This window comes from Vulpes vulpes, chromosome 16 (assembly GCF_048418805.1).
Source record: "Vulpes vulpes isolate BD-2025 chromosome 16, VulVul3, whole genome shotgun sequence".
Taxonomy (NCBI): Eukaryota; Metazoa; Chordata; class Mammalia; order Carnivora; family Canidae; genus Vulpes; species Vulpes vulpes.
Window position 1 is genome coordinate 50,346,726 of NC_132795.1, and position 60,948 is coordinate 50,407,673.

General features: G+C 57.0%; 1 long non-coding RNA gene across 1 annotated transcript; it reads left to right on the top strand.

Annotated features, from left to right (window-relative positions):
* The first annotated feature begins 50,032 nt into the window (after positions 1-50,032).
* Positions 50,033-60,141, top strand: LOC112935873 (uncharacterized). The gene is made up of 3 exons (XR_003238233.2): positions 50,033-50,248; positions 57,291-57,411; positions 58,806-60,141. It is a non-coding gene; the product is annotated as an uncharacterized lncRNA (long non-coding RNA).
* The last annotated feature ends 807 nt before the right edge of the window (positions 60,142-60,948 follow it).

Here is a 60,948-nt window from a genome sequence, read left to right on the forward strand (position 1 = left end):
GGATAATCTTGCCCACTCTGCCTGCCCTGCGGGCTTGGGGTGAGGATAAGCAGCTCACCTGCTGGTTGAGCAGAGAACCCGCCTGAGCTCCCAGGAGTTCCCTCGTTGCAGTAGGCGAAGGGTGAGGCCAGTAGGGCCTCTGGCGGGACTTTGCTCAGAGCAGCAACAAACCCAGAACCGTCTGAATCCACACTGCAGCTATGAAGTTAAAGGCCTAGAGCCGGGACACCAGCCTGGGTTAACCAGTTGGGTCCCATCTAATGCTGTAAACCCTTCAAAATGGAGCCTGGCCCCGCTGTGGTCAGAGGAAGATGGAGGAAGGGGCCACAAGCCAAGGAATGCAGGAGCCTCCAGAAGGCAGCGGCCCTGCCAACACCTGGACTTTCGCCCATGAGTCATTTCAGACTTCCAGCCTCCACCGCTGCACACTAATGGACTTGCACTAGTTTGAGCCACTACATCAGTGAACTTTCTTACGGCAGAAATAGGAAACCAATATGCCACCTCCCCTCGTCCCCCACGTGTCCAGATGCCTCTGAAGGAGCCTGTCTACTTATCCACTCCTTACACGTTGCTCATCTGCGGTGGGCAGTGCTGGGCTGGGTTCATAGACCTTGTCCCCGCCCTCAGGGGACTTTGGTCAAGTGACCAGATGTCCTGCAGGGCCCTGATGTGCTAAGGGGGCTATAACCTCCACCTCCTGGCTGTGCTCTTCCTCCCCATCCCCATCCTCCTCCCCCTCTACTCCCTCCTCCTCCTGCTTCTCCACACCACCATTTATTGAGCGTTGCCCAAGAGCGGGCACCATGCTAAGCACAATCCTATTCCCTTCCCAGCCTGATAGGCTTAGTGACTGAAGCAGCCTGGACTTTGAAATCCTGCCACAGTTTGGCAGGATAAGGGGCCATCTTCTGCTTCGTTGTCAGCAATGTGTCCTTCTCACAACAGAAGTCCTCGGGCCGGTGCCTCTGCTCCCTGGGCCCGGGGTCCTCATCTGTAAAGGAGGCTGATGACAGCCCCTCCTGGGGTGGCCGTGAATGCGATCAGTTGGCGCTTCGTGGTGCAGGAGGGTGCTCAGTACCGCCCAGACAAGTCGGCCACAGGAGGACTGGGGTTTCTCTAAAAAGAACAACTAAGATGCCAGTCAGGGAAGTCCTCTCAGTACTGCCACTGCCAGGGGGCTGGCGGCTCAGGCCCTGGCCAACCTGAAAATTGCAGAGACACCCCAAGGGGCTTCTGGGGCCTGAGAGCCTTCACTCCCCTAGGAAATGTGCAGAAATGTTCACACAGGCCTTCCCCAAAGTGCCATTTATAACAGAAAGAACTGGGACTAGCCCATGTCCGATAACGAGGGTTGTTAAAAAAATAAAAATAAAAACCGTATCCAATAGAATATTAGCCATTACAAATCAACTGACAGTATCTTCTGACTTAGGAAAGAGTTGTGATAAAATATTTGGCGAAACAAACAGAAGATAAAACGATACATATTATATAACGAGAGGCTAAGATGCTGATGTTGTTTCAACTCACAGCAGTTTTGAAGGTGGGCAAAGCCCTCCGGCCAGCTATTTCTGAGCGCGGTTTCACAGGTGATTGGAAATATTTTTCTTCTTTTTGTGAGGATTCGAAATGTTCTAAAATTAGTGTGTGACATCAGTGATGGAAAAGAGAATCGATGCAGGAGAGGAGTCACGCTCCTTCAAGGGAGCTGCCTGTGGGTCTTCTCGGGCCTCGGCACGTGGTGTGAGCACGTGCCAGGAGCACGGCCAGCTTTGTGGGCTTGTGATCTATCGGCCCCAGGGGGGCCTACACTCAGGAAGGGCGCACCCTCAGTTTGAGGCTCTGTTGTCGCCATTCTGACATTCTGGACCATTTCGAATAAGGGCCCCACGTTGTAATTTTGCACTGCACTCTGCAAATTACACAGCCAGCCCTGGCAAAGGAACCCGAGGCCTCCAGATGCCTCAACTTTGCTCTCCAGTTTCCTGAGTGCAGCGGCCAGCCTTTTGTACTATGTTTGTTTAACATCCCACTCAGTGACTCCTTCTTCTTCTCCTTGCCACACAGGCTCTTGGCAAGTGTGAAAAACACGCATGCACTCCTTGCAGTGCTTCTTCTGGGGACTGCAATTAGCACCTCACCAATTTTTGAGGACCATCTTACCAGGTGTGTGTTTCCCCGGGTAAAACCAGGTGCCTCAGACCCAGAGCCACTGCTGTAGGCCTGCCCTCCATCCGGTCCTAACAGTAAAGGTGCCGGGATATCGACAAAGCTTCTGCAGAAACACCACCCAGACAGGTAGTGAGCTGTTCAACTCTGGAGGCATTCAACCAAGACTGCATGGCTGCCAGCAGGAGCACTATGCAGAAAATACCTTCTCTGGATGGGGAGTTAGCCCAGAGGACCTCACGCCAGTGTTGTAATTGCACAGGGCATCCAGCAGCTTCTCAAGTTATGACCTGTGTCAGACCCACCCTGGATCCTCAGTGAATCAGCACAGGGCTGTAGGCACGGCGGGGGTGGGGGGGGTGGGGGGGTGGGGGGAGGCTCAGTGATGCTTTCTTTTAGGTTAAGGAAAGAAACAAAGAGAGTGGGGAGAGGCAAGCAATTGGGAGCTGCCGGGAAGTGGAGGGAGAGCTCCCTGAGTGGCCGAGGAAGCAGGGGGTTTGTGAGGAGGCCACTAGCATGGTCTACCTGGACTACAGTCAGATACAGCGCGGGGGTGGGGGGTTACTGAGCCCCTACTGTGTGCTAGGGCCAGGCGAGGTGCACACAAGGATCCCCATCCTCCCCACAAGTCCGCCCAGTCAGAACTTGGACTGAGCCCCATTTCATAAGCGAGGAAGTTGAGGATAGGGGAGACAAGGCCAGTCCCCCAGGGCCTCCACACAGCATGAGGCAGTGCTGGGGGTCAGGCGCAGGCCTGGCTCTCTGCAGCCCACCCTTCTGTGCAGCACCAGACTCAGGTTTGCGTACCTGGTGGTGGCTCTATGCCCTGGGACAGAAAGAAAGTTCGAGTTCAGATTCCCTCTCTGCATCCTGTCTCAGCTTCACTGTCAGGGCTCTGTGGGCACAACCTCACAGGGCAGGGAGGTTCCTTGGAGGATTTGGGGGTGGGGCAGTTCCGTTACCAGATTTAAAGGAGGATTTTAACTCAAATCAGCTCAATTAGGGATGCCTGGGTGGCTCAGAGGTTAAGTGCCTGTCTTTGGCTCAGGTGTGATCCTGGAGTCCTGGGATCAAGTCCCATGTCAGGCTCCCTGCACGGAGCCTGCTTTCTCTCTGCCTGTGTCTCTGCCTCTCTCTCTCTCTCTCTCTGTGTCTCTCATGGATAAATAAATAAAATCTTTTAAAAAACCCAGTTCAATTAAGCAGATCTGGTCTGGAAAAGGCAAGCCAGCTCCAGTAGCCCGGAGATGCCTCTGAGATGTGGGGTAAATGGGGTGCAAGTTGCCTCTCCTCGTCTCTGATGTCCAGATCTATGGGGCTTCCTCATCAGAGATGGGGCTGGGGTTGGGGTTACTGGGAATACTGCCTCCTTTTAACACTAACCAGCTCGTGTGTACAAGGGGTTGCAAAGTGGGGGTTTACAGGCTGGGTTCAACCCAGGATATGCAATATTTTCAAATTTTGGACATTCCATGAGCAAATATGGATTTCCTTCTCCTAAAGAGTCTGAAGCTCTGGAACCATAGGCCTTTACCTTCTTGGCAGCAACCAGCAGGCCGGTGGTTCCTGTTCCATTAGTCCCTGAAAAATCTCCACCATGCCCCACCTGGCCTGCCTGAACCCTGCAGGCTGCCCACTCTACTCCTGCATGAGTGCCCTACCCGCGGCTCCTGCAGCCTCTCACTGAGGACTTTGTGGTCTGGGAGCCCTGGGAATGGAGGTGTGGTCAGCGATAGTCTCTAAGATGTTGGGGACCTGGCCACTGCCTAGAACGAGGCCACCCAGGCAGTCCCTGCTATGGCTGGGGGTGGGGGGCATTCAGTCAAACTCCAGGCCCAGACCCAGGGCAGGAGTCTAAAATTTTCGAAGCTCTGTCACCACCCTGGTGGGGTCCCTTCCCTACCCCATAGGTGTCTCTCAGGGATCAGGACACTCACAGGTCCGTCTCAGGCAAAAGGACAAACGTGTGGAAGGACGGGCTGGAGGGGCTGCTGGATCTGGGCTTGTGGGCAAAGGCAAGGGGTTGGAGGAGACACCAGTGTCCCACTCCTTCTCCCCAGGGACAACGTCCCACAGGGCCTTGACACCCTCTCTTCCACAGGCCTGACCACAGCTGCCAAGCTGTGTGCCCAGGATGGGCCGCGGGGGCTTGGCGCCTCAGCTTCCCTGGCCCTGCTGCCCCAGGCGGAGCAGAGAGGCAGGTTGTGTCTGGGGCTCCTCCCAGGAGGGCCCCGGAGGATGGGCGCAGGGCAGCTGCCCAGGCAAGCGGGGTGGCTCAGGAGCCCGAGGTCGCAGCCCTGATGGGGCATCTGTGCAGGAGCTGCCCCCCGCCCCCCGCTGTCGGGGCTCCCTCTCTCCGCAGGCCCCGCTCTGAGTGCGGAGGCCCTGGGCAGGCCCCCCCTGAGAGAGTGGACACCTGAGAGGTGGAGGGGCACCCCCCTTCTTCCCTCAGCCAAAGGGGCAGCGTGCAAGGAAGCAGAGGAGAGGAGGAAGCCAGAGCGCTCCCGTCTCCTTTAAGAGCCCGGATGCCGCCGCCCAGCCCAGCCGCCCGGAGGGAACATGCCGGGAAGGATTCCCTTCCCTTCCCAACTTCCCAGGCTTTGTTCGGAGCAGGCCGGGAGGGCACCCCGGTGGGCGACGCGCTCCCGCGGCCGCGGCGCCCCCTCCCGGCGGAGCCCCGCCCCCCACCCGGGCCCGGACCCGGCCGCTGCGCAGTCGGCGGCGCGCAGGGCGGGGGCGAGGCCGGGGAGCGCGCTTACCGGGTCACCGCGGTCAAGTTCACGTCCGGCCCCTGGACTGTCCGAGGCCCCGCGCGGCCCGGCGGGTCGAGGCCGCGACAGGCGGCGACGCGGGTCCCCGCCGCGCCCGGGGCCTCGGGGCGCCGCCGTCACCCCGGCCTGGCGACCCCAACTTTCCGCCGGTGGCGGAGCTGGAAGTTTCCGGGCTTCGCGGGCGCTGGGCTCGGTTTCAGCAGCGACGTCTGAGCTTGGCAACAAAGAGGGAAGGCAGGCCCCGGAGAGGGGAGGAAAGAAAGCACGACGGTGCCGAGGGGGCTGGCTACTTAGAGATCCCGGCCACTTGAATTTGCGCCCAGGAGCTGTTTGAGGTTGTTTTTTTTTTCCTTGGGGGGTAAACAACCTCCCCACTCTGGAGGGGGCTCCTTGCCCTTGCTCTGGTCCCGTTGCCCAGGCACCCTGCTCTGGCACCTACAACCCACTCCAAAGTGTCCTGGGCAAATCTGGGGGTCGGCGGGGAGAGCGGGCACCTGGCGAGGCAGGCCCAGTATGCTTCCTGTAACAGAAGAGCCCTGAGACCAAGTCCCCAGGGCAGCAGCAGCCCCCCAGACTCAGTCTTGTCCCCTCAGCAAAGGGGGTGGGTCAGCCCCTGCAGGAAACCCCCATGTGTCCCTGTCCTGAGAACCGAGGGACAGCTGGGCCCCGTGGCATCGGGGAGAGGACCTGGGAGAGGCCTTTCTGCTCCCAGCCAGCACCCAGCAGCTAACACAGGACCCCGTTCCTGCCTTGCAGGCAGATGTTTCGTGTGCAAGGCCCAGACCTGACCTGGAAGTTCTACCTGCCTTTTCGAGGAGCATCTGACTGGCTGCCTCTACCTTCTGCCCTCCTGCTCTGTGTGGCTCAGAACTATCCCAGGGCCGAGTCCTGCAGACATATCTGGGCTGGGTGAGGCAGCTGAGTGGCCCCAGGCCTGGAACCTGCACACTGGTCAGGCCCACTCCCTCCAGGGCCCCGTGAGCACTGGAACAGGAGCTGCTGGGGCACAGAGCACCCAGCTGCCAATCAGCATTGGGATGCCCCTGCCCTGCCTGCCCTGTTTACCTGTTTGTCCATCCTTCCTTGCAAGGCCTGTTTATGGAGAAAATATTCTGTCCCAGGCCTGCTACTCCAAAGTGCCAGGAATTGCTGGGAGAAGTGGGGTGGATGGTTTGTTTGTTAAAGAAAAATGAGCAAAGGGGGCTGTAGTGAGGAGGGTGGGGGGAGGAATATGTTGTCTGTTGTCCTGCGAAGGTGAGAGGTGCCCACAGCGCTGGAGCCTCTCTGTGAAGCGGGTATCTTCCCTTCCAATGGCTTCTCCAACATGAGCCTGTCTGCAGTTGGTCCTGCATTTCCTCACACTGTTTGTGGAAGGGGCTGCAGCCCCCAGGACCCCCCAGTGCTGCTGTCCATCCACCCGGAAACTGCCAGAACTTGACATGGGGCCGGGGACACAGGGGCGGTGGAAGTGCATACATTGTGCTTAGGGTTGGCTGGAGTGGCATGTGGAGCTGGTCTTCAGAGCTGCAGCCCCCCCTCAACTTGCACACATGGGCTGCCAGTTTCTCCCCGGAGCCACAGGCCTCCCCTGGGGGGAAGAATCCACCTGCCAAGGAAGCCTAAGATCCTTTCCCAAAGCAGGTGCAATGCAGTTTCTTCGCCGGAGTAAGTGTGAGCGTTGGCTTTTCCCCATTTTTCTCTGAGACCTAGGCTGGCCAGCCACACCCACTCCAGCAAAGCCATGGGAGTGCCACCAAAGCTCGGTGGCAGGGTGTGACATTTCACAGGAACATGCCGTAGGTGTCCTTCGCTTTACATGAAAGCTCCTGGTGAAGGGGCCAGGCCCTTTCCCTGGGGAGCAGGGAAGGAAGCCTGCCTGCTCTCTCCCCTGGCATCTTCCCTGGTGACTCCACTCCTTGCTTTGTATTTCCACGGTTAGAAATATCTATCAAGCACTGCACATCTTCCTGAAGCTCGGAGCCATTTGTTTTCTGGTGCTCACTTTGTCCTCAAAGCAACTGTCACCCTAACTCCATTGAAACCTGTCCGGACCTTACAGGGCAGGCTTCATGGGCCTGTGGCCGGGGCAGCTGCTCTACGCCCAGATGCTCCCTGGTCCCCATCGTAAAATTCAGAATCCTTTTTGAACAAAGGGGCCCCATGGGTCCTGGATCCTTAGTTTGGCTGCTGGTTGACAGTGTCACAAAGTAAACAAAACACATACCAAAACAAAAACAACTATGACTTTTATGTTTCTTTTACTTAATTCTGCTTATAGAAATAATTCCTGATTCTATGTAAACAAGATAAGAACATTCTCACCAAAGATCATTGTGTTTAGGAAAAATGTTCACCTTGAAGAGGCAGGAAGCTATGAGAAAGAGAAGAGTTCTGAGAATCAGAATCATGCTGGTTCAGTCCCCAGCTCAGCCACAGGGGCCTCTAGAACAGGGCCTCGGTTCCCTGGGCTGGGGCGGGGGGGCACAGCTCCCACCTGCGGCAGTTCTGAGGATCCAGGATGATGGGAGAAGTTAGCAGAAGATCTGGCACATAGAAGGTACTCAGTCAAAAGTACCCTTGATCGTCATGGTTCTCATTTGATGTGAAGGCTCAGGTACAGTCTGACAGCTTTTAATGTAAGTATCTACTTTTTAAAAAAAATTTTTTTATTCTTTTTAAAGATCTTATTTATTTATTCATGAGAGACACAGAGAGAGAGAGAGATGCAGAGACACAGATAGAGGGAGAAGCAGGCTCCATGCAGGGAGCTTGATGTGGAACTCAATCCCAGATCTCCAGAATCACGCCCTGGGCCAAAGGTGGTGCTAAACCACTGAGCCACCCAGGCTGTCCTCTATCTACTTTTATTTTTATTTATTTATTTATTTATTTATTTTATCTACTTTTAATATAATTTTATTTCTTCTCATTAAAAAGCAATACAACAGTAGGGGTGCCTGGCTGGCTGAGTTGATGGAGCTTGTGACTCTGGATCTCCAGGTTGTGAGTCTGAGCCCCATGTTGGGTGTAGAGATTACCTAAACAAAATAAAATCTTAAAAAAAAAAATACAGCGGTTATAGAAAGTTTAAAGAACATAAAGGGGGATGCCTGGGTGGCTCAGTGGTTGAGCATCTGCCTTTGGCTCAGGTCGTGATCCCGGGGTGCTGGGATCGAGTCCCATATTGGGCTCCCCTCAGGGAGCCTGCTTCTCCCTCTGCCTGTGTCTGTGTGTCTCATGAATAAATAAATAAAATCTTAAAAAATAAAAATAAGGGCAGCCCCGGTGGCTCAGCAGTTTAGCGCCATCTTCAGCCTGGGGTGTGATCCCGGAGGCCCGGGATCGAGTCCCAAGTCAGGCTCCCTGCATGGAGCCTGCTTCTCCCTCTGCCTCTCTCTCTCTCTCATTCTCTCTCTTTTTCTCTCTGTCTGCCATGAATAAATAAATGAAATCTTTAAAAAAATAAAAAATAAATTAAAAATAAAAATAGAACATACAGGGAAGGAAGGAAGGAAAGGGAAAAAATTTCCCTCCTGGTCCCTTTACTCTGGCCTTTGGCCATTCACCGTATATTTTATTTCTTTACACTTCTATCAATAGACATACAAATACATTTGTAAACCTTTTATTTCTTTTACCTCATCAACTGATTTTTAAATGGGAACCCAGGGGAGGCCCCTGGGGAGAATCGAGGCAGACCTGAGGCCTCACGGGCTCTGAACAGAGTCTAAGTGGCAGCTTCACACGCAGGTACAAGCCAGGTCTCCACTGCCTCCCGTTCCTAAGGACCATCAACTGTGACATTTACAGTCGTGAAAGTGCTGAGTGATAAAAATGCTACATCACAAAGTGTCCTGAACCTGCTGTTGCCTCCTCATCTTTCCCATTTGTGACTTGGTTAAAAAAAAAAAATTTTTTTTAACAGTTTCAGGCTCTTATTTTTAATTTCCACAGTCTGTTATAGAATCTGCTCACTGGGGAAGGGAAATGAAACCGAATCGATCAGGCCTCCTCCTCGGAACCTTTGTGAGGCCAGCTGGCTGGAGGGAGGGGGCCTGAGGTTGGTGGGGGGGGGGGTGAGGCTAGGGTCCCTGGGGGGGCTAGTGGTGACGCTGGGGTCCCCACAGCTCCACGTGTAGGCAGAGCCCAGTTTGCAGAAAAGCTCACGTTTCAGGGCTGAGCCCAGCTGACAGGTCCCCTGAATGTGCCGAAAATTATAAATTGCACAGGAACCCAGAGCAGACAACGGGCACAGGAGAAGCACAGCCCCGACCCCCAAACCCACGCTGCATTAATGAGCTATTTGGGGCCTAGAATCTCCTGGGAAATGAAGCTTGAATCCAGTGAAAATTCAGACCTGGGGTTAATTCTGGGCTCCACCAGCCACCTGCTGGGTGACCTACAGTAGGCAATCTCTCCTCCTCTTGGATTCCCCAAATTTGGAGAGAGTGGTGGTGGTAAACAATAGCCCTAACCTCCTGGGGGTGGGTGGGTGGGCAAGAGACGCACCCACCAGTCCCTGAAGCTTTTTTTTTTTTTTTTAAGATTTTATTTATTCATGAGAGACAGAGAGAGAGAGCGAGAGAGAGAGAGAGGCAGAGACACAGGCAGAGGGAGAAGCAGGCTCCCCATGGGGAGCCCGATTCAGGACTTGATCCCAGTTCCCCGGGATCAGGCCCTGAGCCGAAGGCAGATGCTCAACTGCTGAGGTACCCAGGTGCCCCAGTCCCTGCAGCTCTCACCAAGAGGACTCCCTCCAGCCAGGAAAGTGGCCTGGGAGTCAGGCTCAGGAGGCAAAGACACTGGCCTGCTATAGGAGAAAAGGAAAAGAGGTTTGTTCTTATCTGTTTACGTAAGGGAAAAGGTTTGTTACAGAAAATTTGGAAATACAGAAAAGCACAAGACAGAAGACAGAAATTACCCGTGAGATAATTACTAGGCACATTTCATTGAAAGTCCTTCTGGTATGGACTCCAAGCCAGCTACATATATGTGTTGATATATGTGTGTGTGTGCATGATTATACTATAGGTCATTTCAGAAATCCTTTTATTTAATATGTTGTAAGCACTTCATGTCATTAAATATCAATCTCTCTAGGATTTGGAAAATACCAATAATTTTAAAATTAAATTGAATTAAAATTTATTGAAGTGCAATTTCCATTCGGTGAGATCTCTTTCACTTTTGCCATTGGAAGAGCTTTTTTTTTTTTTTTTAAGATTTTATTTATTTATTCATGAGAGACAGAGAGAGAGAGAGAGAGAGAGAGAGAGAGAGAGGCAGAGACACAGGCAGAGGGAGAAGCAAGAACCCTGCAGGAGCCTGATGCAAGACTCGATCCTGGACCCTGGCATCACACTCTGAGTAGAAGGCAGATGCTCAACTGCTAAGCCACCCAGGTGTCCCTGTTGGATGAGCTTTGACAAATGTCTACCTCCATGTCACCAGCATCACAAAAGAGAAAACACTATCACCCTAAAGTGTCCCAATGTGCCTCCCAAGCCCCAGGCCACCACTGATCTGATTCATTTTACCTTCATTGTATCTGATATAAAGGGGATCACAGAGTAAGAGCTCTTTAAAAATATTTTTTATTTATTTATTTTATATTTTGGGGTGCAGGGCAGAGGGAGAGGGAAAGATTCCCAAGCAGGCTCCACATCCTGGGAGGGGTTCTTTCCGGGACTTGATCTCACAACCCTGAGACCGTGACCTGAGCCAAAATCAAGAGTCAGACACTCGGCCAACTGAGCTGCATCCATGTTTTCCCCCACTTGCTTCTCGTCTTAAGGATGGGCATCATGATCCCTATTGTTCAGATGCGACAGCTGAGGGTTACAAAGATGAAGTGACCGGCCAGAGGCTGCACGGCTGGTAAGGGACAGAAGTGGGAGGGAACCCCAGCCTCTGAGTCCTGATGCTTCCCTTCGCCTATATCAGAAACATTTGAAATTTTCCCACAAAGATTTCCATGAAAATCGGACTGTGGGCTGAGAGATGAAAGGCAGCCTCGTGTTAATTAGTCTGGCTTTGATTTGGCTCATGCACTGAGCTTGGGTGTGTGTGACTATCTCTATGTTTTCTCACACGCACACACGCTCATTGGCAGTCTACACCCACCAGTGTCAGTGGTGGGCCGGTCCACATGATCCAATCCAGATTCCCCTTCCAAACTGCCTTCAGATCCCGGAGCCACGGGGGCTCCTGACTTTATAGTCAAGGCACATTCTGGCCCCAAACAGGGAGTCCTGGCTTGGCTTCCATGCATCCACTCAGCAGACTTGGCCCAAAGGACGTCTGGTTATTTCCCCAAATCAAATCTCCCCTTGAGGACAAAGATCAGGCTGCTGGGCGGATTCAAAGCAATGATCCATTCTGAACGGCTGCTTCCAAAGGGATGGCACAGCCAGTCTGGAGGTGGCTGAGCCCTGGCGCTCAGCCAGTGCCCAGCAGAGGACAAGGGAAATGGAAGTGCTCCTAGGAGCACAGGCACCCAAGATATTTGTGGAGGGCTCTGGGGCTGCTCTGGGGGCATGGAAACAGCCCAGCATTGAAACCGATAACGAAGTTTGATTCTGTTCACTTATTAATTGGCTCCTATGTGTCTGATGGGGCCATGCTCATTACCTTATTTAATCCTCAACAACCAAATATTGTCATCCCCATTTTACAGATGTGAAACTAAGGCTCAGAGAGGTTAAGAAACTTGCCCCAGGTCACGCAGCAGCAGGCACTCCGCCTCAACATGCCTACTCTCTGCAGGCGTGAGGGCCTGGCCTCTCTTTGAAGTTAAGGGAGGTCTGTGCCCCTGTGTGTGTGGCTAGCAGGCGGGCCCCAAGGCTAGCTCAGGGGAACACAGAGGATTCTCCAGGGCTTTAAAGAGCACGAGTGGTCCTGACTCTCCTTGTTCCTCCCTAAATCCTGTTCAGGTCCCTGAGGGACTTCCTTCCTGGGACCACACCCCAGGCCCAACGGCTGGGTGGACCCCTAACACCCTGTTCTTGTCCCTCTGTAAGAATGTGGGTGTTGTTCCCGGAGTTAGAGCAAAGAGTCGCCCTCCTCTCAGCCCTGGGTCTGAGGCCTCCTGGCTCCTGACACCAGGAGGCCCAAGGAGGCTTTTGTCCATGGGAGAAGAGATCAGGAAAGGAAGGGCCCATTCCCTCAGAAAACATGTGTTTTCTGTTTACAGAGGGGCTTGTCCAGTTCCCATGCTTTGTTCTTTAATATGGAGCCAAAAAAAAAAAAAAAAAAAAAGAAAAGAAAAAAAATCCGATGTGCAGCTTCCTTTCAGAGGTACATGTAGAGGCTGGAAAATCTGGATTGTTACAGGCACGCTGCCCTGGGCCTGAGCTGGGCTGCGCCAGGGCCTGGCGGCCCGTGTGCTGCCAACGAGCAGCCTCACCTTCCCTTACCCACCTGGAAAGCCACGTGGAGGCCACAATGGCCCCTGAGCGTCCTAGGAGAGCAGAGGGTGGAGAGGAGAGGCAGGCAGCCTCGAAGGAACCGGGGTTTGGGTTTCTTCAACACCGTGTTTGTGGCTGTATCCCCGGGAGCTCTCAACTCAGGCTTCCCAGCCTTGTGCCACCTCGCGCCCAGCACCCGGAATCCCCTACTTCCCCACGCCCTCTCTGGACAAAGAATCTCTTTTCCCATCGCCAGAGCAAAAGGACTCCCTGGAGCAGGTGGGTGCTGGCCTGGCACATCTCCAGGCTTCCGGGAAGAGCTCAGGGGTGCTGGGCGCCTGCAGGGCGGGGAGGGGGGCACCCCGCCGGGGATGAGAGGCAGCGGTGAGCTAAGGGAGGTAACCGAGGGAGGAAGCCGCTCTCCCGGGAGCCGGGTTTGCAGTGTCAGAGCCCGAGATACAGAACCGGAGATGCGGGGCCAGAGGCGGGCTGTGGGTAAGCCCTGTGCCCTGGGTCGCCCCCCGCCTCCGTGAGAGCGGGGCTGCTCTCCCTGCCCTCCCGGCGCTTGGAGGAGTCACGAGGTGCCACGAAGGCCTCTGCGCCCCGCTTCCCCGGCGGCCGCTCGGGGGCTGTGCTGGGCGGTGGAACTTGGAAGCGGTGCCGCAGCCCCAGCATCCCCTCCCGCGCGGCCCTGCAGAGTCAGGCTCCGGGCTCGGGGCCGCTGCGCCCGCCCGCCCGCCGCCCCTGCGCGCCCCTGCGCGCCCCGCCTGCGCGCCGCGCGTCCCCGAGGCCCCGCCCCCGCCTTGATCGCCCGCCCCCCCCCCCCCCCCCCCCCCGGGCCGGACCGCGCGGCCTCCGCAGCCCGAGCACCTGGGCGGGCGGCCGGGCGGGGCGGGCACTGCGAGCGCTGCAGGAAGTGCGCGCGGGCCCTCCCCGGGGAGCCGCGCCCTTCCGCGGCGGGGCCCGCGCGGCCTCGGCCCTCCCGCCCGGCCTTGGCCTTGGCCTTGGCCGCCGCCCGCCCTTCCGTCCCGCTCCGGAAGCCGGCCCCGCGCGACGGGCGGCGCGGACGCAGCGCGGCGGCGAGGGGGCGGGGCCTGCGCGCGGCCGGCTCCGGAAGCCCGGGAGGAGGCGCGGCCCGCAAAGGCGCGAAGGCGGCGGCGCGGCCGAGGGGGCGGGGCCGGGGCGGGGCCTCGGCGAGCCTGGGGGCGGGGCCTCCGCGCGGGCCTCTCCGACCGCCCAGCCTGCGGGCCGTGAGGACGTAGCGGCGCAGCCCGGGGGGCGGGGTTGGGGCGGAGTCTCACGCGACCGGGGGCGGGGCCTGGCGGGGGCGGGGCCTGGCGGGGCCCGGGCCGCGGGGGTGGATTGGGTTTCCGCGTCCCGCCCTTCCCGCCCTTCCCGCCCTTCCCGCTCTTCCCGCTCTTCCCGCTCTTCCCGCCACCCTCCTGCAGCCTGGCCCGGCCTCCGCGGCCAAGCCAGAGATGTTTCAGCTAAATTTCTCGTCTGATTCTGATTTTCATCAACTTTAGGCTTACATTTTTTTTTTTAAGTTTTACAATGTTCTTTTTCCCTCCTCCCTAATCGGATAACGAAACGACTCAACAGTACAAAATTTGGAAAATCCAGGAGAGCCCAAATAAAAAACGAGAAAGCTTTCAGAGTCTCACAGCCCAAAAGCTGTGACCGAGAGCTCCTCTTTTTTTTTTTTTTTGATTAATAGATTTTTTTCCATAATCGGGAGAGCACTGTACATACACTTATGGATGCCTTAGTAATAACTATTTTTCTTCTGACTGTAAAAGCCATGCGTGTGTATTGCAGAAAATTTGGAAAATTGAAAAGATACAAAGAAGGAAATAAAGATGACCTGATGATCCGCCACACAAGGTTACCAGTGCTAACATTTTGGCATTTGTCCTTCCTGTTTTTGCAGAATTACACCTGTGTTTGAAAAGCATAATTGGGACTGTAGGGTGAACTTTGTTTTGCAACTTTCTCCTTTCATGCACAGCGGTATTGTAAATGTCCTCACATCCCTGTGCACATCTATGATGTTGGTAATCACACAGCCCTATGTTGGGAGCTCCTTATTTGACTTGACCCACATGTTATGATCAGACACCATTGTTCCCACCTCTGTCTGGCATCCTCCTCTTAGGATGAACTACCTGGTAGCTAAATCTCTGTGCAAAGATCAGGAAAAGTCCTCTTGCAAATCCTTAGATGCCCAATCAAAGCTTATAATCACGAATCTTTCTTGTATACCTCTTTTTCTCTTTACATGTTTTTCATAATTAAGTAGTAAATGAATGACCCAAGGATAATCTCTCATATCCAAGATGCATAAGAAAACCGCAGCTCAACAGCAACAAACCCAATTAAGAAGTGGGGAAAGGATTTGAATGGACTTTGCTGCAGAGATGATATTCAAATGACTGATAAACACATGAAAAGATGCTCAGCATCGCTAATCATGGGGGAAATGCAAAGCAAAATCACAATGAAATGCCACTTCACACTTACTAAGGTGGCTATTATTGAAAAACAAAACCAAAAACAAAACCCAGAAAATAACAAGCATTGGTGAGGATGTGAAGAAATTGCAGCCCTCACGCGTTCTAGTAGGAATGTAGCCCAGTTGTGGTGGAGAACAACATATTGGTTTCTTGAAACATTAAACACAGAGTTACAGGATCCAGCAATTCCACTCCTAGGTATACACCCAAAAGAGCAGCCCGGGTGGCTCAGCGGTTTAGCGCCGCCTTCAGTCCAGGGCGTGATCCTGGAGACCCGGGATAGGGTCCCGCGTTGGGCTCCCTGCATGGAGCCTGCTTCTTCCTCTGCCTGTGTCTCTGCCTCTCTCTCTCTGTGTTTCTCATGAATAAATAAATAAAATATTAAAAAATAAAATAAATACAGTGGAAGGTTACTCAGTCCGACACCTGCTACAGCATGGATAAACCTTAAAAGCATATGTGCCCCATGAAATAAGCCAGGCAGAAAAGGACAAATATTGTATGATTCCACTTATGTGAGCTACCTAGAGTAGTCGAATTCATAGAGACAGAAGAACAGTGGTTATGAAGGTCTGGGGGGCAGAGGGAAGGATGAGGAGTTACCATGTCATAGATACAGAGTTTCAGTTTGGGAGGATGGAAAGCTCTGGAATGGTTGGTGGTGATGGTCAAACAACAATTGTGAGCATGCTTAATGCGAATGTACCTTAATACCACGGAATGGAGAGTGGTAAATTTTATGTGGTGTACATCTTACCACAAAAGATATTTTGGGAGGTGGAGGGAAGGCAGGGGAGGAATCTCTCCTGGATTCTGGTTCCAAGGATGCCTGGGTAGGACAAGGCCTACCCCCATGTGGCCAGCTCCTTATGGATGACACTGCCAGGTGGTCGGGGACAGCCCTTCAGGGGAAACGGGGCGGGGGCAAGCCAGGCCTTACACCTACAGCATTTTCCATGATAATTTCCAAGCTGGAAGATAGAAACTTGCTTTGGGGAAGCAGTGAGTCACCATGGATCTTTATCTGAATTTGGCCTTTTCTTTCTGGGCCATTGAATGCACACACACACCTGCACGCGCACACACACACACGCACATTTTTGTCTTGATTGTAAATCAAGTGAATAATACATATTCGCTGTTGACAATTTTGCAAACACAGAAAAGCACCCATGAGAAAATAATAAATACATGGAATCCCAACTCAGAGAAGCCTCAATTGACTTTTGAGTGTCTGTTGACCTAGCTTTCTTCTCTATTCATAATATGTACCTGAAATCACTGTCATCGTATTTCATGTTTTATAATCTGCACTTTGGTACACAATGAACAATTCACCTTGTCTTTACGGGTATTCCTATATCCCACATTTTAGAGATATTCTGTTTGCAGAATAATCTATCGTTTGGACGTCCCATATATAACGTCTGTAGCTAATTTTCCATTGTTAGCCGCTGAGATGATTTATAAATGTGCTGTGATGAACATCCTCCTTGCACATCTCCAGAAATCCCCTTTAGGGGCCACTAGTTGCGTAACTTCACAGAGGATTTGCCTTTTTTTTTTTTTTTTTTTAAGTAGGCCCCACGTCCAGCATGCAGCTCAATGCAGGGCTTGAACTCACGACCCCACCCCACCCCCCAGATCAAGACCTGAACTGAGATCAAGAGTCAGATGTTTAACCAACTGAGCCACGCTGGCGCCCACAAGGATTTGCTTTTTAAAAGCTCTTGCATACATTACCAACTGGCTTCCAGGAAGGGTGAATAGATTGTTCCAGCACCAGCATAGGAGTATGTGTGGGTGGCGTTTCTGCCTAGAGATGTCTGAGTTCTACCCAGCAGGAGACCCATCAGAGGAACACCACTGTCCCAGGATGGGTCCACCCTGGACCCCTGTCTTTTCACTTTTGCAGAACAATTCCAAGGACAAGTGGGCAAGGAGGCTCTGGACTCTGAGCTCTGGTGGGGCCACAGCCCTGGCCTCATGGTACCTGACTGGCAAAGGTTTGACTCTCACTTGGCCCCAGATGCCACTTTTCACTGTCTGCTGGCACTGCTGGGACTGGCTGGCCCTTTTCCCAGGTGCGGGGTGTGGCAGGCCCTCTGGCTTTCCACCAGCCCCACCTGGCTCTTCACTGTGGCCTGTTGGATGACATCCACCATTGTAGGGCCAACAGTCATGGACACCTCTTAGCTGTGAAGCAGGACTCCTGGATCAAGTGGTCACCACCAGCCACACCCCACAGCCTCCCCTGCCACAGCACAGGATGTCCTGTGTGACCCTCCAGGGGCCACTGCTCTTAGGCCAATCACTCAGGGGCTTAGCCCAATACCTGAGGCTGGTGTGAGGCACACTTGTCCACATCTGTCCATACTCGTTATGAACAAGGCCACCAGGGACACCAGAGATACGGAGCCCTGGCCATTCTTCCTCCGAGGCCCCTGTCCTCTGCTCAGGGCCACAAGCTCCTCTCCTCTGGACAGTCTCCTCCTCAACTCCTCTGGTGTGGCTGCCAGAGTAGTTCCCCAAGCCCCCAGCTCCCCTTCTTAAACCTTCTTAAACCCCTGCCGTGCTCCATCGGGGTGTGTGTGTGTGTGTGTGTGTGTGTGTGTGTGTCCCTGCTTCTCTCTCCAGCCTCACCTCTGTCCTTTCCCCACCGTGCCACCCCCCTTCTCCTGCCACAGAGAGCTGCCTGCCTGTTCATAGTTGCTTTCCTGGCTTGTCCCCTTACTCCTACTATGAATAACAATAGCAGTTGATGTTATTGAGCGTGTACCTTGTGCAAGGCTCAGCTCAGCTGCCTCTTCCTCCAGGAAGCTCTTTGGGATGCATCCCTTGCCTATGATAAGCTGCTCCTGAGGTAACAAGCTCCACACCCTTGCCCCGGAGCCCAGCCCAGGGCCTGTTGCCAATGTGAAGCCCAGGATGGCACAGCTAGTAAAAGCAAGCCGGGAGCACTGATACTCGGGGCAGCGCTGGTTGGAAAGGAATTCAGACCATCGCGTCTCAAACACGCGATCATCTGGAAACAGAAAAGCTTGAAATTTGTTCCTGACAAAGAAGAATTCAAAGGCAAAGGGAAGCTGAAAAAGAGGCTCACCATGTCATGTGAAGGGGCAACTGTCTTTCTACACTAATCTTGCTGTGTGGCCACAGGCAAGAGCTGTCCGTGGCTGGGCACCCCATCTCATCAATACGCCGCTGCCCTCGGTGGTCACCTGGGGCCTCCCAGCTCTGAGGCTGGGCTCAGAACTCCGATGTTAATTAGCAGTGATGCCCACCTTCCAATTAGTAAAATGTCCACAGCACAGTCTGCCCTTGGAAGGGAGGATGAGTCTCCTTCTAGAACATTCTGCAAGGTTCAGGGCAGGCTCTTCTCCTGTCTCCTCTCCCAGTCAAGTGGTTGGAGCCTGCGGGTGTGCGGGGGCGGAGGGGAAGTTCGAATGTCCACTTGCACACTTGATGCTCATGTTTGCACATTCCTTATTTTGCACCACGGGGGCAGACAGGGGTGTCTGTGCTTTGTCCCCTCTCCTCTGTCCTCATGAAGACTCCTCCATCATAGTGGTCTGAGGACCTGTGTCACAGCTGCAGGCTGCCTCCATGGCCCTTCTGCGTGGTTTGGAGGTCATCACAGTGACTGGCTGCTCTGGGCTGGCCTCTGAGAGCTGCCAGGTTAGAAGGTCCCAGGGCAGTCAGGGCACCCGTCAGGGGACCCCCCTGGTCCAGCAAGGGTAGGAAAGCGGTGGTCCAGAGAGGAAGGGATGCTACGAGGATGATCCCACTGTGAGGGCCTGGCCGTGAGCACGTTTGTAACTGCCAGCGTGAAATGACAATGTGCGGATGATGTGGTAAGTTAAATACCATGTGCGCTCCACAGGAGGAAATGGCCTTTCTCTTGAGGTTGTGTTCCTACTTTTTCTTGGTTTAAAAATAACCTTCAAAAAAGGAATTTATAATTAATTATTTTTGTAAGGCTCTCAACGCAGAAAAATAGAAAGTTGGCCATCTTTGGGAGGCCTCCAATATCTCCTTTGAAACTTGACCAGTCTGTGAATTCTCCAGTCTTTCTGAGAACCCCTTTCTGCATGTTCCCTGCTGAGGCCACCAGGTCGCTACTCCACGCTTCCAACCTGCAGTGGCTCCCTAGTACCTTCAGGTTTAGAGCCACATTTCTTAGCATGACATGGAAAGTCTAGGCAGGTGGGAGGAGGGACAAGGGGAAGAAGAAAGGATTAAGGGCATCTCTCGGAGAAGGTGGCATCTGAACGAAACCATACGGGGTTGTGCTAGATGGCAAGGGGTGGACGGAGAAGGGAGAGGCAGGGAGAGGTGGCAGGCTGGAGACAGTGTTCCCCGCAGGGGAGCATCATGATGTGCTGGGATGGATGAGAAACGCCTAGTAGTGCTATCAGCTGAGCGGAGACAGGGTCACAGACACCTTGGAAATGGAAGCCAGGAAGACAGACAGAAGGCCAGGGTGTGTAACATCAGGATCCTAAGTAAAAAGCAGTGAGGAAGATATAATTGTGCCCATTTCACAGATAAGTCTTGGTGGGAAGGAGGGACCCACTGGGGCAGAGTGAGTGAGTGCTGGGGAAGAGATTTGAATCTGGTCTCTCTGACTCCAGCGGCTGGACTCTCTGCCACCTGAGGGTCTGCATGGTGTTGGGAGTCCCCTACCCGGTGCCCTATGCCACCGATGTGCCCAGTCCCTCCTTCCTGGGCCTGGGATGGCTGGGGTGGACTGGCAATGAAGCCCACCTTAGCCCTGGTGGCAGCTGGAAACCCTGTGGAAATTTACCACCAGCCCCCCAACCCTGCATGGTGCCCCCCACACCGCCACCTTCAGGCCTCCTCTGCTGCATGGTGGGATCTCTGGCTTCATACAGGTGCCATGAACACAGAGGCCGAAGGAAGTGGAGGGTCCTTGGGAGCCTCAGGCTCTAGACCTCCTGACAGGTCCCCCAGTGGGACAGCATGTGCCAGAGCGCAGCCTTCTGCAGAGGGACAGCATCTGGGCCTCCCCGAAGGGTCAGAGGTTGGGGACCCTCCTGGGGAACAGTAGAACCCAGAGGCCCAAGACAGGCCTGCTTCTTCCTCCCAAGAGAGGCTGCCTGCCTCTTTCCAAGCCCTGGAAACACCAAGTGCCTTTGCCTGACCCCATCTGTCCCTGTACAGCGTAACCCACGTTGGCTGGCGTTTGTTCATCACTTTGCACAGTCCACACATTCGTCCTGGGTGCCACTGGGCCATGGGGCCGGAGCAGCTCCTGCCTACAAGAAGCCCTCAATTGACTGAAGGACAATTAACTGGGGTGCAAGCAGGGCATTGGTGGGGAGGGCCCCCGATGCTGCTATGACGGAGATGCTCAGGACTGTGGCTCCCACACAGCCACACTGGGAGGCTCAGTCCTCAAGACATCTACAGGGACAGCAACTGCAGAGTTGGGGAAGGGTGAATGTCCCCAGGCCGCCAGGCTGGAGGGCTGCAGGGGTGGCGGTGGGAGGGCTTGCAGATACAGCGTGGTTCCAGATGGGCCTCCGCATCAGCAGCCTACCCCTCTGCTCTGGGCAAACCAAGGCCCGGAGTCCCGTCACAGCAGGGACAGCGTCCCGGGCCCGGGCTCCCTGGCCGACCGCTGCCCCCGGGGGCCCCGCCTGTCTCACGGGGGCAGGGGGACCCCGGCAGCGGGGGAGGCCGGCTCCTGGCAGCAAGGGTGGAGGGCACCTGGCGCGGTGCGGGGGATGGGAGCGGGACCCCGGCAGGGGCCTTGGGGACCCCCTGGCAGCAGGGGAGGCCGGGGCCTCCCAGCCGGGACCGCGGGGGGCTCGGCCGGCCGCCCGCCCAGACGCGCTGCCAGGCTGATTAGCATGGGCGAGGGGCGCTGGCGCGGGGGCGCCGCCGGCCGAGCTGGCACGTCCGTCGCGGGCCCAGCTGGCCCGGCCGAGACACAAAGCGCCTCAGACGGCGGCGGCGCTCGGCCATTCACGCGCAGGGCGGCCGGGCGCGGGCGGCGAGGAATTCCCGCCGCCGCGGCGAAGAATAGCGCCTGGGCCGGGCGGGGCTCGGCCGCCCCGCGCTCCTGACCTTGAACCTTTGTGACTGGAGCGCATGCAAATCGCGGCGGGGCCGCGCCAAGCCCCGAGGGCGCTGCGCCGCCCGGGGTGTCCGGGCGAACAATGCGCCACTGTCCCCGCGGCGCGGCGGGCTGGGAACGGCGGGCGCGCACCCGGCGGCGCGGCGCGGAATGCCAATGCGGGCTCGCGGGGCGGGCCCACGGGCCGGGGCGGGGCGACCCTCGGGGTGCGGGGCGACCCTCGGGGTGCGGGCGACCCTCGGGGTGCGGGGCGGCCCTGGGGCGGGGGTGCGCCCCCGCGCGCCCCGCTGTCCGCCCCGCGCCGCGCCGCGCGCCCAGGCCTCTGCGGCTGCGTCCCAGCGCTTAGGCTCCTTTGGGTGACTGTCCGCTCCCTCCCTCCTGCCCTCCCTCGCTCTCTTTTATTCGCTTTTTTTTTTTTAGATTTATTTATTTATTTAATTTAATTTATTTATGAGAGAGAGAGAGAGAGAGAGGCAGAGACACAGGAGGAGGGAGAAGCAGGCTCCATGCCGGGACCCCGACGTGGGACTCGATTCTGGGACTCCAGGATCGCACCCTGGGCCAAAGGCAGGCCCTAAACCGATGTGCCACCCAGGGATCCCCTCTTTTATTCGTTTTATTTATAAAAAAACCCTCTAAGTGAACAGTACCAGAATAAATGTTGTCCTAATCACCGCCCACCAGCCCAGAGAGGACTGTGCTCCCCTGGGGCGGGCTCCCCTCAGGTCTCCTCCCCATGGGGGGTGAGCTCCTGCAGTCCAGCACCCTGCCATGGTCCCTGGACAGCGTCTCCACTTGCCATTCACGCTTCTCACCAATGGCCCTTCTAAAGATTGCATGGAATTTCCTTGGCTGGGTGGCAGTCCCCGTTGCCCTGGTGTCCCTATCTCAGAGACGCGGCTGGTCAGCAGTCACACCAGTCCCATCAGTAGCTGTACAAAGAGGAAACATTGGGAGGGTCATCTCCAGGAGTTGCTAAATGGATCCCAGAAGGGTTGTGCCCAGACGGGCAGCAATGTGGGCACTAGGGCCTCTGTGTCACCGGCCTGGGTCTTGTCTTCATCCTGTGACTGAGGGGGCAGGAAGCAATCCTTCAGAAGGCACATATGCCATCCAGGGTTTTTACCCTACACTGGTTTTTATGTGCATGCACACAACTGGGCAATTCTAGCACTTTCTATGAACTTGTACATGGCCCCAAACCAGAATCCGATGTCCCAGACCTGAAAATGGAGGGTAACTGCCCACTTGTCCTCCTGGGACTCAGTGTGCTCATCTGATCAGGGGTTTGCCGCCTGAGCCCATCTTACAGAGACAGTGGGTATGAGGGTCAGTCCCCTAGGTCCGGGAGGCTGCCCAGGAGGGAGGGAAGCCCCTGGGTGTGCATGCACATGGGCAGAAGGCACACTCAAGTCCATTCCTACAGTGATGCTGGGGAGCTGGCTTCTGCCACAGGAGCAGGAGGTTCAGAGGAGGTGCCTGGGCAAGACACTCCCTCTCTGGACCTCAGTCTCCCTGAGTTAAATGAGAGGCTTGTAGATAGAACCTCTCAGAATTCCTTCAGCTTTCTGAGATGCACAGGTGGGCCTTGGATGACACAGGTTTGAACTGCATGGGTCCACTTATATGTGGATTTTTTTTTTTCTGATAAATCTAGTACAGGACTGAGTGAATTTTCTCTTCCTTTTTCTCTTCTTTTAAAAATATTTTATTTATTTATTCATGACAGATACAGAGAGAGAGGCAGAGACACAGGCAGAGGGATAAGTAGGCTCCATGCAGGGAGCCCGACGTGGGACTCGATTCTGGGTCTCCAGAATCACGCCCTGGGCTGAAGGTGGCATTAAACCACTGAGCCACCCGGGCTGCCCCAGAGCCAGGAGTCCTGAACACCCCGGCATTACTGGTTTCCAGCCGCCAACTCACTCCCTGAGGCTTCCTTTGGGTTGGATGCTGGAGCAGACTCCAAGGGTGGGAGACTCGCTCCTCGTCCTTGGGGAGCTCAGGGCCTGGCTGGAGTCAGGAGGGGTGGGGAGGGGTGGGTGAGGAGGCAGATGCTGAATGTGGTGAGGGACAAGGCATGGTGAGTGGTGGGCATGGTGCAGGGGGAGAACAGAGGAGGGAGGGGGTCCCAGAACTTTCTCTGGAGGCAGCTCTCTGGGCTGAGTCTTTTTTTTTTTTTTTTTTTTTTTATGATAGTCACACACACACACAGAGAGAGAGAGAGAGAGAGAGAGAGAGGCAGAGACACAGGCAGAGGGAGAAGCAGGCTCCATGCACTGGGAGCCCGACGTGAGATTCGATCCCAGGTCTCCAGGATCGCGCCCTGGGCCAAAGGCAGGCGCTAAACCGCTGCGCCACCCAGGGATCCCTATGGGCTGAGTCTTAAGGAGGGTGAGTAGCCTCTTGTCAGAGACGAGGGGAGCGTGGAGAGGACCTCAGGAGGAGGAGAAATTGTGGACACAGGTTGTTCCTAGAACATAGGGGGCATCCTGACATAGGGAGCACTCCTGTCACAGGAAGCCCTCCAGGTAGAGGGAGCACCCCTAATGCGGAATATTCCTGACAGAGGGAGCACCCCAGGCAGAGGGAGCACCCCTGACACAAGGAGCCCTCCTGACATAGAGAGCATTCCTATCACAGGGAGCCCTCCAGGCAGAGGGAGTATTCTGAAAGGGGGACACGGAGAAAGCACTGTAAGGAAATCCTTCTGCAGGCAAGGCTTTGTACTTTGTATCTACACACTGTGCCCCACGGGTGCCAGCAGCACGAGAAATACCAACATTAAAAGAAAATTCGGGAGGGAGCCGGCCTGGCTAGCAGAAATGCCAGGGGAGGAAAATGAGGTGAGGGAGGGGTGCCGTGAGCACAGAACTGCCAAGCTCCTGGGGGTTTGGAGGTGGGGGGCACTCTTGCCCTCAGAGCAAAAGCACAATCGGGGCCTCCAGAGCAGCCCGGGTGCCCTTCAGGAGCAGCTCCGTGTGCAGGGGTGGCAGTCAGATCTGGCCCTGAAAGTGGGCACCAGGTCCTTGCCTCTTGCTCCTGACAGGGGCAGCAGGTGTCACAGGGCAGTGCTAGATGCCAGGGTGGCCGCTGTCAGCAAGGGGAGTCAGGGAGGGCTTCCTGGAGGAAGTGATGGCCAAGGGGTCATTTGATTCTGGCAGGACGTGCAAGGGCTGCAACGTAGGAGCCCCCCGGGGCAGGCACCCCCTCCGGGTCCTCGGTTGCTAAAGAGCTGGCAGTGTCAGTGACAAAGCTGAGACCTCTGGAGAGTAGCGGCAGAGGGGGACCTGGCCGTGAATTCCCGGTCCTTCGTGCTCCTAACCGAACAAGATGATTTCTGAGGCAAAATCCGTAAGTCATGGTTGACTGATCTTCGCTCCCAAAAGACACATTTTGGAAACAAACAAAACCCACAAAGGCTGAGAGCCCCAGATGTCCGCTGGCTGCTGTCCTTGAAAGCCCTTGGCCCCACCGCCACCTGGGCGTCCCGGAGTCAGAACCGGATGGGGCCCTGGGCGTCCGAGCCCCTGGAGGCCAGCCAACCGAAGGGGAGACTGAGGCCCTGGGGGCTCTTGTCTGAAACCACGGGCAGGCCAGGGAGAGAACCAGGTCTCCCGCCTTCGAGATCTTTCCACTACTTCACCGGATTCCTCGGAAATTAGCAATGGAAAAGCGATCCCACTCTGGGGGAAGAGGCGAGTCATATTTTCCGTCCTGGCTCCTTGCGAGCACCTGGGACGCCGTGGGTCCCCCACAGATCCTGCGCAGAGGAGCTGGGTTATGTCACGGGAGCGGGGGCAGTTAATGAGGACGTTTTGGCGGCACTGGCATCACGGGTGGGGCTCCCGGGTGAAATTCGCCGCCGGGGCCCCAGCGGGCACCCGACGACCTCATCTGTTGGTGGCCGCCACCCTGTGGTGGGCCCCGGGCGGTGGGGCTCCAGTGGGGGGCGGCTGGCTGGGCTGGCTGGGGCCGGCTGGGGGGGTGGTGACGTCTCCCAGCGCCTGCTACTCTTGTCCCCAGGGGCAGGGTGGGGGGACTGAGGCCTGGAAGCCAGGGCTGGAGTCCTCATCCCTGAGCTCAGCGAGTGGCTGGCACGTAGTAAGTGCTCAGTAAGCACCAGCATCTGCTCCTTACTGATCCTGGGCTCTCCCCTTCTCTCTGAGGCCCACGGTGGCATCGTGGACACTCATCCATTTTGTCCTTTCTTCCCCATTTCCCTGGGGCACAGGCCCACATCCCCAACTGCTCCATGTGGGAACGAGCTGGGACCTAGCCAAAAGGGGCCTGAGTGTCCAGGACCCATGCGCGGGCTCTAAGCCACGCTGGCTGGGCATCCTGGGCTGCCCACCCCACTGAGCAAGGGGGTTCATGCCCAAGGGGACAAAAGACTCAGACACTGGAGCTGAGTGGCATGAGGGCTACAAGGGACATGGTAGAGGAAGGCTTTGGTCCGTATTCAATGGCCGTGAAGTCACCTTCTGTCCCAACTAAGCCACATCCCTCCCTCCCTCCCTTCTGTCCAGCGCTTGCTCTCTCTCTCTCTCTCTCTCTCTCTCTCTCTCAATTCTATCAGTATCTGCTTCTGTCGGTTGCTGGAAACCGAGAGTAAAACCAAAGACATACTGACTCGGTTGTTCTCACACTAATAATCTAGCACATGGGTGCAGGTGTTGAGCAAATAATGCAGAGCAACGCTGTCCACTAGAACTCTCTGGGATGGTCAAAGTGTCCAAATCTGAACTGCCCAAGACAATAGCCACTAGCCTCATGTGACTATTGAGCACTTGAACCATGGCTAGTACTACTAAGGAGCTGAATTTTTTTTTTTTTTTTTAGATTTTATTTATTCATTCATGAGACACAGAGAGAGAGGCAGAGACACAAGCAGAGGGAGGAGCAGGCTCCACGCAGGGAGCCTGATGGGGGACTCGATCCGGGACCCCGGGATCACATCCTGGGCTGAAGGCAGATGCTCAACCACTGAGCCACCCGGGCTTCCAGAGGAGCTGAATTTTCAATTCTATTCCGTTGTAATCAACTCAAATTTAAATTTCAGTAGTCACGGGTGGCTAGTGGCTACCGTCTTGGACAACAGGGCTCTAAGTCACAGCCGCATCCCATCACTCTGAGTTAATAAGAGTTCAGAGCACATATTATATTTATTCGAAATTGTGAGCTTACATTTGGTCATCGGCCTCACCGTGTTGGCAAGGGCCCTAAGCTGGTTTCCTTGCAAGCAAAGCCCAGGGACAAAAGCTTGCCTGCAGGGAGCACAGTTGGGAGTGAGATCCTAAGGGAAACCAGTTAGAAATGCTTTATCAGGTTGACGGCTGCTCCCAGGGACTGGTATCAGATCCTACAGGAACTTCTGGGGTCCTCGGACAATATATCTTAGAGATGTCTCCCCAGGGGGTGGGCGTGGGAAGCGTTTCTCACCAGCTCCTCTCACCCCTGGTTAAGGATGGCTCCGTGGACGTCGGCGTGCAGCATCCTGGGCCTTGTGAGTGAGTCCGAGTCACATTCTCAGAGAAGCACCAGGAAGCTAAATACATCGAGCAGGGCCCAGGGCGAGGCACTGTCTGGTTGCAGCTGGCTGAAGCTGGCCAAAGCCGCTGGGACGCCGGCTGCACTGGCAATTTCCGGAGTACGAGGTGGGGCCCAGTGGGCTCTGCAATGGTGTGAGGCAGGTGCCCGGTACTACCCACCCCCTTGCATCCTCCGGCCCTGCTTATGCCTTGGAGGAAGTCTAATCCTCAGAGTGCCCTGCAAGGGGTGGCTAACAGCAAGCTGTTTTTACTTTTATTTAAAGAGTTTTATTTATTTATTCATGAGAGACACAGAGAGAGAAGCAGAGACACAGGCAGAGGGAGAAGCAGGCTCCATGCAGAGAGCCCGATGGGGGACTCGATCCCAGGACCCAGGATCACACCCTGAGCCGAAGGCAAGACGCTCAATGACTGAGCCACGCAGGTGCCCCAAGCTCTCTGTTTTTAAAACAAGATTATTAGTGAGGCGAGACAGTCTCCACCACTGCAGCTGCCCTGAGGCCGTTAAGGTTGTCAGTCATGTCCAGCCTCCACCACAGATCCCAGATAAGCATCTCAACGGGTCTATGTTGCCAGGCTGGAGAGGGGCCCCAGACCTTTGCTGCTCAGAGACCCAAGCCTTTGGGGGCATCACCCTTGCTGGGCTGTGGTCACTGTCATTGCCTACTCATATTGTCCCCATCTTGGAAGCGACAAGGTCCACCCAGGGGATTATGTGGTTCTGAGAAGCACTCCTGCTCGTCCTCATGAAGACCAGGGCCAAGTACCCCAGCGGTATACTACTTTTCTGCGTGGTGGCACACTAACATGAGGAAGCCAAAACGATCAACAGTTAGTTGAGGCCTCAGGATCAGTGGGATCTTTAGTGTGTGCTCCGGTGGACGAGTCCCCCTGGAGGATCCAGGACCTCAGATTTAATAAAGCTTAAGATAATGGGGAATCGCAGAGGAGTCAGTGCTACTTTCTGGATCTATGTGCTTCTCTTCATTTCTGGACCAAGTATTCGTAGTATTGGGAACACAGTACTCTGTGTAGGAGGCTATCTCCCACCCTCCAGCCCTGAAAGCACTTGCCACATACTGGTCGCCAGAGTTTGAAGGGATGAGCAACGAGTGTCCGAACAGAATGTAAGTTCCTTGGAAACAGAATTCTTGCCTGTGTTATAGTCCTTGTTGTCTCTCCAGCACCTAGAACAGTGTTGGATTCAATGTAATGACTCAATAAATGATAGAATAAATGATTTCAAGTGGAATTTAGTATCAGTAAAATATATTATAAACCAAATATTTTAATTTTTTTTAATTTATTTATGACAGTCACAGAGAGAGAGAGAGAGAGGCAGAGACACAGGCAGAGGGAGAAGCAGGCTCCATGCACCGGGAGCCCGATGTGGGATTTGATCCCGGGTCTCCAGGATCGCGCCCTGGGCCAAAGGCAGGCGCCAAACCGCTGCGCCACCCAGGGATCCCCTAAACCAAATATTTTAAAACATGATAAGAATGCCACTGGGATGGGTGGATCAATATACAGAATAAGAAATCTAGAAAGAGAGAAAGATGTGGGGTACAAGTTTTTCTGTTTATGTCTATTTTTTTTTTAAACCGGAGATGGAGAAATTGGCAACCATTCTGAAAAATGACCTGATATTATATCCATGTCTCTCTTCTTGCACCAAAATAAACTTGAGGTACATTAATAATCTTAAATTTTATTTATTTATTTATTTTTAAAGATTTTATTTTTTTATTCATGAAAGACACAGAGAGAGGCAGAAACAGGCAGAGGGAGAAGTAGGCTCCATGCAGGGAGCCTCACGTGGGACTTGATCCCAGGACCCCAGGATCATGCCTTGGGCCAAAGGCAGGCGTTAAACCGCTGAGCCACTCAGGGATCCCCATAATCTTAAATTAAAAAAATAATAAATAAATAAACTAGGAGCAAATGTGATTATTTACATGATTTTGAGGTGGATAAAAAATCTTCCCAAGCAGAGGCACCTGGGTGGCTCAGTCTATTAAGTATCTGCCTTTGGCTCAGGTTATGATCCTGGGATCCTGGGATCAAGTCCCACATCGGGTTCCCTGCTCCGTGGGGAGTCTGCTTCTCCCTTTGCCTCTGCCCCTCCCGCTGCTTGTGCTGTCTCTCTCTCTCCCTCAAATAAATAAAATCTTCCCAAGCAGTAACACCCACATCAGGGGTCATAAAGTATATAATGAAGATTTTTGCTATACAAAAATAAAAATTTCTACATGTGGAATGTAAATTGACACAATCACTGTGGAAAATAGTGTGGCAGTTCCTCAAAAAATTAAAAATAGAACTACCCTATGATTCAGTAATTCCGCTACTGGGTATTTATCCAAAGGAAATGAAAATACTAATTTGAAAAGACATATTCACCCCTATGTTCATCGCAGGATTATTTACAATAGCCAAGATATGGAAGCAATCCAAGCATCCACTGATGGATAAATGGATAAAGAAGATGTGATATATATATGTGTGTGTGTATATATATATATATATATACACACACACATATATACACACACACATATATATATACACACACATATATACACACGTATATTCTTTTTTATGGCTGTGTAATATTCCATTATATATGTATATGTATGTATATATATTTTAAATATTTTATTTATTTATTCATGAGAGACACACAGAGAGAGGCAGAGACACAGGCAGAGGGAGAAGCAGGATCCATGCAGGGAGCCGGATGTGGAACTCGATCCTGGGTCTCCAGGATCGCGCCCTGGACTGAAGGAGGCGCTAAACCCCTGAGCCACCTGGGCTGCCCTATATGTATGTATATAATGGAATATTAATCAGACACACACAAAAAAAGAAATCTTGCAATTTGCAACATGGATGGACCTGGAAGGTATGGTGCTGAGTGAAATAAGCCAACTAGAGAAACAATACCATATGAGAAAGAAAATACCATATTATTTCATTCACATGTGGAATTTAAGAAACAACAAAAAACCCAGACTCTTAAATACAGAGAACAAACTGGTAGTTTCCAGAGGGGAGGTGAGTGTGGGATGGGGGAAATAGATAAAGGGGGTTAAGAGAACACTTACTGGGGAGCCCGGATGGCTCAGTTGGTTGAGCATCAGACTCTTGGTTTCAGCTCAGGTTGTGATCTCAGGGTCATGAGATCGAGCCCTGTGCTCAGTGAGGAGGTTCTCTCCCTCTCTCTCTACCCTCTCCTGGCTTGGGAGTACATGTTCTTCCCTTCTCTCTCAAAAAAAAATAAATCAATCTTGAAAAAAAAGTACAGTTATCATGATGAGCACTGTGTAATGTATCGAATTGTTGAATGATTATATTGTGCCCCTGAAAGCAATAATATACCATTGTATTTAATTATACTTAATAAAACAATTGGGGAAAAAACTGGGGAGCCTGAGTGGCTCTGTTGGTTACGCATCTGACTCTTGGTTTCAGCTTGGGTCATGATCTCAGGGTGGCGGGATCAAGCCCTGTGTTGGGCTCTGTGCTCAGCGGGGACTCTGGTTGAGATTCTCTCCTTTTCCCTCTCCATCTAACCTCCTCTCACTCTCTCAAATAAATTAATTAAAAATAAATAAATATTAAAAAACAGAATTCCCCACATGCAGGGAAACAACATAAGCAGAGTTGAAAGGTAAACAATCGCTGAGAAAAAATATGTACCCTATGAAAAATTAGTTCTAAATATAAAAAAAATCCCTTTGCAAATTAATGAGACAAAATGTGTGCAAAGGATCTGGGAAGAAAACATACAGAAGATAAATTTCAAATTTCTAATATATCTACGGAAAAGGCTTCATTTCAAAGGGTGCAAATTAAGATAAAATTTTTAGTCATTAGACTGGAAAAGCTTATAAAAAGATTAAAGAACATGCTTATAAAAGATTATAAGTACCAGGAAGAGTTCAGGACATGAGCACTCTTAGGTGTTGCTGGGAGACAGCAAATTGGGAAAATGTCCTAGAGGCAAAGTGGGTAATGTTCATTCATTAAACAAATATTTATGGAGCTCCCGTGTGTGCCAGGCACGTGGTAACAACACACCGCTCATCCTTGCTCTCGTTTACCTTCCAGTGCAGTGGAGGAGATAGATATAAAGGAAGAAAGTACACAAACAAGTTCATAATTACTGCAGTTGTAGAAAGTACTTACAACTGTGTTTAACAAGGGGTCCTATCCCGCTCAGAATGATTGGGGAGACTTCCCTAAGGGGGTGGTTCTGAAGCCAAGTCTCTCACAATGAGGAATTAGTGAGATGCACTCTGGGGCCATTGCAGGTAGAGGAGAGGATGATGCGAAAGTTCTGATGGACTCTGGGAGCATCTCTGAGCACTCCCACACCAGTGATTCTGGGCACACCCCCACCCCTGCTGACACCACCCTCTCACTCAGCTCCTGATTCCAGAGCTTCTACTATGCATTAACCCCTATGGCCAGTTTTCAACCCCAGATTATTGGATCATCAAAGAAATAGGAAAGTGTGTCTCACAAAGGAAGCTGACAGATAGGAACTCTGAGTGGGTCCAGCTCTCAGATTTAGCAGGTGCATACCTCAAAGCAGTTACTGTAAATATATTCAGACTATTAATGGAAACTATGTGCAGAGGAAAATAAGTTCAATGAATTAAAGGAAAATATAACCTCAATGAGTAAACAGATAGGGACTCTCCATGGGTGAATGGAAATTCTAGACCTGAAAATACGAATAGCAGAAAGTTTAAAAATGCACAAGGTGGGCTCCAGTTCTGTAGATGGCAGAAGAAAGGAGCAGTTAAACCTGAAGACAAGTCAGCAGAAAGTATTCATTTTTAAAAAAGATTTTATTTTTATTTATTCATGAGGACAAAGAGAGAGAGGCAGAGACACAGGCAGAGGGAGAAGCAGGCTCCATACAGGGAGCCCGACATGGGACTTGATCGTGCGTCTCCAGGATCACACCCCGGGCTGAAGGTGGCATTAAACTGCTGAGCCACGTGGGATGCCTAGCAGAAGGTGTTCAACCTGAAGAGAAAACAGAATTAAGATTGGCCAAAAAAGAGGCACCTGGGTGGCTCAGTCGTTGAGTGTCGCCTTCAGCTCTAGGTTACATCCCCTGGGATCGAGTCCTGCCTCGGGCTCCCCACAGGGAGCCTGCTTCTCCCTCTGCCTGTGTCTCTGCCTCTCTCTGTGTGTCTCACCTAAATAAATAAATAAAATCTTTAAAAACAATTGGCCAAAAAAGAGAATACATAGTACTTTGAAGGCCTGTGGGACCATAGCAGGTGGTCCAAATTGATGTAATTGGAGTCCCAGGGAGACAGGAGGGAGATGTAGGTGGTTAAAAATTTTGAGGAAATAATTTGTGAAAACATCTTAATATTAATAGAAAACATTAGCGTATAGATCCAAAAAAACCCCTCAACAAACCCCAAGCAAAAGAAACCACTTCTGAAAGCCAGAGGAAAAGAGAAAATCTCGAAAGGTTTAGAACAAAAAGGCCAACTTGCTCTGTGAAGGAAAATCATGGTGTCCTTGACATCTGGCGTCTCATCGAGAAGGACAAATCCAGAGTTGTATTGTATATATCAGAAGAGTCCCACGAACAAATACAGGAGAAGGGCAGGGAATTAATAGTCGTGTACTAAACAGGAATTCCCGACAACTGAAGGGAGATGCAAGAGCTCAGATTGGAAATGCCCGGTGAATGTCAAGCAGGATACATGAAAGAACACAAAGAAAAATCTCAAGATTCCACACACAAGTACATCATAAGGGGATTTCAGGTCATCCAGGACAGAGTGAGGAAAATTCTAAAATTATTTTAAAAAATCACAACTCTGGGGAGCCTGGGTGGCTCAGCAGCTGAGCATTGCCCTCAGCTCAGGGTGATATCCCAGGGTCCTGGGATCGAGTCCCATATTGGGCTCCCTGTGAGGAGCCTGCTTCTCCCTCTGTCTGTGTCTCTGCCTCTCTCTCTCTCTCTCTCTGTCTCTCTGTGTGTGTCTCATGAATAAATAAATAAAATCTTTAAACAAAATCGCAAACTCACTATGCTAGCAGTTTTTTAATTTTTTAATTAATTTATTTTTTTAAAGATTTTATTTATTTATTCATGAGAGACAGGGAGAGAGAGAGAGAGAGAGAGAGGCAGAGACACAGGGAGAGGGAGAAACAGGCTCCATGCAGGGAGCCCAACGTGGGACTCAATCCCGGGACTAGGATCAGGCCCTGGGCCGAAGTTGGAGCTAAACCGCTGAGCCACCTGGGTTGCCTGGCAGTTTTTTATAATTATAAAAATACTATAATAGTCGTACGTAGTAGTATGTATTACAAAAAGTACTTATAAAAGTTTATGAGGACCAGCTCCTTCAGAGTAGATTGAGCAAAGGTGACTGTAAGGCAGGTAGGTGATTACTGTCCACGGCTCTGCAATGAATTCTGTACGGTAGAGACAGAGCCACCTGCCTATGCAGCAGCGTCTCAGGGCGCCAGGGGTCCCACAGTCCGGGTCTCACGGCGGCCCACTCAATCTTCTCCACATGCCCCAGGCCCTCCTCCTCTTGGCCTGGCAGAAACACTGAGTGGGGCTTGGGGTTGGGGCAGGGCTGAAGATGTGGGTGCAGGAAACCTCAGAGAGCGCCCAGAGGGCTCTGAGAGGCCCAACCACGGACAGAAGCTTCCAGAAGGAGGCATGTTGGCTGCATCACAGGCCTTGGAGCTGGAATCAGAGGCAACTTTGGCTTTGGCGAGAGAGAGCTCATCACTGATGGGGGCCTTTCAGTGGAGAGTGGCCGAGTGGCCTTTTGGATGCGACGGGGGCTGACAGTGGTGGCGGGGGCGGGGGGTGGCAGCCTCTGAGGGCCGGTGTGGCATGGCTGGTGGTGTTCCCTGCAGAGAGCACCTAGCACTGGAGGCAAGCGAGAGAGCGGTGGCAGATGTTGGCAGATAGGAGGAGGCTGCCAAGGAGGCGGAGGGGACGCGCCAGGGCCTGGACGAGCAGGTGTGGACGAGGAGAGCAGGGCGTGGACTCCCGCACCGCAGGTTTGGTCGCTGGAAGGCGAGAGAAGCCTTGGAGAAGCAGGTGGGCGAGGCAGCGCCTGGCCCCGGGTCAAGGGACTGCCTTTTACCACCACCGTCCCCCACCCCTGCACCTGGGAGGAGGATTTATCCGTGTGACGATCTTACGGGCTGTGGCAGCACCGTGGGAAGGTGGCTGGGAGGACGTCTGAGTTCGGAATCATACAAGTCCCAACACAGGGCCTTGCTGCGCGGTGGCTGGGGCTGCAGGGCTTGGCTGGTGCTGGGGTGCCCGGCATGCACGCCCGGCCGGTGCCCTGCAGGAGGCAGGTGGGCGGCAGAAGCTGCTGCAGGTCCCAACTCAGCAGGGCTGCCACTGGGGATGAGTCCGGGGGGTCCTGCAGGATCCGCGGGCATCACGAAGCCGCTCAGCCCTGCCCCCGAGAGCCCTTCTTTCCTGGGAATGTTCCAAAAGGCCTCTTAGTCCTGATCGGAGGTGGCTTCTTTCCTCCTCCCAGAGTTCAAAGACGTTTCCTGAGCTGGGCCATGGTCTCTGGCGTCCTGGGCCCTACAGGGAAGCTTCAGTGTGATACAGCTTGTCCACAGTCACCCCGAGGTCACTCACTCCTTCATGACATTCTCTCTCCATCCCTCCTTCCTTCCCCGCGCTCACGGAGGGCCTGCTGTGCCCCAGGACCTGCTCCGGGCACGTGGAGGACGCAGGCAGGGCCTGTCCCAGAGCCCACCTGAGTTACCCTGCCCGCAGCAGCAGAGCCCGCAAGATGCTCAGGATGCTGATTTCGGGCCAAGGCCTGGGGAAGGCCTCCCAAGACCTTAGCTGTGAGCTACGGGGTGACTCCTGGAAAGGGCAAGGCAGGGTTTTAGGTGGCAAAGGTGGAGGTGAGCAGGATGCCTGGTGCCTGGAGCAGGGGGTCAGTGAGGGGACCTGGGACAGCATTTGGAAAGGTCACTTGAGCTGGGAGTGGAGGCTGGGTTTTGTGGGGTCAGGCCCGGAGGTAGGGGTGAGGGTGGAGAGGAGGGGAAGAGGTGCTCAGCGCCAGGCTGGCACCTGGACCTGGGGCTTCTCCTGGGCTGGGAGCAGCGGGCAGGAGGAGCCTGAGGAAGGTGACGGGCTTAGCCGTGGGGGGGCTGCATGGGAGGGGCTGGTGGGAGGACGGGGCAGCTGGACAGGATGGAGGCCCCAAGTCAGCGGTGGTCTGTGGATGCTCTGAGCCTCCCTTCCCCCACTGCCGGGCTCCCGCCAGCATGGAAGGCCCTGGATGCTCGCCCCTTCGGGTCAGCTGCAGAGGCCTGCCTGGCTCAAGGTCACGGCCTCTCTGGGCTGGACACACCCAGGGATGGATGCGGGCAGGAGGAGCTTGGCCAGCGCAGCCAGCTCTAGTGGCCACTCTTGTTTGAGGGCTCCTGTGGGGTCAGTGCTCTGTCCATGCCTGCATCCTTACCCCACCTCCTGCTTCCTGGCCACAGGGCTGACTCCAGGCTCTTCTTCTTCTTTTTTTTTTTTCTAAAGATGTTGTTTATTTATCCATGAGAGACACACAGAGAGAGGCAGAGACACAGGCAGAGGGAGAAGCAGGCTTCTTGCAGGGAGCCCGATGTGGGACTCCATCCCAGGTCTCCAGGATCACGCTCTGGGCTAAAGGCAGATAGATGCCCAACCGCTGAGCCACCTGGATGTCCCAAGACCCAGGCTCTTCCTAACTGACCCCCTGCTCCCTAAAGCCTGCCTCCGAATGGCCTCCTGGAAGCCCCACTGCTGCACAGGTGGAGTGGGGCACACCCACCCTTGTCAGCTGTGGGGGCTGAGATCTGAGCAGGTGAGGGCTGCAGGGAACCCCCAACCCCAGTGGAGGGCTGTCAGGGGGTCCTATGGGCCAGAGTGCTGCTATTTGGGTGGACCCGTTGCTCTGAGCCCCTTCCACACCTCCTCAAACCCAAAACCCTTCCCTATAAGTGCGCCCCAGCATCCCTTGGCTTATGGCTTCGGGTGCTTCTGACCTCAAGGCCCTCCTTGCTGAGGGGCTTCCCATGGCCCTAAGAGTCACCGCTACTGGGATAACATGGCATTGGCCTCCTCGGTCTCTGAGCTTCTGGGCAGCAGAAGCCCCCATGAAGTGCACCCAGAGACACTCTGGGAGCCCCTGGTCTGTCCAGGGTCTCCCCAGAAGCCACCCTGAAGCCCTGATGCATGTGAGCCCGGCCTCTTGGGAGGGGATCCCAGGGGACAGGAGGAGGGATCAGAGGGGGTGGGAGGGAGGGGACACAGCCAACACAGAGTGGGCCACTGGCAAGTCACCTCTGAAGGTGGTTGAAGCCACCGTCCGTGGCTGAGGGGCAGCTGAGGGGCCTTCGTCCACCTGCCCCACCCATCCCTGGGGTGGGGGGCTGCCTCCAGGGCCCCAGCACGGTGCCACTTTGGGTTTGCCTGGCTTGTGGCCAGAGACAGCGTCTGTCCACGGAGGAGCAGAAACACACTTCCCATATGGGCCCGTGTTGGGTCACCCTTCGGGGGTGCCGCTTGGACGGTGGGGGGAGGCCCACAGGTGTGTGGCTGCTGACATCCTGTCTCTTGGCATGACTCTCAGAGATGGAGGGAGAAGTGCTGTTCCTGCATCCGAGGAGCTTCTGCAGCCTCAGTCTCCTGGGAGGCCTGGCAGGGAGGGAGCTGTGTGCCTGCCCCCCACCCGACCCCCTGGCCCCCCCAGGCTCCCAGCTGCAGCCCGCTCCCCAGGGGCCCAAAGGACCGGCTGGGGGCCTGGCAGCTTAGCCCTGCCGGCCTAGTCTAAACCCCTGTATGGCCAGGCGGGCCCAGCTGGCGGCCAGGAGTGCCTGAACAGCCCGGCCTTTGTCCTGGTGGTCACAGCCGCTGCTTGCTCAGTGCCCGGCTTGTTTTTTCCAGGCCAGGCTGGGCAGGCAGGGGCCCCGAAGCCATGGAAACGACACAGACCACCTGTCCGACCCGGGCTCTGCTTCCCTGTCCCCGCAGACCTCCTGGTGTGCTGGCCCCGCCCCAGTGGCCCTCGTCCTGCTGCCCGCCCAGAGCCCCAGCTGGGCCGCTGAGAGCCCCAGAAGCTTCTAGCTGTCCAGGACTCCCCACATGCAGGCTCTGAGGACCGGGGTACCACGGGCTCCTTCCTCTGCCAGTGCTCCCTCCCCCTCCTCAAGCCGCCCGCCCGTGGGGCCCCAGGAAGGAGGCCGGCTCTGGGAGATGCTCTCCTATCAGAGCTGCCCCAAGAAGAAATAGGCTGCCTGGAAAGGTGGTGAGCTCCCCGTCACACGAGACATGGGAGAGCAGACTGCTGGGAACCTATCGTGGGAGTGCAAAGTGGACGGCTTGAATAGTTCTCCCACTCATTCCTTCACTCAGCAACTCATTCATTCATTCAGTAAACGGCAGTGGCATCCTTGTTTTGGGCGGAGGCCCATGCCTGGTGCTGAGTGAGAGTGGTGAGGTCCAGGCAGCGTCCCTGCCTCCTTGGGAAGCAGAGTCTGTGGATAAGGGGATGTGAAGGAGAGACACGCAAGTGAACAACTGCCCCTGTTGGTCAGATTCATAGGCCAGAGAGACGGCAGAGAGTAGGATTTCAGTGCCCTATGCCATGGGTGGGGAAGCTGAGGCAGAGGGCACCAGCCATGCCACAGGGAGCCTGGATAACCCCCCAGAGCTTCTGAGCCCACCGTTATTCAAGCTGCAAAGGCCCGTGGGAGCTCCGAGGAGGGGAGACCCCCACCAGGTTTGGGGAGGAACTCAGGAACAGCTCTGTGATGAGGCTGGGGCAAGGCCAGACATGATCCGTCCATGTGATGAACCTTCCCCCGTATGGCTTATGTATGGGGCTGGGCTGCGAATGCCTGGGGCATCTGGGGACACTGCTCCCTGGGACCGACTGATCAAATTTCGGGCTCGGGCAATCTTGCTGCATGCCTGGCTTTAAGGGCTGCGTGGTCCAGTTAGCTAGTGCTGCGTAACAAACCACCCCAGAAGGGCGAAGTACAACCACAGCCATTTTATTCTGCTTGTGGAATCAGTGGGTCAGGTGTCCTGAAAGGCATAGTGGGGACAAGTGTCCTGTGCCCTATGATACCCCAAGCGGCTGGGGCTGGAAGGGCTACAGCTGCTGGAGTCCCTCTCCATCCACCCATCCGGTTCCCTGGGTTCAGGTGACTTGCAGGCTGGAGCTGTTGGCCAGCACACCTCCCCGTGGGCTCTCCGTGCAGCGTGGGGGTCTCGGGGGCGTTGAACCTCCCCCTTACTCAGCAGCTCGGGGCTCCGGGGAGGAAGCTGTGCGGCCCTTTATGACTCAGCCTTGGACGCCATCCAGCAGCCTTGCGGCCACTCTCTGCCGGTTGAAGGAGTCACAAGCCTTCCCAGATGCAAGAGGGGAGCACATAGGCCCTGCCTTCAGCAGGAGGAGCACTGAGGAATTTGCAGCCATATTTAAAACCACCACACAACTTCCTATTCCTAGCCCACAGTGTCCTCCTCTCCTCTTTGAAGAGTCAGCCATATGCCAAGGCTGGGCTTAAACCCCAAGCCAGAGACCCTTCCTGCTCACTCCTATCCCAGGAGCACTTTCTGGGTCTCTCTCTAACTAATAACTAGGATAGCCATGAGTGTGACGTCCTCGCCTTGGAGCCAGGCCCGTGTATCCACACAAGTGTTCTCAGGGCAACTTTGAGAGACATCTCACAAAGGAGGGGGCCCCTCACCTGGAGTTTTGCAGGATGAGTAGGAGTTCTCTGGATGTACGGAGTTTGCAGAAAGCTCCGGTGAGCCTGGGCACATGAGTAGTCAGTTGTGGCTGGAGGACGGAGCTTCAGCTACTCTAGGGCAGGGGCTTGTTTAGTCGGGAAGTGCACCAAACGGACTTGTGTTTTGGGAGGACCCCTCTGGCCCTGACAGTCTGAAGGCTGGAGCTGGCCCAGGAGGAGCCAGTGCTCGCCCACAGGCCTCCCACAGGAGCCTGTCTGCCTGTGCCTCTTATTTTCTGTTTTACATGGTTTCCGGGGTCCTTTCAACCATTCTCCAGGTCGTGGGCATTTTACGGATGAGAAACTGAGGCTGAGAGCTCTCTCTGGGATGTAAGCTGGGTGTGTGGGCCGGGACCAGCGTTGGGTGCCCCCTTTGTCAGCCACGGACCCTCACCCTCGGGACTCACCCCAGGCGGGCAGTGTGGGCAGCTCGTCCGCTCTCCCCGGCACCCCAGAGGCCCCCCTCAGCTCCCCACCCCTCTTGCCCCCCACCACATGGCCCAAAGAAGCCCATTCAGAGCCAGCTGCAGGCAGCCGGGCCTCTGGTTTACATCAGCAGGCAGCGGGGAGTGTGGTCACATGCTCACTTCGGCCCAGTACTCCCCGTGGCCGCAGGACGGTGGGGGGGGGGGCAAGAACTCGGGGGATCGATGCTGGGCTGAGGGGAAGCCGAGGCCCAGAAGGGGCAACGGCCGGGCCTCTGCCATTAGCTCGACCCTGGACGTTCATTTCCGGCCCTTGAAATAAAGCCTGTGCCGGCCGGGTGGCCAGCCGGCCAGGGGACCGCCACGCTGCCTGCTTGCCCTAGCCTGGCCGGGTCACCCCGAAAAGCTGACAAAAGCCAGCTGCCGTCCCAGCGGCCGCTCGGCAGGCAGACACCCGGAGGCGTGACGCCCGGCCTCGTCTGGCACCCGGGGCTGCCAGGAGGGCCCTCGGAAAGCTCGGCTCCACTCCCACTCCCAGGGGCTTTCAGCTCCTTTCCGGAATGGCTTCCTGATGAGGTAATGCCGCTCGGAGCGCGGGAGGAGGCCACCGGGAGACGCTGCTGGCCGGGCCCCAGCTCGGCTGGAGGAGGCCCGAGGCTGCCCAAACGGGGACAGAGTGCCGCCGCCCGGGGGGGGGGGGGGCGCGGGACCCCAGCCGGACCCCCTGCATGTGTCCCCATGTCCCGGCCTCGGCCCACAGCCTCACACTGACCCCCGAAGAGTCCCCACCCCCGGACCATGTCACGGCCCCCGCCGCGGGAATCAGCGCACCCCTGGGAAATGGGGGACCCCTGCGGTGTGGATCATCCGGGAGCCGCCCGGGGAGCGTGCTCCGACCTGCCAGGCTGCATGTTCCTGGAACACGAGTATCTTCCGGCCACGGAGCCGAGAGCTCGAGGCCGCCCGCCTCCCTGTGCCGGAGCCAGGAGGCAGCGCGGAGCTGGCGTGTGCGGAAGGCGGCCCAGGCCGGCCACCTGGTGTCCCCACGGTGCCTCCCTGGGCCCCTGGAAGGAGCGGCCAGCTCCCCTTGTTGGGGCACCCTGCCCCTGTCGGGCAAGCCGGTGGGAGCCGGGAACTGAGGAGGGAGTGTCCCGAGGGGTGACTCACCTGCCTCCCCGGCGGCTCCCCCCTCCCTGCCAGGCCCTGAGCTGGGGGGCAGGGCTGGGGCGCTGGGGTCACAGGCTCAGCATGACCCGGAGGCCCCCACCCTCCCAGGTGGAGGAAGGGGCAAACAGCAGCCCCACGGAGGCCTCCTGGGAGGCAGGGAAGGGCACCTCCTGGGGTGGGCCCATCGGGACCACGGCTCTGTGGCAGTTTGAGGAGCTGCTGGGGTGCAGAGGGAGTGGGCGGGCCTCGGGTCTGCAGGCCCCACTGGTCCTGGCCTCCCTGAATGTGGTGAGTGACATAGGCCAAGCCCCGGGTCCTGGCTGGGCCTCAACTTCCCCATCTGCAGACGGGAGGCGCCTGGGGGTGGGGGTCGGAGAGGGGGCCTCCGCTGGATGCCAGGAGCCCCCCGGGTCTGTCGGCCCAGGACTGCAGCTGCGTGGGGGAAGCCTCCCCCCGGGGCCTCACCCCGAATTTCCGCATTGGAAGGGACCCAGGGACCACAGAGCAGCGCCGGGCACAGAGGAGGGCCAGGCCGGCCGAGCCGTGCGGGAAGTAGTGGCTGGGCCAGGAGCCGAGCCCAGACTCCTCTGCTGGCCCAGGGTGACCCCGCGGGGCCTCCTCCGGCTCCCTGCTGCTTTTCCTGCACAAAGCTGCAGGCTGGGGAGGGCGGACACTGCGTTGGAGCCCAACCGCTCCCCTCTGCTGCCGCCTGGTGGCCACGGGGACACAGGCGGCCCAATCCCCAAGCCTGGCACCCGTGGGCCCCAGGCGCCCACGAATAGGGCCCCCGTGGGTCCCAGGTACCCACAAATATGGACACCTGCGGGCCTCGGGCACCCACGAATAGGGCTCCCACAAATACGGGCACCCACGGGCTCCAGACATCCACAAATATGGGCCTCTGTTGTGCTAGGACGCCTACGGGGCTGGGGCACTCACAGACCCCACCAGGCGCCCTGGTGGAGAGCACCACCCGCTTTGTTTCATGGAACCTTCTCCAACCCCGGAGGTGGGGTATTGTCATGTCTACCCCTTTACAGACCAAGTACAGAGGTTTGGAACGGTCAGCGGGACAGACAGGCGGGCCCTGCAGGGAGTGATTCATCAGGTGGCCCGAGACGTTTGCAGTCAGACACCTCACGTGGAAAGGTGCTCCACCCCAACCAGCGGCCACCTGGGGCTTGATGATGACCTGAGGCCTCCTATTCCAGGGGGTGGGGTGGTCACCCAGCTGGAGAGGACAAAGGCCCCATTCATGGGAACAGGAAGGCGTGTGTTTGGGCCCTGGGTGCAGGGGTAGGGATGAGGTGGTGCCACGATCCTGAGACCCGGGCAGAGGGGAGCCAAGGGCCCATGTCCGCCCCACGAGTCCCCAGAGCCACCCACTTCTCCAGCTTTTAGCCGCCAGGCCCAGGCCTGATCACTGACAGCTCTCCCACGAGAGGCACACGGGCTCAGAGGGGTCTAACAACCTGCCCGAGGATGCATGGTGGCCACACCGTGGAATGCACTTCTGGAGACACGCTTTTCCAGCAGCATCACGGGGGCCGAGGTAGGAGAACCAGTGGATCCCGTCTCCAGGTGCTTGCTCACGTGATGCCCTCGGGTCTCTAAAGTCTGACACCCTTCACCTCCCTGGTATCCATGACACACCCTCAGGCTCTTCAACCAGACTGCACCACCCACCCGCTCCCTGGTTCCTGGCGCCCTGCCTGGGTACCCATCACAGTGGGCATGCTGCTGGCACCGGGCTGGGGATGACACAGGGATCCAGCAGAGCCATAGGGTTTTAGAGGTAGAAGAGACACCATCCAACTGAACCCAGGCGTCAACTGTTGCTGGTGCTGGAAACTGAGTTCCAGATAGAGGGAGGATTTGACCGAGTGTAGGATGGGCCCGACACCAAGTCTGGGTGGGGCCAGGGCCAGAATCCACAATGTCTGATCATCAGCCGCACATCTGTAGCCCTGAGTCTCAAGGGGGATGGGGCAGGTGGAGGGCAGGTGAGCATCTCCCAAGCATTTCCACATCTCCCGGGATTTCCCACCAGGAAGGAGACAGGAATGGGCACCATCCTATTTGTATGACTTATGGGCAGCAAGACTGGCATGGGGGAGGCTTAGCCTGGTCCTGGCAGGGGGCCGGGGACAGGGACTGAGGCTCCTGCTCCTGCCCAGGTTGTCCCTGCAGCACCCAGCTTCCGAGCCCAGGGCCTGAGGGCTCAGCCAGGCAGCCAGTCTTGCTATGACTTCTGATGTCATTTACGTGCCCTCAGCCCCCCTGTCCTGGGAGACTGGCCTCAGAAGGAGCTGATGCTCAGGCAGAGAGGGTGTCATGAGGTGGGTCCACTGGGAGGGCAGGGGCGGGTCCACTGGGGGTCAAGACCCTGGATCAGATGCTCTGACATGGAAGAGGGAGTGCATGCAGGTAACCCAGGTGCAGCTGGCGTGCTGCCCTGCGACCTAGGCCATCACAGCAAGCAGAGGAAACCAGGCCCAGGACGGTCCTGTCACAAACACACCAGGGCTGGGCCTGGCCCCGGGTCCTTCAGCTGCTGGTCTAGCATCCCGGGGCAGCACCCCCCCATCTGGCTGTGGGTCGCTGGGCAGCTCACTCAGCCTCTCTGTGCCGTAGCAGGGTGATGACGGTGCTCACATCACAGAGCACGGTGAACGCACAGAAGACGCTGGAAGCCTGCTAGGCAGGAAACACCGCGTCGTCTCCAGCAATGTTGGTGGATGGAGACGAGGGATTTGGAAAGGAAGGAGATGTGGCCCTGCTCTTGGGTTCTCCCAGTCTGGGGGACAGACACGTGGCTGATGTCAATCCTCTCGGTTGGGCAGCCAGGAGCAGGAGGGAGGGACTCATTCCTGGGGATGTGGGGCTTGGCAGGGAGATCATGGGAGGGACCAAAGTGGCCCTGAGGAGGAGGGTGGCATCACGGAAGGCTTGGGTGGGGGTGTTGGAGGCCAGGAGTGAGGGAGGGGTCATCGCTGGACCGGCAGGCTCCAGGAGGTCTGACCTTGCACTGCGAGTGGCCCCGGGGACAATGGCTGGGAAGGCCATCCATTCGTCCCCCCCACGGAAGGCCACAGTGTCCCCACGGGCCCGGCTAAGGTGAGCTTTGCCGCCCTGGGGCCTGGCACCCAGCTCTCATCACCCCCAGGTCCCAGGGTCTCCCAGGCCAGGGGTATCGAAGTGGGAGGGAAGCCACCATGAGGCCTGGCGGCCCTGCGCAGCTGGATGCAATTAGGAAAGCTGAGAAATGATTATTTGGGGGTTAAATCAAAAGGAACCTCGTAAGGTGAGGGCCAGGCCTCCTCAAGAATGCATTCTCGCGACGCGGCCCCCGAGGCCCTGGGAAGTGGGGGCCCTGAGCTCTAGGGATGTGAGGAAAGAGGACAGGAAGGGTGATGCCCCCCACCAGGCCTGGCCTTCCTGAAACAGAGTGCATGGGCGCCTCCCACCCCACCCTCCGAATCCCAGCTCCATCCTCTTCCCCCAAGTCCCCACCCGGTTCAGGCTGCTCCCCCACCTGCCCCCTTCCCGCACAGCCTCCACAATCTGTCCCTCCGTCTGTCCTCTGTCCCTCCCTCTGGCTGCCCACGGCAGTGCCTTCTGTGGGATTGGGAGCTGGGACGGATGTGGAGGGTTGGGGGGCTGCCCCCACCTCTACGAGGGATATTGCCCTGCTCTTGGCCTTGAGTGGCCTCCAGAGTGCGGGGCAGCCAGGCGGCAGGGCCTGCAAACCAGACCGTGGCTGTTTATGCAGCTGAGTTGGCCCCGGCTCCCTCCTGGGCCTGGTCTTTCTGGAGTTAAAACGCTCAGCCTTGTCCCCACCCCTGGGCAGTGACCTCTGCAGAGCAGCCTCCTCTGAAGGAGGCTGACCTGGCACCGTGGACAGCGGGGCCCCGGGGGTGGGGACACCTTCTCAGAGTGGACACCTCCTCTCTGCCTGGGGTTTCTGCGTCGGGACAAGGCCCCTATGCACAGGAAGCAGATGGCACCCTTGGGTTGGGTCACTTGAGGAGCATTTAACAAAGGGACACAGGTCTGGGCAGAGCTGAGGACAGCTGCAGGGAAGGAGGAGCTGGCTGGGGCGGCCGCTGGGGTGTGTGGGTGGGGGGCAAGGGTCCCAAGCCTGGGGCCTCCAGCCAGCACCTCCCACCCGCCGAGCCCAACGTCAGGACACGGGGAGCCTGCCCGCATCCGTCCAGACCAGCCTCCAGGGCCGGCGGGAGCAGGTGGGCCGTGGGTCTGGCAACGTCAAGGGCAAGTGGCCAGCAAAGCCCCTGAGAAGCAGGATGGCAACTGCCGAGTGCCCCTCGGCTTTCGAGAAACCGTTCAGAGCAGCCACGCGTATTCCTGGTGTGGAAGCCCAGAGGATACCGCCTAAAGCCGATGACCAGTGGGAGCTCTACAGCATTTCTTCTAGAACTTTGCCAGGCCTCGTTGTGGGCAGCATCTGGTTCCCCTCCTCTCTGTGGGTAGAAGGTGCTGGAAGGGCACCACGAGAGTTCGGGGCAGGGCTGGGCAGCCCCATGTTTCCACTGGCTCCATTTGGTGCTCACGCTTGGGACCAGCCAGGCAGGAGCAGCCATGTGCTAGGGTCTCGGTCTCGGCCTCGGCCGCCAGCGGGCAGTGGTCAGCCGACCCTCCTGCAGGTGGTTCCCGCTCCTGACCCCGAGCCGCCTCTAGCTAGGCCCCGACTCAGTGGAGCGGAGGGGAGGTGTTCCTGCTGTGCCTGCCAAATTCTGGACCCAGGGAGACCGTGAGCACAATGCAAAGGCCGTGCAAAGCCTAACAGAGGACACTCTGTTAGTGGCAAAGGCAGAAACTGGCACAGGTTGGCAGCCGGCATCTGTGAGCGGTGTGTCTGGGCACCTACCCTCTTGTCACAGTGAATGACACTTCCCGGCCTCCGTGGGCTCTGCACCTGCTGGACTGCAAGGGCCCCGGGCTGCGCAGTGGCTCGGGGAGGGCGGAGTGGGCAGTGCTGGGAGTCACGCGGAGGGCCGCAGCCTCCGGCCTGCCCACAGGCACCTGGCTGGGATCACGAGGTGCCAAGGACATGGCCCAGGGCTCAGGGTGCCCGGGGCGGGCTCACGGGGTCGGTCAACGCTGGGAGAGGGCGCTCCAAGGACAGACGGGCCGGCTGCAGCCCAAGGGTCAGCCTGCCTTTCTTCCCTTTCTGTACTTGCCCGGTTGAGGGAGTGGCAAAGCCGGGGCCAGGCCACCATGAGGACGAAGCTGGGTGTGGGGACGGGCAGGTGCTGAGGGCCTGGTAAGCCGGAGGCCGGTATGTCCCCAGTGGCCTGATCTGGGGCTTCACCCAAAGCCCGGCCCAGCTCTGGCCCAAGCTGCTGCTCGGAATGTACACAGGATGGAAGGAAATTCCACACTGACCCCCAGTCCCCGTGATACCTTCCCCGGGAGGGAAGCTTCAGGAGTAAAACTGGATGCCTTCAAACTTGGATAAATTGCCAAAGGCTTTCCCTTTTTGCCTTGACTGCCGGGGAGTTCTGACGCAAAGTGGTGAGCCAGTTTCTTGCTCCACTTAGATCCAGCCTCTTGCCTTGGCTTTCCGTCATTTTTTTTTTACCTCCACTTTTAATTACACGTTCTGTGGCATCTTTGTCATACCCCCAAATCTTTGCTGGGCAAGACCTGACGCCTTTCGGTCCTTTGACATGACCTTGTGAGCTGGTGCTGCTGGGGCAGAGAGGCCCATGTTGGCAAAGACTGGGAGGCGGGGCTTCCCTGGGCCCAGGGAGTGGGGAGCAGGGAGCAGGGGGGGAGGCTCAGTGAGCCTCCGGGGATGCAGTGGGGGGAGTGTGTGCCAGGCCCTCAGAGGCTCACACCGAGCACACAGGTCCGAACTGCTCAATCACCTGGACGCAACAGCTCGTCTGACAAAGGGACATAGCCATCCTTGCCTGGCGCTAGGGTGCGCGGTGCCCGCCAACATGCACGGCCAGGCAGCGACAGGGAGAGGGAGACGTCTCATGGGGGGAATCGCAGAGACTCTTGCCAGCTTTAAACATTAAAATAGACTTGGGAAAGCACGGCTGAGACATTTTTTTTTTTTAATTTTATTTATTTATGATAGTCACAGAGAGAGAGAGAGAGGCAGAGACATAGGCAGAGGGAGAAGCAGGCTCCATGCACCGGGAGCCCGACGTGGGATTCGATCCCGGGTCTCCAGGATCGCGCCCTAGGCCAAAGGCAGGCGCCGAACCGCTGCGCCACCCAGGGATCCCAAGGCTGAGACATTTTGAAAGAAACACAACAAAGGAAGCTTCTAGAAGCCAGAGCCCTGGCCAACATGAGTTCTCGTCCCCGACAGCGGCTCTGGGGAGATGACGAGCCCGTGACTCGGAGCTGGCGCCACTGCAGGCTTGGCGGGGTGAGGGGTGGACCTGAGAAGGGTGGGTGACCAGAGGACAGGGCCGGGCTGGCCTCTGCCTGCTGTGGTGGCCCCGCAAGGGCAGGTCTGCACTTGAGGCTCCCCAAGGAGAGCATGATGCCTGCCTGGGTGCATGGTGTCAGAGGCAGGGCCTCCCCGGCTGTGTCCCTGAAGCTGTGAGGCGCTGCTGGAGAATAAGGACACGGAGCCGACTCACTTTACCCTGCTGAGCAGCATCGCTGAGTCTGCAGGGCTCTGGATGCAAATTCAGCTCCGAAATCCATTTCCCTGGGCTGGATGTGCTCATCTTTCCTTGAGGATGCTCCAGGCACAGAGCGCTTGCAGGGAGGGTCAGGCTGACGTCCCAGCCCCTGCAGCCCCCCACCCACCCCACAGTGGCCCATGGGACCAGCGGACGCCTAGGGGTTCCCGGGTTTGGCCTGTGCACCCCCTTCCCCCCCGATCCCCACCGACTAGACTTGGAGCCTCAGATGCAAAGTCCCTCCCGTGGGGCTGGGACCTGAGGCTCTGTGGCCGCGCAGGCTGAGCGGAGCCTAAGAGCTGGACTGTTCTCCTTTGGGGAGGACGGGGTGGCCGGTCCCAGAGACATTTCTCTTGTAGCTTAGGTCTTGGCCGAGGAGGGCATGCGCAGTAAGGGCCACGGCGGGTCGATCACCCGCCCGGTTGAGTGGGGGGCCCAGGGCTCTGGCGGCATCCCGGCCTGAGCGGCTGTGCTAGGAGGCAGAGGCCAGCCTGCCACGTCCAGCCGGTCAGCCTCAGGCCCTGGGTGGGCCTGGGGGCCCTGGGTGGGTGACCCTCCTGCAGCTCCCGGCTCCAGGCCGGGCAGAGGGGCGCTGATCACGGAGAGTGGCGCCGCCAGAGGCTTCTGGGCAGACAGGAGCCGGTCACTGGTTCACTGTCCCCAGGCCCCGCCCGCCTGGGCCAGGAGCTGCTTCCGGCTGCAGCACAGACAATGCGCCGCGGGGGAGGGGTGGCCCAGGGCCAGATTCCTACCCCCCCACCCCCATCGCAGCCACACAGGAAGGAAGGCAACGTGTCCTGGAGTGAACCCGCAGCCAGGCTCTGTGACTTAGGGCGCCAGATTCCCAGAGGAGGCATCTCCGTTGGACTGGAGCCTGATTCCTCTCAGCTTTAATATAATGAGGGGCTCTAAGCCCCTGCCTGGGGCGGTGGGGGGGAGGGTCAGTGGGGGGGCTGTAGAAAAATCTCACCCTCCTCACTTGTGCCTCTGTGGCAGTCCGCACCCTTGGGTTTTGTGGACCTTCTTTCTACCGCAGGGCCTTTGCACAAGCTGTGCCCACCGTCCAGCAGGCTCTCCTCGGGGCCCCCGCCACAGTGCTCCCCCTTGGCTTGCCTTCCTCTCTGCCCTGGCATAGGGTTCCTTCTGTTGCCAGGTTGCTGTGTGTGGTCTGCCACCACCACCCCCACCCCCATCGCCAGCTCTGGGCTGTGCCTGTCTTGGTTCCCGCTGTAGTGGCTGGGACTGTCTACGTTCTCCCCAGTGGCGCACACCTTGCTGTCCCTGCCTGAGCCCCACCTGGCAGGGCACCTCTCTCCGCACCCCGCCCGGCTTGGTGATCCTGACGCCCATACAGCACCCCAAGGTGTTGGTCTACTGGTTGGTCTGCTCACCCTGGAGCCGCCCCCTGGCCCGGGCCCGGGGAAGCCCGCAGGCTCTCTGCAGAGCACCCTGAGCAGGGAGGCCGTGACCTGGCTGGGCCTGCGCTCCTCGCCACAGACCAGCCTTCCTTTTGGTGGAGCCAGCAGCTGGCACTGGGGGCCCGGGAACTCCAGCGACCGTTCAGGGGCCCCTCCCTCCGAGACACCAGGGCTGGCCGCTGGGGACAGGATGATGGCCTGGTCGCCCGGCCAACAGTGCCCGCTGGGAGGGCCAGGGCCCCGGGGTGGCGCAGGGAGCTGCCCTCCCCGCCAGAGGTGCAGCGGCGGGGCCTTCCCAGCCTTCCTGCTCCCTGGTCCCTGGCTGTGGACACAGCTGCTGCCCAGGCCTCGGCCCCGCGTGCAGGCCACCATCCCCAGCCTGTGGCGCTCCCCTGGGGTCCAGCCCAGCCATACCCGGGCCCGCGGGTCCTATACCCTGTACCCTGTGCCGGCTGCACTCTGGCCTCTGCGCCTCCTCCCACAGGCTCGGCCAGGCCGCACTGCCTCATAGAAGCCCTCCAAGATCTGCTCTCTCCTGCAGCCCAAGCTTTTCCAGCGCCGAGAAGCGTGGATTGAGCAACTCTGGGTTTCTCTCCTGCTAGACTCAGTTCTGCTGGGTTTTGTTTTGTGTTCGAGTTTTGGTGTTCGAGTTTTGGCTTATTTTGGAATCTCCAAAATCTCTCTGCATAAAGCTGGCGTACGGCAGGCTCTGAGAAGCCCTTGCTGGTGGGCATACCGCTGAGTGAGTGAGCTGTGACGGTGGCACAGTCCGCGGTCCTCAGAGACTGAGCGCGTGTGTGTACGTGTGCACATGCTCGTGTGTGCAGGATGTGTATGTGGGTGGGGTGTGTGTTTCCCTCTGTGGTGTGTGCACGTGCATGGGTGTGTAGTGCGTGGGGTGTGCATGCGTGTGCCGTGTGTATAGTGTCTGGGGTGTGCATGAGTGTAGTGCATGTAAGGCGTGTGCATGTGGGGTGTGCATGCAGGTGTGTGTGTGTGTAGCTCATGCTCCCTCCTCCCACCCTCTCCGCCACCATCAAGGAGGACCACCCATGCTCCACCCCTGCGCAGGTGTCTCCAGCCTGGAGCTCAGCAGACTCACACCTGCTCTGCTGGCCAACCCACCTCACTGCCTCCCACGCCTTCCAGAATCTCCCCTGAAGTGGTGACTTCTCCCCAGCCTCGGCCCTACTGCTGCCCTGGCCACAGGGCATTAGGCTGGCTTTAGGGTCCCTCTCCCCCGCGACCACCAGGAAGAGCACAGGGTGTGTAAGTCAACCATAAAAGGACACGAAGTGCAAAGAGGCACCTCACGTCCACGAGGAGGCTAAAACCATCATAATACACATAAAAACACGGGGGAAGTACCCAGAGGACGTGGACACAGGGCCCCTCCCAGATGCAGGCCCCCCCACGTGCACGGCCCAGGCCCGGGGAACACAGTTGGGCAGCTCCTCAAAGGGCGAAACACAGGGGCGCCGGGGGGCCCAGCTGGTTGAGCCTCTGGCTCTTGGCTTCAGCTCAGGTCACCGTCCCAGGGTCTCCCAGGGTCGTGGGATCAAGTCTCACGCTCTGCGCTCAGCGGGGCGTCTGCTGGAGGTTCCCGCAGCCCCTCCCCCTTTGCTCTCTCGCTAACAAATCTTAAAAAATGGGAAAAAAAAAGCAAAACACAGCCTGTGGCTGACAACTCCACGCGTGGGTGAACCCCAGGGAAGCGCAGGGCAGGCGTGGGCCGGCACCCACATTCACAGCAGCTCGAGCCCCGGTGGTCGGGGGCCCACCGACGGGCGAAGGGACCTGCTCAGGGCCACCCAGGCGCCCCGCCCTCTGGGCGCTTGGCCCTCCCGCTGGGTCCTGAGCCCCGCCCCCCGCCCCGTCCTTTCCCGGCTGCAGAGCGCCCTCTGGTGGGCACACTGCGCGTAGTCGGGGATCCGGAGGAGAAACCCCAAGGTCAAGGGGGGCCGCCTGGGGAGGGTCCGGAGGCAGACAGGGCAGGGCGCGGGGCGGGGGGCGGCAGAAAAGTCGCATTTCGCAGGAGTGAGGGGTGTTACTGCCCCAAGGGGCTAAAGAGGCTGTGAGCCCAGGAAGGGGCGGTGTCACCAGGCTGGTCACCTTGGGTCCCCATCTCACAGGGACCCACTTCCTCCCAGTTGCCTCCGTCCCCGCCCCCCAACCGTGGGCCTCCGGCAGAGGAGAGGATGACCACACGGCGAAGAGGCCCAGCACTGGGTGGGGGGAGCTTGGAGGGGTGAGTAGTGATTTTTTTTTTAAGAATTTATTATTTTTATTATTTTTTAAAGATTTTATTTATTTATTCATGAGAGAGAGAGAGAGAGAGAGAGAGAGAGGCAGAGACACAGGCAGAGGGAGAAGCAGGCTCCATGCAGGGAGCCAGACGTGGGACTCCATCTCGGGGCTCCAGGATCACACCCTGGGCTGAAGGCAGACGCTAAACCGCTGGGCCACCCTGGGGTCCCTTTGAGTCATGATTAATAAGAACCATGGAGCGGGTCCTCAGGCCACCTCTGCTGCAGAGCCCCCTGGGGGTTTCCTGAGTGTCCTCTGTCATGCTAACAAAGTGGCTTCTGGCCCACCCCTGAGGGTGGGGGCAGGTCCCCAGAAGAACCCACCCGGTGGGCAGCGGGTTGGAGTTCCCAGCGTCCACCTCCCCGCCCCCTTCCCCAACCCCTGGAGCAGAGGGGCTGGCGCGCAGGTCGGGTGGGTCCCCAGTGGTCCCCAGTGATGTCATCCCTGGGCCTCAGGAAGGAAGTGGAGACCCGGGAGGACCTGCCGTGAGAGCATCCAGCTCCTCCCCGCAGCCCGCCTTCCATGTCATCCCCTGCAGGCCTGTGGCTGCTCCTGGATGCACCCCTGCCTGCAGCCCTTGCTTGGGACAGGGGCGTTTCTCTGTGAGCCTCGCTAGCAAATTCACAGAACCCAGGGAGGGGTCATGGGGAATCTCTGCTTTGTTATCGTCCGCCAGGAGCCAGGGGACGATGGGGACTTGTGTCTGCGGGGGTTGGGGGGGCAGATTTGTGAGACCAGGCCCTTAACTCAGTGGCACACCAAGTCCAACTGTAGGACGCCCAGCTGGTGTGCAAGGATTGCTTGGTTGGGAGAAAGAACCTCGTCAGAATTGGGTGCAGAACTTTTTAGAGGGTGACTGGGTCACCTAACACATCTTCTCCCATCACTTCCATGGAAAACTGAGGCAGAGGTAGGTGGCTCTTGTCCAGGGCCTGGAACATGTGGTGGGAGATCCAGGTTCAAAACAGGATCCAGTGGGTGGAGAGATTTTCCTTCTTGTTATATTCTAAAATCACCCCCACTGTGACACCCTTCCCCCTCCCCCCTTCCCCAGCACACTTCACCATCACCACCACTCTCACCACCCCCTCTACCCCCACCCCACCATCACTTGCCAAAGAAGCTGTCTGAGTGGTCATCACTGGGCAGCCCACAGTAGCCTCGGCCATAGGTCACGCTCGTGTCCCTGCTGCACACGCCCCAGGCACCACTCTGGACTCAGGTTGCTGGGGGTAAGGCAGGGTGCAGGCAGCCATTAGTCCCAGATCTGCTCAGAGGCTTCTCTTGGAGGGAAAAGTGACAGACACAGCGCATGGGGTCCAGGCTGACATGGAGGCAAAGGGGCTGTACAGGCCACAGGCAGGGAGTGTCTCAGGCTGCCTGGAGCAACCTGGAGGGCTCCCCGGAGGAGGGGCCAGCCACCGAGGTGGGCTGAAAAAGATTTCAGGAGTCTTCCTGTGAAGAAGAGCTGGGACAGGATGCTCTGGGTGATGTGCCCAAAATGGACTGTGAAGGGGTCCCTGGGGACAGTCTGTGTGGTGCGGGGATGATGGGGGGCTGGAGGCTCTCGATGAGGATGGGGTGCAGGGACAGTGCTCCTGGGAAGCACAGGGAGGCGCCTGCAGGGACCTTGTGGGGACAGGCAGGCACCTACCCCATTTTACAGATCACAGCCCCGGAGCTGCTAAAGGGAAGCCACTGACCTCCCACTGGGGGCCCCCCCAACTCCACTCAGCTGCCAAGCCTTATTCCCGCTCAGCTCCATGTTTTTACTCAAGCTGCTCCCTCGGCCCGGAAGACTGCTTCGTGGACTGTGCACTGGCTCATCCCTCAGGGCTCAGCCACCCCCCGAAGCCTTCCCTGGACACCCCTGCATGGTCCCCACGGGCCTGGGCCCTGGTCAGTGTCTACAGCTGTCCCCGGGGCCTGGGCTCTGGGCCACCGTCACACTCGGCGGGTGGTCTTCTCCCTCCTCCTGCTGCCACCAGGCCTCTGTCCCAAGTGACTGTGGACGCTGTGCCCCGAGAGGCTGCCAGCAGCCCCCCGCCTCCCTGCTGGGCCGGGATAGCAGGCCCTTGGCCTGTCCGCAGCCCGGGGCGTCCACACTTGCCATCCTGGGTCACAGGTCCTGGGGGATAGCGAAAGTCCTGGCGCACCCCTGTTTCTGGGCTCGTAGGAGCTCAGCCCGAAATGGCACCTCCCTGGCCGGAGGACAATGCATCCGCCAGGTGGACCCCATCGACCAAGCCGGCCCAAAATGCACTTGCTTTATGTGTTTACATATTTGCTGCCACTGCTGTCCCCCTGTGAGGCGCGGAGATCCCACGTGACTCTTTTCTTTTTACAAGATTTTATTTATTCATGAGACACACAGAGAGAGGCAGAGAGAGAGGCAGAGGGAGAAGCAGGCTCCCTGCGGGGACCCTAGTGTGGGACTCGATCCCAGACCCTTGGGATCACACCCTGAGCGGAAGGCAGATGCTCAACCGCTGAGCCACCCGGGGGGCCCTGATCTGATGTATTTCAATTACTGAGCCACCCAGCAGCGCCCCTGGGAACTGTCATTCCGTCCACACTGGCTCCGAGGGCCTGGGGCAGGATCAGTACCCCCCCCTCCCCCTGCCAGCTCCGAGGGTACTTTAACCAGCCAGGGATGCAGCAAGACGCGTGTGTTTGAGGCATGTCAACGTGTGTTTGAGGCACGTCAACGGGTGAGAGGGCAACTGTTCTGCGGGGGGCGGGGGCTCCTCTCCAGAAGAACTGTGCCCAAGGGAGGGAGCTGGTGGCTGATTCCCAGCCCTAGAATCTTCCCCACGCGGGGTCCAATCTCTGGGGAGCAGGCCCTAAAAGCCCCAGCCTTTATAAAGGGAAGGACGAAGGGGATTGAACTTGACTTCCTGTGGCCAGGCCTCTCTGCGCCTTGTGTTAGCCATCACTCACTTGCAGGGAGGGCAGGGCTCACAAGGTGGGGAGGGCAGGGCTCACCTGGCAGGGAGGGGAGGGCTCACCTGTAGGGAGGGGAGGGCTTACTAGGCAGGGAGGGCAGGGCTCACCTGCAGGGAGGGCAGGGCTCACCAGGTGGGGAGGACAGGGCTCACCTGGCAGGGAGGGGAGGGCTCACCTGCAGGGAGGACTGGTCACCAGTCACCACAAGCCCGGAGAGGAGCCCAGCAGGCTGAGAAGTGAATGGTGCGAAATGCAGGCTGCGTCCCCGTGGTCGGGGAGGGGGCAGCAAAGGGGCACGCTGGCCGGACCCACTTTCGCAGAGGTAGGGCTCTGTGCGTGGCCCAGCCCGGATCCACCCCGGCCCTCCCTGGGGGACCCAGCAGCCCACCTGGCACAGGAGGAGGAGGAGGATGCGGGCAGGACTCCCAACCCCACGAGCCACCGGCTCCCCACAGAGAAGGCGGCCAGGGTGCCCGCAGACCCCCCGCCAGATCCTGCCTCTGGCCCCACCTCGTGCTCTCCCGTCCAGGGCCTGGGACCCAGCCCCCAGGAGCCCCCAGTGACGTGGGCGTTAGCGCCCTTCGGGTGAGGCGCCCCGGGGAGGAGTGGCACCCCCGAGCCCCATGGGGAGCATGGGGGTGGCCGGGTTCAAACCTACTTGAGCCTGGGACCCCAGGTGCCTTAGCAGCAGCTCCGAATGGGGTGTTTCCCTCAGTGAAACCCTGCTGGAGGCGAGTGGGAAGCAGAGGGAGAGCCCTCCAGGTGCCAAGGAGGGAAACAGGTTTTGATGAGCCAGGGCAGAGGCATCACCTCATTCATTCATTCATTCATTCCGCAGGGTGGGAATGCAGCCCAGATGAAGGGTCATAGGGCAGTAGGGCTGACCCGGGCCTCGGCCTTGGTGACAACCTCCCATTTCGCAGCTGACCCACCTGAGGCCCAGAATTTGAGCTACAAAGGTATTTTCTGGGCCCAGGACTGGATCCTGCCCTGACGCCCTGGCTGCTGCCTTCTGGTGGCCTGCGTGTGTCTTGGGCCAAGATAAGGAGCCCCCGTCATGGTGGGGGGACATGCTGAGGGGTGGGGTCAGTGTGCCCACCTCCTGGGGCCCTGAACTGGGGATGCACCCAGGCAAGGAAGTCTGTGTGGCCAGGCCGGAGACCCCAGCCCATGGGGAGGATGCTGGATCTGCTTGCTGCAGCTGGAGGAGGGGGTGCAAGAGCCCCCGGGGGCCCCCTTGGATGCTGGGGCCACGGGGCAACCCTGGCAGCTTTCTCCCTTCCTGAGCTACTTTCTGCCCACCCCTAAAGCCAGGGCTCTGACCTGATAGTTGGACTATGAGTCACACGGGGCGTGGATGTCGCCGCAGTCAGCGGTCAGCCCTGGTGCCAGGGTTCTTGGTATCTGAGACAAAGAACAAACACCCTATTAATTTGGGGAGACCAACCTGGGAAATAGGATTACAGCTACAGCCGCAATGCCAGCGCAGACAGGTGACCCGGCTTCTTTAGGCCTTGGCCTGGTTCAGTTTCCCACTCCCTGAGGGCTTGGGGGGAGCTAGTGACTCAGCCCTGTTTTCTAAAGAAGACACCCGGTTTCGGAGACCCGGAGAGCACGTGAAGTTAAATATATGACCGAGGACATGACAAGGAGCAGAAACAAAAGTGTCTGCATTAGCTAATGAGCCCTTGTGCTGTGCCTCCCTGGCCCTGGGTCGGCCCACAGTAGGTCCTGCTCCACGCTCTTCTTGTGAACAGGAAGCCAGCAGTCGGGGGAGGGGCGGGGGGGGGCGCCCACCTATTTCTTTATCCTTTGGCACAGAATTCCTGGACCTGGCTGCAGGCTGGGCTGAGCTGACCCCCTATCCCCTCCAAGGAGGAGGTCTGAATAGTCAGTTGCCCACAGGCTGGGTGGATCCAGGCCGGGGACATCTGAGTAGATCACAGGGTGGAGAGAGGTGGGCGATTCTGCACCCCAATATCCATCACCCCACCTGCCTTCAGGACAGAGCTCCAATTTTAGCTGGGTGTATGCCATTCAGCTGGAAAACTACATTTCCCAGCTTGCCTTGCTGCTGGAGATAGTCACATGACCCAGTCCTGGCCAGAGAGAAGGAAGTGGGAGTGTCCAGGGTTGGGGAGAGGCAGGTCCTTCTCTGGAGCTCCTTCCATCTTGCAGCCTGGAACGTAGACGTGATGGCAGCGCTCTAGCAGCTATGTGGCACTCAGAGGGGAAGGGACACACACACACACACACATAACACACGCACACGAGGAGGCAGAGCAATGAGCTGGCAGGAGCCTGGGGCCCTGATGACGTGTATGTTTTTTTATTTTTAAGATTTTTATTTATTTATTCATGAGAGACACACACAGAGAGAGACAGAGACAGAGACACAGGCAGAGGGAGAAGCAGGCTCCAATCAGGGAGCCTGACGTGGGACTCCATCCCAGGACCCCAGGATCATGCTCTGGGCTGAAGGTGGCGCTAAACTGCTGCGTCACCCAGGGGTCCCCATATATGGCTTTTATACCTACTTTTCTTACATTGAGATTTCTTTTTATGAAAAATACACACGTATCTAGTTTAAGCACAGCTATTTGTTTTATTATAATATGTAGGCAAACCTAATCCGGACTGGCGGAGGGGGGAAGCATTTGAGGAGGAGAAGGGGTGAGAAAGCCAGAGGTGTGGTGAACGTGGGGCGGGGGGAGCACATAGGGTCCCAGTGCCAGTGGGATGACCGGGCAGGTCGGTGCAGGACCTGACCCTGGGTATAGGGTCTCCTGCACTAAGGCTAAGGAGCTGGGGGACACACACTCCCGACCCGAAACTGTGAAATCAAATGCCTACAAGGGGCCCATAGAAATATAATGAGCAGCCTGGGACGTGTCGGGCAGGGGTGTGGACAGGGCCGCGATGTGACAGGAATCTAGAGGGCGAGGGACTGCCAGTTGTGCTCCAGAGTCCATCCTCCCCTTCTCCCCTGGTCAGACTCTGTGTGCCATCCTGTCCTGTGCAGCAGAGGCCAGTCCTGGCCAGCAGCCCACCCCCACCAGGGCCCGCAGCTCCCCCACAAGGGCCCACGGCCCCCACCCCCCATCAGGACCTGGAGCCCCCCCAATCAGGACCTGTAGCCCCCATCCCCAATCAGGACCCGCAGCCCCCCCATCAGGACCCGCAGCCCCCCCATCAAGGCCTGCAGCCCCCCCATCAGGGCCCACAGTCCCCCCCATCAGGGCCTGGCCACAGCCCCGGCCCATGGTTGGAAGGTGGGCAGACACCACGGGGATGCTGCCTCATGGGCTTGAAAAGAAGTCTCTTGTTTGGGCCTCCCCACTTCCCCAAGAGGCGGCTCCCACGTGCCTGCCACCCAGCTGGAGCCTGGGCTGTCCACGCTGCAGGATGGACAGACGGCAACCTCCACATCTGTCGTGTGTCACAGACACTGTTTCTCTTCCTGCCCGGCACTCGCTCCCCTGCTCTCACTTTCCTCCAGGGGCCACCGCCTGTCCTTTCTGAGGCTATGCCATCCGGATGAGAATGACCCCAACCTGAGCTCCAGAGCCGCAGGAGACCCAGGCCCGTGCTCCCCGCTCTGGCCCGAGGTACTCGGCTCAGGGACAGGCCTGTGACCCAAGCCGAGCACTCGCAGGCAGCAGCCGCCAATCTTGCAGCTTTGTGGGAAGGCGGAAGGGGCAGCTTGTGGAGCTGCAAGACAGACGCCTGGGCCAGGAGGGGCTGCTGCGTGGGGTGGAGAGGGCCGGCCTGACACCGAGGCTGACTTCTAGGTGAGCAGAACTGACCGCAGGAGAAACAGAAATCATTGGTGATTTCATCTGAGCCCTGGATTCAGCTGCCTGAAGCCACCCTGGCCTTGGGCGCTAGTTACAGGAATCAAAGGTTCTCCTTTTCCATTCGGTACAGCTTGGCCTCTTACCTGCCATAGGAAAAGTCCCGGCTCATCGAGGGCTCAGCAAGCTCCGGCCGGGGGCCAAATGGCCAAGCTAAGAGTGGACTTGATATTATTATAACAGGCTGTAGAGAAAATGAACAAAGTACAGAAGACTGCGGTAGCCGTGCAGAGCCAGAACCACTTGCTGCGTGGCCCTTCCTAGAAGTCTGCTGAATCCTGGATTAACACAGTTCTTACGCCAGGTACTTGTTCATCTTTCCTTTTCGCCCACCTTCTGCAAATGTGGCAGGTGCAGCAGGGGGACCCTCGCGGCGGTCTGCGCCCACTCAAGTACCAGTGTGGGGACTTTTCCTTCCACACTCACTGGCTGTCCCTGCTCCCGCCCTCTGTCCCGAGGGGCTTCTGAGTGTGTCGGGTCTTTGGAAAGAGGGAGGGGATGGTGTTTGCACAGGGACATCTGGTAGAGCGTGGAAATCCCTGGTTCCCAGATGTCTTTCCAATGGAAAATTCATGGATGATGCCAGCTGCCGAGAACCTGCTGGAAGGTTGAAGAAGTGCTAGGGCTAGGGTGACCCAGGTGGCCCGGCTTTCCGGGGACTGTCTGGTTTTAGAATTGAAAGTCCCTCATCCTGGGGACCCCATCTGTCCTGGTGCGGTCAGTCACTGCTCAGAACCGTAATTGTCCACATGGTCGCACATGTGACCTTCTGATGGTGGCTTATCCTCAGGCACTGGCTGAGCCTCCGTGTGATGGATCATGTCCACGCCGCTCTTCAAAGACTGGTCCCCGCTGTCCCCAAATGTCCCCCCAGTGCTGGCTTGGGGAGACATTTGCCCCCTTCTGCCTTTCTGAATCCAAATCTCGAGGGTCCCACGTCCTTTCCTCTCCAGCTCACCCAGCCCAAGCGACCGTCCTCCATTAGGTGGTGCCTGTCCTCCCCCTATTGTATTGTTACCATCGTTACACTATGTTGGCAAATGAAATTTAAATAAACAATTAAAAAAAAAAACCCACTTATTTAAAAATAAAAAAAAGAAACTCCTGCCCTGCTTTTTCTAAGACCCTCCTTTTGGGTTGCAGAAGCCTGCTTGGGAAGCCTCCAAACGAGGAGAGGTTTCCTCTCTTTTCTGTAACAATCCCACTTCCCGCTGGGGCAGGTGCAGGCTCCTGGCTACTGACCAGCCAAGGGGAAAGCAAGTCACCGGTGAGCACCTCACAACGGGGCTTTGCTCTGAGAGGCTCGCTGCAGGTCAGCGGAAGCTGGACTTCTGAGCAAGGGCTGCTAGGCCACGTCTCCCCACCCTGAGGCTGAGCCCTTGGTTCTGGGCCAAGGGCTCCCCCATCTGGGGGTTGGGGGAGTCAGCCCACCTGTCCAGGCAGGTGAGTGCTGCACCGCTCAGGGTACAGCATGCTAGCCGCCAGAGCACATGACCTCCGGGTCACCAGGGAGGGGTACGGGCTTGGTGGGTCTCGCTCTCGAGTCACAGTTCAGCCAGGGCTGGTGGGGCTTCTCTCTCTGCTCTTCAGTCTGCGCAGCAGCTGTAAGTGGAGCTGATGACACTGATCCGATTGTTGAGACAGGTGGAGGAGACCAGGTCACCACCAGGCTCACAGTTGGTGATCTTCCCTCTGCAGGGCCCGACCTGGCTGCTGCTGCCACTTCTGAGCCAAAGAGCAAGGTGGCACTGAGCCCGCCCAGGAATGCCTCAGCTCCTGCCGCCAAAGCCCCCCCAGAGGTCAGAGGTCAGAGGATAGCCTGCACGTTTTATTCTTGGTGAACAGACACTGGCCCAGGATGCTCACTCCTTCTGGTTGCCCGGGCCTCTGGGCACCCCATGCAACCTCTGGGACTTGCCCTGTGTGGGGTGGAGGGCGTCCTCGTTCTCCCCCCTGGGAAAGGAGAAGCTCCTCCTGCCCCTCTCCGGGGGAGCCCTGCAAGGCTCGCTTGGCCTTCTGCCAGAACCCATCCGTCCCCCATAGCCTCTTCTCCCAGGTGGGCTCTGGTGCCCACTCACCAGAGGCGGCTCTGCCCCTCCCACAAACAGGGGGCTCCTCTGCCCACAGGAGCCCCAGAAAACCTTGTGCACAGAGAGGATCTGGGAAGTGGACTCAGAACATTCAACTGTTTATACGCTTGTCCAATAGGAGCATTTCCCAAACGTGTGCATCTCCAGAGCCACCTCAGTGTTTACTAAATGTGCAGTATTCCCAGGTCCCTTCCCCAGGACGTCGGGAGAAGTAGGTCTGGAGTAACCCCAGGGGTGGCTGGTCAGGCCAGCTCGGGACACTCCATCCAGGGCCCACCTTGGATGGGCCTTGCTCCCTCACGAGTCTTCAATAGCTCTTCAGTGCACATGAAATCGAGTCCATGTTCTGAGCCTGGCATTCGGGCCTCTCTGTGTCTGGGCCCCCGTCTCCTTCCGGTTTCATCTTTTGCTTTGCTCCACGACCTCCCAGGGCCCGGCCACCCTTGTTCATAGGGTTTAATCATTTGGATTTCTGCTTCCCTATCGCTGCATGTCCAAATCGTACTGTATTGCTATGCTGTAGATTGTGCCCTGAGGAGTGGCTTAAAGCACCATGCATTTGTTACCTTACCAGTCTGTAGTCAGAAGTCCGGCAAGGTGTGGCTGGGTCTCTGCTCGGGGTCTCACAACGTGGAAACACACGTGTGGGGGCACCTGGGAGGCTCAGCAGTTGAGCGTCTGCCTTTGGCTCAGGGCAGGATCCTGGAGTCCTGGGATCCTGTCCCACATTGGGCTCCCTGCGAGGAGCCTGCTTTTCCCTCTGCCTGTGTCTCTGCCTCTCTCTGTGTCTCTCATGAATAAATAAATAAAATCTTTAAACAAAATCGCAAACTCACTATGCTAGCAGTTTTTTAATTTTTTAATTAATTACTTTATTTTTAAAATATTTTATTTATTTATTCATGAGAGACACACAGAGAGGGAGAGAGAGGCAGAGACACAGGGAGAGGGAGAAACAGGCTCCATGCAGGGAGCCCGACGTGGGACTCAATCCTGGGACTCCAGGATCAGGCCCTGGGCCGAAGTTGGAGCTAAACCGCTGAGCCACCTGGGTTGCCTGGCAGTTTTTTATAATTATAAAAATAATATAATAGTCGTACGTAGTAGTATGTATTACAAAAAGTACTTATAAAAGTTTATGAGGACCAGCTCCTTCAGAGTAGATTGAGCAAAGGTGACTGTAAGGCAGGTAGGTGATTACTGTCCACGGCTCTGCAATGAATTCTGTACGGTAGAGACAGAGCCACCTGTCTACGCAGCAGCATCTTAGGGCGCCAGGGGTCCCACGGTCCGGGTCTCACGGCGGCCCACTCAATCTTCTCCACATGCCCCAGCCCCTCCTCCTCTTGGCCTGGCAGAAACACTGAGTGGGGCTTGGGGTTGGGGCAGGGCTGAAGATGTGGGTGCAGGAAACCTCAGAGAGCACCCAGCAGGCTCTGAGAGGCCCAACCACGGACAGAAGCTCCAGAGGAGGCTTCTCCCTCTGTCTATGTCTCTGCCTCTCTCTGTGTCTCAAATAAATAAATAAATAAATAAATAAATAAATAAATAAATAAATAAAATCTTGTAAAAAAAGAATAAAGAAACCCACATGTGGGCAAGGCAGGGGGTCACCTGGTGGCTCCGGGGACTTAGTGGCAAAATTCAGGACTGAGGTCCCCAGTCCCTCACAGCTATCAGCTGAGGGCTGCTCTGAGAGCCTAGGAGCCACCAGGCCCCCTTCATCTTCAAAGCTAGCAAGGGCACATCAA